The sequence below is a fragment of the Olea europaea genome, unplaced genomic scaffold (assembly GCF_002742605.1).
Source record: "Olea europaea var. sylvestris unplaced genomic scaffold, O_europaea_v1 scaffold180, whole genome shotgun sequence".
In the NCBI taxonomy this organism is placed as follows: Eukaryota; Viridiplantae; Streptophyta; class Magnoliopsida; order Lamiales; family Oleaceae; genus Olea; species Olea europaea.
The window spans coordinates 76,973-141,159 of NW_019235742.1; the positions used below are offsets into that span (position 1 = coordinate 76,973).

General features: G+C 34.7%; 2 long non-coding RNA genes and 1 pseudogene across 2 annotated transcripts; 1 reads left to right on the top strand and 2 right to left on the bottom strand.

The window, feature by feature from the left end:
* Window positions 1-38,844: 38,844 nt before the first annotated feature.
* On the bottom strand, window positions 38,845-43,891 carry LOC111378292. The gene is made up of 4 exons (XR_002699840.1): window positions 43,822-43,891; window positions 40,810-40,926; window positions 40,408-40,480; window positions 38,845-39,853 (listed from the first exon to the last, which is right to left on the bottom strand). It is a non-coding gene; the product is annotated as an uncharacterized LOC111378292 (long non-coding RNA).
* LOC111378291 lies at window positions 42,135-43,742 on the bottom strand. Its single transcript, XR_002699839.1, has 2 exons — window positions 43,385-43,742; window positions 42,135-42,736 (listed from the first exon to the last, which is right to left on the bottom strand). It is a non-coding gene; the product is annotated as an uncharacterized LOC111378291 (long non-coding RNA).
* Window positions 43,892-44,963: 1,072 nt separating the features above from the next.
* Window positions 44,964-54,006, top strand: LOC111378297 (annotated as a pseudogene).
* Window positions 54,007-64,187: the final 10,181 nt, after the last annotated feature.

The window sequence follows — 64,187 nt, forward strand, 5'->3', positions numbered from 1 at the left end:
AAAAAGGGCCATAAAATCCTCAAGAAATCCATCCAGAAAAGGCCTAAAGAAAACGTCCAGGCAGAAAATAAGCTGAAAAAGGGCCCAACACAAACCAATTAAGAAACAATCCAAAGAAAGGCCCAACCACAAGAACAAAAGTGAATCACAATAGCCTAAACATAGGCCCAAAACCAGTAAATGGACCGAGTCACCAGGGGGACAAAAACGCCAGAAATGGAAGCTCCCAAGGAGTAAGAATACTATACCAAACAGAGTGCCAAACACAAACCAAGTAAGCTAAACCTGCAAGAATACAGCCACCAACCCTGACACCCAGCAAAAGACAGAAGGAATGTAGGGAAGATCAATTCAAAAAACTGAGGAGACCAATAGATACAGAATACATACAACAATAAACTACTGTAACACCAAAAAACCAACCAGAAAGTTTAACCAAGTAGCACAAAGTTTAACCAAGCAGTTCCAACCAGAAACGACGAGAAACTGAAGAATAAAATCGGCCAGCAACTGAGAATCGAAAAAAGGAACTATGAACCTCCAGAACTTAGAACAGCAACAATGAAGCAATGCCAACTGAACCAACACAAAACTGAAGGCTATCCAGCAAGAAGAAAAATCCAACAACCAAGGTGAATCAACTAAGCTGAACAGAAAACCAAGCAGCAGGGCACTGGCCGAACACAAATGCACCAAGAACAAATAGAAGCAAACTGAAAACCAAAGTACCTGAGCTTGCCTTGGATGACCAGCAATACCACAAACCAAACCAGCACCAAAATTTAACGAAGAAGCTCCAACCAAAAAGAAAGTATGGAAATCGAAACTGAAGAACCAACTTGGCCAGAACTAAAAACCAAACCTGGAGCTCCGAAGAAGATGGAAATGGAGGTTGAAAATCCTTTAAAACTCACAAAGAGCAGAACATAAACAGAAATCAATATGTATTAAGTCAATTTTCACCAAAAGATTAGTAAAATCAAACTAAAACACAAGAGAACACACAAGAAAACTCTCAAAGCAAGTGTGCACCAAAGTGGGATTTTCTCACACTAAGTTGAGAGCATCTCTCTCTAACTCACTTAACTGACTGAGAGCTCTTTAGCTTATTCCTATTGTTCCTTTGACTTTGAGTTGCTTCCACTTTGGGTGTATTGACATTTATTAATTGCTGCTTATTTTGGGACCTTTCTAAGTTATTTCTGGCAGTATCTGGCTTTCCCTTTTTGGAAAGTTTTTCAAACACATTTAATTCTGATTTCGTCGGCTTTGTTGTGGATCAAGTCCTTTGTTTGGGCCTGTTTTGGCTGGCTATTATTGGATCAATTTTTCCTCACTCTGGGCCATTTCAATTGGATTATTTTGGTTGTGGATTTTGGGCTTTACTTTCCCTCATTTCTGCCTTATTTTGATATTGTGGGCTTTAGTTCTGGACGATTTCTTTGTGCCTGTGTTGGGCATTTTCTTTGGGTTGTTTGATGTGGATTAGCAGTTTATTTGCTGGGCAGTTTTTCTCTCAATTTGGGCCGGTGTTGGGCAGTTCTTCTCTTTCTTTGCTGGACTTCCTTTGTTTGGACCTCTTGGACTGATTTTCCATGGGGAAGAAAAAAGACCCGCACTCCTTCTCTTATTGGGATCAGCCCCCTTAAGCCCTAGCTTGCTCATCCAACTGAGGATCTGTCGATTTCTGCCACTACTTCAAAGATAATTGTTGTTGAAAATAACAAGGTCAGTTTGCCTTCACCTAGTGTTTCATTAGCACTTGGGGAAAATGATAAGGATTCTAAATTTTCAGATTTTGAATCTAATTCAGTGGAATTGGGGCAACATAAACATGTTTATGTTGCTGGAAATGGTGTTGTGAAAGATATGAAAGCCCCATGGGTCAATCTTTTTAAAGACAATCGAAAAATGGAAGAAAATATAAAGTTGAATGCTTTTGTAAATCAATCGGATGAAGTTGTCTTGGACGAAGTAGATGAAGAAAACATTGAGAATTCTTGGGAATACAGGCTTGTTGGATACTTTACCGATCGATTTTCGGGCAAAGTGGCTCTTCTCCAATTTTGCGACTCATGGAAGGTGAGTTATAAATATTTTGTGCATGCTAGTGGTTGGTTAGTCTTCAAATTCGAAACGGATGTGGATGGACTCAGTGTTTTGCATGGGTGTCGTTATTTTGGTATTTGGGAGACCATTAATGCTTAAAGTTATGCCCCATTTTGATTTTGATGACAAGGACGTGAGTACTATGCCGGTGTGGATAAACCTACCGGGTCTTCCTTTAGAATTTTGGAATACGAATGCCTTGGGCAAAATCGTGTCAAAGGTTGGAAAACCCATCTCAACCGACAAAATTATGGCAACTAGGGGTCGAATATCTTTTGCAAGAGCTCTAGTGGAAGTTGATGCGTCCATTGAACTTGTGCGGGAGGTAAATATTAGGTTCCCAAATGGCACATTGAGGGAACAAGAAATCGTTTTTGAGCATGAACCAAAATTTTGTGGTTCTTGTAAAGTTTTTGGTCACATGTCTATTGATTGCAACAATAAACATACTTTTGGGGACAAAGGAAAAGGAAAAACCACGTGGACTGCCCAATAGAAATTTGTGCAAGCTGGAAAAAGTGTGTCTAATTCCCAGATTCCTCTCCCCGAGACAGCTTCAAATGAGCAACAAATGGGGAAAGAACTGACTGGGACTTTGGATGGCCTGAAACGACAGATTAATAACTGGAAAACTGGGCAGTTTGCAAGTGAAAATGTGGACGACCAACTGGTGGAAAATAACGAGCAGATTGAGGCATCGTTAGTGAAGATTATTACTAAGAAAAACAGGACTTTTGGTTCGAAAATTTTTTCTCATGTTGGGCCCTCAAAATCTGGGGCAGATTCATCATCCATTTCCATTGAGGCAGCTTCTTGTAAATCTGGAAATGAAAAGCTTAAAGGCAAAGTCGAGGAGAAAAAGAAGTTAGGATCAAAAGTTGACGAGAATAAGGGATCATCCCTTACTTCAACATCATGAAGATCGCTTCTTGGAACATAAAGGGTATGAATCCACCCCTTAAACAAAATGGGATTCGAGAGTTTATCAAGTTACATAGCATTGATATTATGGGAATTTCAGAAACGAAGTTGGGGGACTGAAAATTGAAGAGGATTTTGCGGAATAAGTTTGATGGCTTCATGCAAGTAAATAATTTTTGCACGCATAGAGCCGGAAGAATATTAATTTTGAGGAATCCATCCAAAGTTTCTTTGGATGTGATGGAGGTTCATCCACAAATTATCCATTGTAAAGCTACTTGCAAGGTAACTTTTTTTTTACTTTTCTTGTGAGTTTTGTATATGGATTTCATACTATGGTTAACTGAAGGCCACTTTAGAATATCATTATGGAGCTCAATGAAAATGTGTCGTTGCCTTCATTGATTCTTGGTGACTACAACAATGTCCTTAAGTTTGAAGAGAAATGTAATGGGGCAGATGTTACCCCTTATGAAATTAAAGATCTTGCAAATTGTTGCCTTAATGTGGGTCTTACGGATGTGCGTTTCATTGGTTGTTTTTACATGTGGACTAATGGGTCGGTTTGGAGCAAAATTGATAGGGCTATGACCAATGATTGCAAAATGGGGCATTTGTTGAAGCAAGTTTCCTTCCGTCCAGATGCCTTTTCGACCACTCCCCATGCACTGTCTCGATACATGACTGTGTTGGTAGAGCAAAATGTCCTTTTAAGTTTTTTAATATGTGGACCAAGCGTGAGAACTTCAATGATTTGATTAGAGCTTGCTGGAATTTTTACTTGCGAGGAACAAAACAATTTATCCTTTGCAAGAAATTGAGCAAACTTAAGGGTGCTTTGAAGGAGCTTAATTTTAAGCATTTCGGGCATATTTCGGCTAGAGCGAGGCCAAAAATGGTTTAGACCCAATTACAGCTACATAATTAGCCCATGAATATGCATTTTCAGCTTTTGGTTACGAAATTGAGGAAGAAAACCGTTAGTTTATGTGAAGAGGAACGTAGTTTTTATTACCAAAAGGCTAAGTGTGTCTTCCTTAAGCAAAGTGATAAATGCACAAACTTCTTTGCTGGGGAAAAACTGTCCTACTCGGCCTATTGAGATGACATTCTTATTAATAGTCCTTTGGTTTCCTTGGAACAAGGCACCAATTTGATTCTGGACATCTCTTATGAGGAAATTAAAGATGCTCTTTTTGATATTGGAGATGACAAGTCTCCCGGGGCCGGATGGTTACACTTCTTATTTTTTTAAGAATGCTTGGGGGACTATTGGTGATGATTTTGTTGGGGGCTATCATGGAATTCTCCTCTTCTAGTTCCATCCTCAAACAAATCAATCACACGGCCATTACTTTGGTGCTTGAATCGGATCACACCCCTCATGTTGGTGATTTTAGGCCCATCTCTTGTCGTAATGTTACTTACAAAGTGATTGCTAAAATTCTTGCTTCTAGATTGAGATCCATTTTGGGAGACGTGGTTGATCATGTACAAGCCGGTTTTGTGGAAGGTAAGAGTATCACGACATTCATCTTGCCCAAGAACTCTTGAGGCAATACAATAGGAAAAGGGTTGCTCCAAGATGCCTCCTAAAAATTGATCTTTCAAAAGCTTATGATTCGGTAAGTTGGGATTTCCTTTGAGACGTTCTTCATGGGTTGCAATTTTCCTCGAGATTTTTTCATTGGGTTATGAAATGTGGCACTTCTACATCATATTCTATAGCTTTGAATGGGACTTTGCATGGTTTTTTCAAAGGTAGGAAGGGTCTTCGACAAGGTGACCCCCTCTCCCCTTTCTTATTTGTGCTTTGTATTGAATACCTATCAAGATTGCTTAAAGCTGCCATGGATAATATTGATTTCAATTTTCACCCAAAATGTGGCCCCTAAAAGATCACCCATTTAGCTTTTGCGGATGATTTGATGCTATTTGCTAGGGGAGATGTTATGTCGGTAAAAATTGTCATGGATTGCCTTTCAAATTTTGGATCGGCTTCGGGATTAAGGTTGAATGTTCTTAAATCCAGCTTGTTTACTGCTGGAATTCATGGACAGGTTCTTGAGGATATCTTGGAATTAACAAGTGTTCCGAGGGGGAGTATACCATTTCGGTATTTGGGCATCCCCTTGCTTTGGAAAAACTTAAAGTAAGTTGTTGTGCTCCTTTTCTTGACAAAATAACAACATATATTGGTGCATGGAATTGTTCTACATTATCTTATGCAGGCAAGATTGAACTTATAAGGGCGGTTCTTGAAGGAGTCGAACGTTTTTGCTCTCTATTTTCCCTATTCCGACTACAATTATATCAAGGATTGTTAGCCTTTGTCGAAAATTTCTTTGGGAATCTAAAAAGCCATTAGTTGCATGGAAGAATATTTACCTTCCAAAAGAGGAAGGGGGCCTTGGATTAAAGGACTTGAAGAGTTGGAATTTAGCGTTACTTGCTAAATCCCTTTGGAACATTCACAATAAAAAGGACACTATGGATTTGGTGGGTTCATCATGTTTATCTTAATGAGACCTGCATATGGGAGGTTCGTCCTAGAAAGGATCATCCTCCACTATTCAAAAAACTGCTGGAAATCAGGGACATTCTTCATGTAAATGGTGCTGCCCAACAGTTTTTAACTTATGGACAGCAAGGGGAGTCGGGTCACATGGTGGCTGGAATTTCCCCATCTCAGCATGATGATTCTGGCCAAAATTATACTGCTGGAATGCACAGAACTGGGGGGTAACTGGGCAGAATTTGGGCAGCATTATAGGCGGGTAGAATGCTTCATTCGGTAGGCAATTTCTGGAATTTTTCGACAAAAATCTGGGCTGTTCTGCAAGGGATAAATTCAGCACAAAAATTGCCTCTAATTTCTTTAGGCCCAAGGGTACTTTCAAGACTTGGGGAGCCGAAGTTTGGAAACTGTGCATCACACCGAAGCATTCTTTTATGCTTTGGTTAGGGGCCCAATCAAAGCTCCTAACTAAAGACAAATTGCTTTTCTTAGATATTGATCGCAAGTGTGATATTTGTGGGTATTTTGTGGAAAATTGCGACCATCTTTTCTTTAAGTGTTTCTTCACATCTACCTTATGGGGGAATATTAGGCGATGGCTCGGCATTACGAGATCTATGTCAACACTTGCTAGTGCTCTAAAGTGGATGAAAAAGGAGGCACGTGGGACTTCTTGGATAAGTAAGGCGAAGAGGATTGCTCTTGCTAGCACCGTATACTACATTTGGCTTACAAGGAATGGGAAGATTTTCGAAGACCTCTCACCTGACTTGGATTGCATTGTGAGACGGATCAAGACACACGTATACAAAGTTATGTTTACCTTACATCCGAATGTCTTGATCCATTTCGAATCCTTGGCATCGGGTCATTGATCTTTTATGCATTTCACTTTCTTTTGTCTCTCCCAAATATGCCCGGAGTAATTGTATGTGATACTGACTTTTGATTTGCTCGGGAATGCCCGGTGTACTTGTCTATGGAACATTTTTTATCAATTATATTTGCATTTACCGATAAAAAAAAGTAAGATGAAGAACTGTCAGCAATTAAAGACAACACCAAAAAGCTAAGGAAATCAAGACCGAACAGTAGAAATCACAAATGCCAGGACCAAACGAAGAAAAACAACCAGACACAAATTCAAACCAGCCTCAGTCCTAACTCCATGCACAACCCAGCTTCGAATCTGAACCCAAATAGAGCTTGGAGTATATAACCGGATTAGTCCCCAATCACAACCCAGGAAGACGACAGAAATGCATTGGTCGCAACTCAAGGGACCATGCACAAGCTGAAGCAAACAGGAAACCCAGTGGACCAAAAACTGCCTTAGATGAACAGCAATAACACCGACTGAACCAGCACCGAAATCTGGGCAAGTATCTGAAACCAGATTCAAAGCAGTTAGCTTGAAAACTGCCTTAAATACAAACCAAACCAAAGCTGAAAACCAACCGGCAGCTTTCAAACTTTGAAGAACTGAACACAAACGAATTGAAAATCCCTCCAAAACCAGATTAAAGTAGGACCAAGTAAAATGCAATATGTTTAAATTCAATTTTCACCAAAAGGAAGTAAAAATTGAATTGAAACACAAGAAAAATCTCAAGAAGCCAAGGCACTTAAGTGGGATTCTCTCACAGGAATTGAGAGCATCTCTCTCTAACCTTGATTGAGAGCTCTTTCTAGATTCTGAACATACTTATTCTTTATTTTTATATTAGATCACACTATTTTCAATTATAGTATTTAATTTAAATTTATGCACAATAAATATAATAACGTAAACATGTTTAATAATGTTTTACATTAATCAGGTCAACAAAATAGAAATAAAATTTAGGTATACCAAAAAGGGGCTAATTCCTTTAAATTTCTAACTATTATGCTTTGACTTAGTGCAAGTTTGGTTCAATAAAATATATTTGTCTATATAAAACATCACGGAGATTGAAAATGCTATGAATGAACAAGGACCCCAATGAAACTTTGTGTCAACAAAGGCATCTTCAGCCCAATTGATATGGTTTGATTAATTATTATTGGCATAATGAAGTTGAACTAATTAAGGATCAATGATTTTCTTCAAGGCAAGATCTTGATACGGTGTCTAGTTTAGGCTCGAGTTTTTGATATTCTACTTGGAAGAATCAGTTTTGTTCTCCTAGAAATTTGGAAGTGTAGCACCTTTCCATAATTTTCTTGCAGTTCCTTCAAGTTTTGACTGTATAGATCCATTCCAGCACTACATTTGCAACGTTTCTGTTGTTTCTTCAGTTTCTAGCGACCAGTTTGGGTTGCCGAAATTATGGTGGTGCCGAAAAATATTTTGGAAAGAGCGTGATTTCAGGCTGTTATTGCAAGGTATCCATTTTTTTTCCATTTTGACATACTGGAAAAAAGTCAAGTAGAAATAATAGTGGGCAGTTACAACTTATATTTGGTAAGTTACCAAATCTAGCACTCAGCCAAAAATCTGGAGAATTACCTATTGAGGCTGGATCCAATTCAAAAAAAAAAAAAAAAAATTCTAGCACATGGAAATTTCCAAAATGAATTTCCAGCACTTGGCCAAAAATTTGGGGACTTACCATTTGAGGCCGAATCCAATTCAAACGAAATTCCAGCACATTGAAACAACAATGGCAGTTCCACATCCAACCCCGTGGATTCTATTAAGGCCTTCTGGTAGGAATTCGACCAAGCAAATTTTTAAATTACCAAGTGTATCCTAGACACTTGGTGAAGAGGATACAGAATCGGAGGAAGAATCTACTGCAACACATCAGGTAAATACTCCTGCCCAAGAAAATAAATCTGATGAAACCAAGGCTCGATGAGCCAATTTATTCAAGGAGAACCGTGAGAGTGAGAATGGTTTCAAGCTCAAAACCTACGAAAACTTGCCGAATATACTGGTTTTTGGAGAAAATGACTTTGATGATGATCAAATACACGGGGTTACTACTTGGTTGGGTACTTTGTCGGCCCTTTCCTAGGTAAAACAGCCCTCTTGTTCAAGTACCAATACTTGTACATCAAAGTGGATGGCTCGTGTTCAAATTTGAGAATTCCAACGATAGAGCACAAGTGCTTGAAGGCGGCTCATAATTTGTTTACAGTCGAGCGCTAATGTTGAAAAATGTACAATCATTTTTCCATTTTGATGATGGTGAAATTAGCAATCTGCCTGCATGGGTGACGTTGCCAGGATTGCCATTGAATTTTTGGACAGCTAATGCTCTGAGCATGATTCAACAAAGATTGGAAAACCAATCACAACTGATTTGCTCACGACAATGAAGGAACGATTATCATTTGCTCGAATCCTTGTTAAGGTTGACGTTTCAAAAGATCTGGTTCATTCCGTTAAGATGAAACTCCCAAATGGTTAAGTAAGGGATCAATTGGTTTGCTATGAACACGAGCCAAAATTCTGCTCCAATTGCAAGATATTCGAGCACAAAATGGATGCATGTAAAGAAAAACCTGTGCCTACGAGCCATAAGCATACTGCTCCTCTAAAGTATGTGGTAAAGGAAACGAGGACACATGCTACTATACAGGACCAAAGCATTGTCGAAGGTTTGAATCAGGTAGCCAAAGACGGTTTGAACATTGAGGGCAACTCCAGTCAAGATGCAATCAAACAAAACCATTTGCTGTAACCGACTATTGGCCAGAATGTTAGTGAATCTGGACGAGCAGAATCCATAAGTTAGGCCAACACAGAAGCAGGCGTCAAACTGGCTCCAAATGAGGATGCCAATCCTTTCATAGAGGTGGGCAGGACAAATAGATCAGTGCCTACAAGTAAGGGTCCCATGTCGAGACGAATCACACCACAACCTATTGCGAATAATAAAGTGCATGTACAAAAGTAAGGAGCAAGCATTGAATCACCCAACTTACATGACACAAATGTAAATCCCGGAGTCCCAACGTTAAAGCCAGCAAGTAATGATAGGCTTAAAGGAAAGCTTGACAAGCAACCAGCCAAACAACCGACGAAGGATAAAAAGAGGGAAAATGCCCTCTTTATATCATCATGAAGATTGCGTCGTGGAACATTAGGGACTTCAATATGCCCCTAAAACAAAACGAGGTTCACCACCTCATTAAACAAGAATGCATTGATATTATTGGTATTCTGGAGACAAAAATCAACCACCAAAAGTTAGCTCGGATCCTGAAGAATAAATTTTGTGGGTGAAATCATACAGACAACTTTCCATCACATTCGGCAGGGAGAATATTGATCCTACGGGTCCAAACAAAAGTCAATCTGTATGTCTTGGAAGCTGCCCCATAGGTTATACATTGCGAAGTCAGGTCAAGGTAACTTCTATCGAATTTCATTTGAGTTTTGTGTATGGTTTCCATTCTATTGTTACTCGAAGGCCATTATAGAATAACCTAATTGATTTTGGAGCTACATGTTCGATACCTTGGATGGTCTTGGGCGATTTTAATAGTGTATCTCCACTCGAGGAAAAATGTAATGGAGCGAAAGTGACTCTATATGAGACGAGCGATTTTGCATATTGTTGTTTACTACAAGTCTTATAAACTTGCGATCCATTGGATGCTATTACACTTGGTCGAAAAACTTAGAAGGCAGCATACCTTCAGTTTGGAGCAAGCTCCATAGAGCTATGGTTAATGAACTGTGGCAATAGGCGGTGATACACACCTTAGCAAATTTTCAATCAGCTCCTTTCGGACCACTCACCATGCATTGTATCGCTTTTCCAACAAGGAGGAGGCAGAGCAAAATATTTTTAGTTCTTCAATATGTGGACAGATCACTCTCATTTTCAATTTGTGGAATCGAGATCTATTCAATCTAATGATCTAGCAATATCTCAACTAGGTCCACCGAAGGTTTGCAATACTGATCCAAATACAGCTCCAGCCATTCCAACAACTAATGAAGAAAGTGATCAAGAAAACCTTCCAATAAAGACATGCTCACTAAGAGATATCTATGATTCATTTGAGCATGGATTATTCTCTTTAAAGCCTCAATCATTTGAAGAAGCATCAAAAGACAAATGCTGGACAAAAGCAATGGATGAAGAAACATCCACCATTGAGAAAAATAAAACTTGGGAACTCGTTGATCTACGAAAAGGAAAGAAGACCATTGATTTGAAATGGGTCTATAGATTCAAATATAATGAAGACGGGTCAATTGAAAAATGCAAAGCTCGATTTGTGGTAACAGGATATTATCAATAGCCAGAAGTTGACTTTACATAGACATGTGCTCCAGTTGTAAGAATGGAGATAATACGTACAATTCTGGCATTTGTAGCTCAATTGAAGTTAAAAGTTTTTCAGCTCGATGTAAAATCAACATTCTTAAATGGCAAAATTCTCAAAGAAGTGTATGTTGAACAACTTGAAGGATTCAAAATCGAAGCAAAGAAGACAAAACTCATCCTCTTAAAAAGCATTACACAGGTTAAAGCAAGTACCCCGAGCACGGAATAGCAAAATCAATAGCTATTTCTTTCAAAATGACTTCAATCGAAGCACAAACGAATCATTCCTCTATGTGAAAAATGTTGAAAAAGATTTTCTTGTCGCATGCCTTTACATAGATAATCTTTCTACTTCGAGACAAACATAACATGGTGGATGAATTCAAGAAGAAGATGATGAAAGATTTTGAAATGTCAGACTTGGTACCCATGAGATATTTTCTTGGGATTCAAGTAAAGAAAAGCCTGGTAAAAAAATTTCTCTCTCAAGAAAAGTATATTGGTGATCTTGTCAAAAAATTCAAAATGAGTGAGTCCAAGCAATCTCTACTCCAATGGCCTTAAATGAAAAAAGTTACAAAATTATGATGATGTTGAAAAAGTTGATGTCTCACTCTACAAAACAATTGATTGGCTTATTGATTTATCTCAATACAAGGCTAGATATTACATATTTAGTCAGCTTATTATCCAGATTCATGAATGAACAAGTAGACTACATTTTACAGTAGCAAAAAGGATTTTGAGATTCCTAAAAGAAACCAAGAACTATGGCATCAAATTTAAAAAGGAAAATAATTGCAAACTTGTTGGCTTTACAGATAGCAATTGGGTGGGATCAATTGGTGAAAGAAAGAGTACTTTTGGATACAGCTTTTGCCTTGGATCAAACGTAATTTCTTGTAGTTCAAAATATATGGTGATTAAAATATAATAACAACTAATTAGTGAAAATAATTTAAATAGTTGGGAGATTAATTCATTTATGCCTAAAGAGCATGAGAACAATCAAATACATTCATAAACATGGAATTTAATTAATTTGATTCAATGAATATCAAAAAAGAATAATTTATATACATATATATGTGAACTAACAGATAAAAAATAATAATTTATATATATTTCGACAAAGGGTGTTATCGTAGATTAAATGAATAATATTATAAATAAAAAAGTATACATGAACTTGAATAATTTATTTACTCATATAGTAAGTGAATAGCCCCCAAATTACATTAAGTGTACATGAACTTGAAAAATCAGACTTAATTCTCACTAACTTAAATATTTGAAAATAATTTTGTCATCTATAAGATGATTACAAATTATATTCTACCTAGACGATCTTATCTTAAAGAAATCCAATCAAGCAACTCGAACGACACAGCCCTCCTACTGGGAGTCCATTGCATTATCGGCATGAGCCAAGCGCATTACTTTGCTTATGGATTGATCAAAGGAGACCGTGAGTTTTATTTAAATAAACACCCTTTCCCATTCAATACTTTAACATAATGGATTTGATCTTTAAATAATTACCAATTATTCACATTAATCAGATTAACATACAATTTCATTATTACAAATTTTCCATCCAAAAAAATTTAATTTAAATTAAATTAATCAAGGAAAACTGGTATACAATGATATGCTTCGTATTTATAGTATCATGAGCGATGTCATAAATAAATTTATATGACATGGTATCAAGAGCAACAATATTTTAAAAATAATAGCATCCATAAAGCGATAAAATTAATAATTATTTGTGGCCCAAAAAGAATCAAGAATTAAATTAAAAACTAATTGGACAGGTCCAATATTTAATCTAAATCTCCAACTAAAAAAATCTTCAAGAATCCAACAATAGCAACCCAAACAACAAAGGACTCTGCCATCGTACCTAAAAAATTAATTTTGAAATCTACTTTCTTTCTCTTTTTTTTTCGAATTCTATAGAACAAAAAAATTGGTCTGTGCAGATCAATTTGCACATGTACGAAAGATAAATTTACTGTCTACCATGGTAGACATGTTATTTAATCTGTCTACTTTTTTTATTGCAATTCCTTAATCTGTTTCTTCATGTTTTCTAGGCCTTCAATCTTTATTCGATTTACAATATTCAATAATTACAAGAATTACATAATTCCTATGCCTCGTAGGCTCACAATTTTGAATCTAGTTGGAACAAAAATTAAATGAAGATGATAGAGTCATAATCCACATATCTTGTTATAGACTCAAAATAACGAATTACAATCAAGAACTAGCCATAAATAATTGGTTCACAGTTTAAATAATCCAATCATTCAATCATCACATAGTAAAAGATTCCTAGACATCGTTCAACTTAAGTGTCATTTTCTTCAACGGTCCTATAAACTAATCATGATGTCAAAGTTTAGCTGTCGCTAAATACTAAGCTCAGATTTTAACAGTTCAAAAGAAAATACTTAAGTAATCACTCTACCCATTTTCCAGGTGACGATTGTTGGGTCGTGTGCCCATATAGTATAATTTTACTGATGTAGAAATAAAAATATTCTCATATCAAATAAAATTGTTTTTACTTTATTTATTTCAAGTATTTATTATCGAGTATGTGAATTAAAGTGATCACTTGTGATAACTTAAGTTGGGTATTTGATAGTGAAGTTCAGTGTTATATCATTTATATTTTGATTATAGATAATTTGTTTACAACCTATGTATAAGGGTTAGCACCTTGTAATAGAAGGTCGTAGTTGATTAATTCAGTATTCAGGCTTGTGATTTGTCATTATCATAGAAATAGTTAAATGTAACTCTAGTACACTTGAAGTGTATTGAATGGACCACACGTTGACTTTATTTCTATAGCATGACTGTGTGGAGAATTAAATTCCATTTGACTACTGTGAATTTCATCTGAATCCCTTAACGGGAGTATATATATTTTTTATGATTTTAATGGTTCTTTGATTTATCAATGGGTGAGATAAATTTAGTTTTCAAATATCTCGATGAGTTGGGAACATGAGAATGTGCGAAGTAGAAAACATGAATTCTTATTGGGAAACGTCATCCTGAAAAATGGGTAGAGTGATTACTTAAGTATTTTTCTATTGAATGGTTAAAAAATGAGCTCAATGTTTAGCTAATGTTGAACTTCAACATCTGTGATTAGTTCACTGGACTGTTGAAGAAAATGATATTTAAGTTAGTGAGGATAGTTAAAAGGGCAAATGGTCATTTATATTCATACCTAATTATTGGATATTGGGAGGGGATAAAATGCATATACTACAGGTTAGAGAAAAGTATTACAAATTTATTAACTTTTGTGATCTTATATATTTCGAGAGTTCAATCTTTTGTCTTTAGTGGAAAAAGCAAAGACTAATAATTAGATTAGGTGGTCTAGGGTCAACTAGACATGATCTAAATTTTAGTGCTTGGATAATATATGTCCAATAAGGTCCTGTGGTTGCTCCATAATGTATTGAAACTTGATTATGATAATTATAATAGTTTTGGGCTTAATTATAATTACAATAAAGTTTTGTACTTAGTTGTAATTACTATGAAGGCTTTAAACTTATTTATAAATGTAATTGAAGTTCTAGAACTACACACGTAATTGAATGTAAACTAATTGGATTTCAATTTTAATTAAAACTCTTGCTTGGATTTTAATTAAAATTCTTATTTGAATGTGGAATTATTATTATACAAGGATCGTAACTATTCTATCTCTATAAATAGAGACTGGATGGAAACTAAACATTCTATGGGATTATACAACAATCATAATACATAATTCCATAGTGTTCAAATTTGAAGAGAGAAAAAGATATAGAAAAAAATTATATTTCTTGCTTTTATAAATTGTCCAGATCAAAAATTAGTTTATTAATTTATTTAAAAGAAGGTAGCCACCCACCAATGTAGTTTTGACTTAGGAGAATACCATAGAAGACTTGAAGATTTGAAGCATCAAGTTCTTGCAATTAAAAGCTGAAAGTATGTGATCCGAAAAGCTGAAAGTTTGTGATTCAAAATTAATTCAATAATTGATCAACGAATTTGGGTAAAAATTCGAATAATTTAATCTTGACCTAATATATACATGAACATCTAGATAATCTTATTTATCAAATTAAAGAAATTTTTAATTTCTGGATAATTTCGCTTTCGTATTCCAACAATTGTTATTAGAGCAATCTAGATCGTTCACGTGCTTGTTATTTCTAAATTTTGATTGCATATTTTGGTCGTGCGATATCCAAGAATATTTTACTACGTGATGATTGAATGGTTGAATTATTCCAAACTGTGATCCAATTATTTGTAGTCAGTTCTAGATGTAATTCGTTGTTCTGAGTTTGTAACAACATATGTGGATTACAACTCCATTATTTTGATTTAATTTTTATTTCAATTCGATTCAAAATTGTAAGCTTACGGGACATAGGAATTTATGTAATTCTTGTAATTGTTGCATCTTGTAAATGATTGAAGATTGAAGACAAAGACTTGAAGATGGATGACTAAAAACAAAAATTCCAAATTTTATTTAAAAAGAAAAAAGCAAAAAAATTTATAGACATATTAATTGTCTACCAGCAAAGAGCTTCGGGCAAACAATTTTGATTGTCTATCGATAGGCAGACAGATTTCTCTACTTGCATAACAGACAGTTTTCTGTCTTTGCATGTACAGATTTCCTTTGCACGTGCAAACAGATTTTGATCTGTAGTTTTGGCTTTGGTTTTGTTTTTTGGAATCAGATCGAATATGAAAAGTTCGATTTCAAAATTAATTTTTACAAGTACGGTGACAAAGTCGTTCACTATTTTTGAAGTGCTACTATTGGATCGTCGAAGATTTTGGGCTCAAAATTTAGATTTAATGTTGTGTTTGGGGTCCAATTAGTTTCTAATTTAATTCTTGAGTCAATTTGGGCCACAAGTAATTATTAATTTTATCGCTCTATGGATACTTTGTATTATTGTTTGAAATATTAATATTTTTGAATCATGACATATTGATTTATTTATGACATCACTCGTGATACTGTGAATAGGATGCATATTATAGTATACCGATTTTTCCTTGATTAAGTTAAATTGAATTGTTTTGGATGAAAAAATCATAATAATTAAATTGGATGTTAATCTTATTTAAAATTAAAATTTATTACATTAAAATATTGAGTGGGAAAGGATGTTTACTCAAATAAGCCCCTGGTCAATCCATAAGCAAAGTAATACGCTTGCCTCGTGTCAGTAATATAACGGACTCCCTATAGGAGGGCCACGGTTCGAGCTGCTTGATTGGATTTCTTTATGATAAGTCATCTAGAGAGAATATAATTTGTGATCATCTTATAGATTACAAAAATATTTTCAAGTATTTGGGGATTGAGACAAAGTTATACATTCGAATCGAAATTATCTATGAACCTCCTATAGAGGCTCTCGTTTATAATTTTGGTGACCAAATAAAATGATGCTAGGCTTAATATTGACATTTATTATCGGATGCATTTTGCCTAGCGAGAGGGTCTCAGCTTGATCAATGGACACATTGACCTTTCCTATAAAGAGGCACGTTGGATTACCAGGATCGAGTCATCATTACAGTATTGTAGTTAAATGGATCTATATATGCATTTATGCATCATATGCTAAATTTTTATTCGCTACAGTTAGATGGATCTACATATGCATACATGCATCATATGTTAATTTTTTATTTGCTGCTCAATTTTAATATGCAATAAATTGTTATTTTTCAACAAAATGTCTCTTAGCAAATTTTTCATTAATCTAAAACAAAACAAACTTGGCGAGGATAATTAGGCTTATTGCCCAAAAACTTAATTTTGTGCTCAAAGAAGAATGTCCCGAGGATCCTACTGAGATAACAGACAAGTCCAAGAGGACCGCATATGATAAGTGGATCGTAGTTGGCAAGATGGCTCATTGTTACATTTTGGTATCTATGTAAAATGTGCTATAGAATAAGCTTAGAAGTCAAGTGACCTCTTATGACATATTAGAAAAATCCTGAAAGGCATGTTTGGACATCAAAGTAGGAGGGCTCATTTTGAGGTCACTCTTACCTTACAAAACATCTGCATGAAACGAGGAATGCCTGTGAAGGATCACATGTTGACTATGATTGCACATTTCAATGTGGCGAAAAATTTGGGTACAACTATTGATCGTGAAACTCAAGTTGATATGGTATTGAACTCTTTATCTGATATGTTTTCATTGATTAATATGGACTATCACTTGCACAAGACGAATACATCATTGACTGAGTTGATGAATGAGTTGCGAAATGTGGAAAGTAGTCTCAAGGGTAAGGGTGGCTATGCTTATGCGGCAGTTGCTAGCTCGTGTAGTTCCAAGCTAAAAGACGTAGTTGGAAAGAAGATGAAAAGATCTAACAAGAACCTAAGAATGAACAAAAAGCCCAAATCAAATGGAATGTTGATAGGCAAGTGTTTCCACTGGGTCGTAAAGGACACTGGAAAAATGAATATCCCGCTGCACTAGCTAAAAAGTAGGGTGTTGGTGAGTTTTTTATTACTTAGTCATTTTTGGTGGTTGATTCTACAAATTCTTGGATTATAGACTCTGAAGCTACCAATCATTTGTGCATGTCTATGCAGGTGCTTTAGGAGAGCAGAAGACTCAGTGAGGACCAGTTTAAAATTACTGTCAATACAGGAACTATAGTTTCAACAAGAGTAGTAGGAGTAGTTTACTTTTATTTCAGTAGCATTGGGCGTTTAATTCATAAAGACTATTATTATGTCCCACTTATGAAGCATAATTTGATTTCCATTTCATGTTTAATAGGGCAAGGTTATTCTGTAAATTTTACGCATGATGTGTTTTATATTTTAAAGAATAAAGCTCATATTTGTGCTAGAGATTTGATGAATGGTCTTTATGTTTTAAATTTTGCCACAAATGAAACATAAACAAATATCATACCAAGCTAGTGATACATATTTATGGCATCTTAGACTTGGACATATTAATCTTAACATGACACAAAGATTGTCTAGAGATGGTCCACTTAACACACCTAAGGTCGAACTATTGCCAATTTGTAATTCTTGCTTGGAAGAAAAATAATCAAGAGTTCCTTTCTACCAAAAGGACATAAAGCCAAAGAAGTGGAGCCATGAATACACCTTCGAAAGGGGGCTATGAGTATTTTATCATTTTTACCAAAGATTACTCTAGATTTAAATACATCTACCTAACGACTCAAAAGTTAAATGCTTTCGAAAAATTCAAAGAATATCAGACTGAGGTCTAGTAATATTTGGGCAAGACTATTAAGTCACTTCAATCAAATCGTGGAGCTGAATATCTCTCTCAAGAATTCAGGGATTACTTGACAAGAAATGGTATTGTTTCTCAACTGAGTGCACTTGGTATACCCTAACAGAATGGTATTTTAGAAAGAAGAAATAGGACGTTGTTCATCGTTAGACAGTTAGTCAATGATGAAAAGAGAGAGAGAGAGAGAGAGAGAGAGAGAGAGAGAGAGAGTTAATAATGCATGAGTAATTATATTAGAATCCATTGCAATGATTTTTATCTTTTTTGCAAAGAAGTTAAAAAAAAAGGAGTTAATAATGCATGAGTATGAGTCATCATCCAATCCTACAGATCAAGTGAAAGTTGAAGGTATTGAGGAGGTAATGGCATCACCTAATGGTAATACCAACATTGATACAAATGGTATAATTCCAAACGATGCTACAGTCTAGGATCCACCACTCCTCAGAAAAAGTCAAAGTCATCATACCACCTTCTAGGTACTTGTTAGTAGGAGAGTCCAATAAGGGGATCTTCATAATACAAGTTGATAATTCAACTTCATATAAGGAGGCTATGAGTGATGTGGACGCAAATTTATGGCAACAAGCTATGAATATTGAAATGGAATATATGCATTCCAATCAGGTCTAAGAACTTGTAGATACACCAGAAAGGATAAAACATATTGGGTGCAAGTGGGTCTATAGAAGAAAGAAAGGAGCAGACTGAAAAGTGGAAACTTTTAAAGTAAGGTTAGTGGGTAAGGGTTTTACCCAATGAGAAGGTATTGATTACGAGGAGACCTTCTCGCCTATGGTTATACTTAAGTCTATCTAGATTCTTTTATCCATTTTTGTTCATTTTAATTATGAGGTGTGGGAAATGGATGTCAAGACGACAATTATGAATGGTCTTAGGAGACCTAACATTTATTATGTTGTTGGTATGGTGAGTCGATATCAATCTAATCCTGGATAGAAACATTAGGTAGCTGTAAAGCATATCCTTAAGTACTTTCGAAGGACAAGGAATCACATGCCAGTTCATTCATCACTAGAACTTGGTCCATTGGATTATATAGATTCAAACTTCCAGGTTGATGAACTCTTGCAAGTATACATTAGGTTCATTATTTATACTTGGTGGTGGGGCCATTATTTGGAGAAGTATCAAACAATCATGTATTGTTGATTCCACCATGGAGACTGAGTATGTTAAGCTTATAAAGTCCCTAAAGAAGCAATGTAGCTCAAAAAATTCCCAGTAGATATCAAGGTGGTACCTGTATCTACACAGGCCATGACACTGTACTATGATAACAGTGGGGTGGTAGAAAATGATTAAGAACCAAGGAGTCATTAGAAGGGTAAACATATTGACGAAAATATCATCTCTTGAGAGAGGAATCACATGCCAGTTCATTCATCACTAGAACTTGGTCCATTGGATTATATAGATTCAGACTTCCAGGTTGATGAACTCTTGCAAGTATACATTAGGATCATTACTTATACTTGGTGGTGGGGCCATGATTTGGAGAAGTATCAAACAATCATGTATTGTTGATTCCACCATGGAGACTGAGTATGTTAAGCTTGTAAAGTCACTAAAGAAGCAATGTAGCTCAAAAAATTCCTAGTAGATATCAAGGTGGTACCTGTATCTACACAGGCCATGACACTGTACTATGATAACAGTGGGGTGGTAGAAAATGATTAAGAACCAAGGAGTCATTAGAAGGGTAAACATATTGACGAAAATATCATCTCTTGAGAGAGATAGTAAATGAGATATGATTGTTAGTAAAGTTGCTATTGGAGATAACGTTGTGGATCCATTTACCAAGAGCTTATTGGCTAAAGTTTTCAATGGACATGTGCAAACATGTGGTTATAAAGACATGATACATGTACTCTAGGCAAGTAAGAGATTTCTTAGACAGTGTAACCATATAGTATAAATTTGTTGATGTAAAAATAACAATATTCTATATCGAATAATTTTTTTTTTACTTTATTTATTGCAATTATTTATTACTCTAATACCAGTTGTTGGAATGCATAAGCAAAATTATCTAGAAATTTAAAAATTCTTTAATTCAATAAATAAGATCGTCTCGATATTCAAATGTATGTTTTATCAAGAATAAATTATTCAAACTTTTACCTAAATTCAATTATAAATTCTTGAATTAATTTTGAATTATGAAACTTTTTGGATCACGAACTTCAAGCTTTTTAATTCCAAGAACTTGATACTTCAAACTCCAAGTCTTCTATGGTATTCTCCAAAGTTAAAACTGCACCGGTGGATGAGCATCTTCTTTTAATTAAATCAAGAAACTAATACTTGAACTGGACAATTAAAAAGCAAGAAAAATAATAACTTTTTCCTCTCTTTTTCTCTTTCTAAATTTGAACACTTTTGAATTATGTATTATGATTACTGTACAATTCCATATAATATCTAGTTTCCATTGAATATCTATTTATAGAGATAGAATAGTTACAATTCTTATAAACTAATAATTCCACATTCAAATAAGAGTTCTAATTAAAATTCGAGTAGAAGTTTTAATTAAAGTTCAAATCCAATTAGTTTACATTTAATTACATGTGTAGCCCTAGAACTTTAATTACAAATATAGCTAAGTTTACAACTTTCATAGTAATTACAACAAGTACAAAACTTTATTGTAATTACAATTAAGTCCAAAACTATTATAATTACCGTAATTAAGTTACAATACACTATAGAGCTACCATAAAGACCCGATCGGATGTATATTATCCAAACTCCAATAACTAGATCTTGATTAGTCGACCCTAGGCCATCCAATCTAATTATTAATCATTATTTTTTCCACTAAAGGCAAAAGACTGAACACTTGGAATATATAAGATCATAGAAGCCAATAAATCTGTAATACTTTCCTCTGACTATCGTATATGTATTTTATCCCCATATGAGATCCGATAACAAAGTGCGACCATAAATGACTGTTTTGCTTGCTAATTATTCTCACTAACTTAAGTACCATTTTCTTCAACGATCATGTGAACTAATGTCAAAATTTAGCTGTCGCCAAACACTGAGCTCATATTTTAACCGTTCAATAGAATGTTTCGATCTTAAGGTTAAATAGATTTCGACTCACCATACCAATAGTATGACAAATGCCATGTCTATTGTATAAATAGCATACATGAGACTTCTTATTGCCAACGTATAAGGTGTCCTACTCATTTACTAAATCTCTTTAGGAGTCCCCGCGGACTGATCCTTAAAGAGTTGGATTTGATGCCTGAGGGCAAAATATTGCATAGCAAATCTGGCAAGTATCTTGTCAACATATAAGACCTGGGATAAAAGCTATCATATTGTTCTTTCGATCTCTCAGGATCCGAAACTTAGAACATAGCTAGCATCATTAAGTTCTTTATAAGAAACTATTGGGCCAACGATGCTTTTATAGACAATAACGCACCCACATTATTTCTAATGAGTAGAATATCATCTATATAAGCACTAGAAAAAATAAAATTTTATCTTGTATATTCTTATAGACACAGGGTTCATCAAAGTCCTGACGAAAACCATATGTCTTAATCACTTTGTCAATCCATAAATAGATTATTGCATCCACATTTTCAATAACCTCTTCATATGAATTCGGATCATCAACTTGTACAATGGAGATCACCAGATTGGACTCTCCACTCCACAAGTACCTTGAAGGTAAATTGATAATCATTCGACTTTATCTAAAGGTCAATTGATCTAGGACTGTGGTGTCATTTGGAACATAATATTTTCATCAACACTGGCATTACCATTAGGTGATGCATTATCTCCTCATTACATTCAATGTCTATTGATCTATTGGATCATATGACAATTCATCATCTTTCCCGCTCAAATCACATTGTCAAGATATATTTGATACCATGGGATGTCTGTCCTAGGTTGTATTCTAGGAATTGATGGGATAAAATTGCTCCCACTTATTTCTTCCAACACGACCTTATTCTTGGACTGACGATTATTAATATACGTATCCTCCAGGAAGGTTACATTTGTGCTAATAATAACCTTCCTATCTAGAGGACAATATAAAAAGTTATCCCTTTGTATTTTTAGGATATCCCAAAAACAAGCACATCTTTGACTTAGACAACTTTTTCTACTTTCTCTTTCAGCACATGAGTTGGAACCTCAGATTTTGTATGTGATGCAAACAAGACTTGAAACCATTCCAAAATTTCAAAAAAGTCTTGAGAATAGACTTAGAAGGAACTAAGTTAAGAATATATCCAATTATTTTTAGTGTATATCCCAAAATGAGATAGATATAGTTGTGAAACTCTTCATTAACGTAACTATATCTAACAATGTCGTGTTTTTTCATTATAAAATGCTATTTTGTTGAGGTATACTAGGCGTAATTTATTAAGAAACAATACCATTTTCTGTTAAGTTGTTCTTGAATTCTCCGGAAAGGTATTCACCACTCGATTAGATCGAAATATGTTAATACTCTTATACAAAGGTTTCTCGATCTTATTCGTATACTCTTTTGATTTCTCAAAACATTAGGTAAATGTATTTGAATCTAGAGTAATCATTTGTAAAGAAATACTCATAATTCCTCTTCTCAAGTGTATTCACAGGTCCACACATATCAGAATGCACTAATTCCAATACATTTTTGGCTCTATCCTTTTGTTGAAAAAGGATATCTTAGTCATATTGTCTTTCAAACACAACTCACAAACTGTCAATGGTTGATCTTAATCGAGTTGAGAGAACCATCTCTAGTCAATTTATATTCGGTTAAGGTTGATTTGTCTAAGATACCATAGATATGTATCACTAGTATGGTACGACATTTTTATGGTATTCAATAGTAACATTTTTATTTCACATGTGGGAATAGTTTAAAATATAAAGAATATTAATCAAACATCCAGCACAATTAAAATGCTAAGCGGATCAGACGCTAATTTTATAGAATAAGAAAACAAAATTTTGCTTCATTCGCTGGATGAAATAACAGTCTCTAAAAATCAAGCACCTATCCCGATGAAAATGAAACTCATATGTTCTTACTAAAACTCTTGCTCTTGTGCCAAATATAATTTTAAACTGACATTCAATGAGTTTCTACTTTCCTAAAGCACTTGCATTGACATGCATATATGATTAGTGGTTTCAAAATCTGCAACTCAGGGATTTATAGTCACATGCACTTTACTTTCTAGCTGGTGTATTTGGGCAGTCTTTCTCCAATATCCTTTTTCGATCGCAATTGGAACACTTGCCTCAAGACTTTCTATCTACTTTTGATCTTTTGTTGCTCTCATACTTATTGATAGCTTTCTTTCTCTTCTTCCAAAGTCTACCTTTATGGCTTGGAACCAGAGGAGTCATCAAATGATGCATGAACATTGTCATTGTACCATTAAGACTAATTTCCACATTACAACTCTATAATTAATCAATCAATGGTATATTCATCTAGTGTAAGTGATAATCCATAGTAAACTATGAAAAATTATCAAGTAAAGAATTCAATACCAAGTATACAATTATAGTCAAACTATGAAACTTTCCAAGCACTCTTGATTTCATAAGGTACAAATGACTTCAAAAGAGCTTTCCTACTCTGATGATCAAACATGCCCTAACGGGTCTTTAGTATGTAATGAGAGGTACTCTAATTTTCAAGTCTTTGTTGTAACATGTTTGACATCAAAGTCAAAATGAAACAGCTAGACATCTTGTCTGCAATCTCCCACTCAACATACCTAGCTTTTTAGACTTGTCATATGGTCTTAGTAGGTTCATCAAGATATTCGTTAAGCATAAAATTAAGTTTTTTCTACATTGAACACAATCATTAAATTATGTTTTTAATCCACATAATTTTTTCCAATTAGTTGGCTTCGTTTTAGAATAATAAAAAATTTGGCCAAACGATAATTTGCATAAAAATAATCTTACATTGCATATTAAAATTGAGCAGTAACTAACAAATTAGCATATGATGCATAAATGACATATAGATCCATTTAGTTACAATAATGTAACAATTACTTGATCCTAGTAATCCAAGAGGCCTCTCTATAAGAAAGGTCACTATGTTCACTTATCAAGTTGGGACCCTCCCACAAGACAAATCATATCTGACAAATGTCTATATAAGTCTAATATCGTTTTATTTGGTCACCAAAATCATAAATGAGATTCTTTATAGGAGGTTCGCAAATAATCTCGATTTGAGTGTATAACCTTTGTCTAAAAATCTAGATACTTGAACATAATTTTACCATTTATAGGATGATCACAAATTATATTCTTATCTAAATGATCTTACCATGAAGGAATCCAATCATGCAACTTAAACTATGCGGTCCTCCTATAGGGAGTCCGTTGTATTATCAGCACAAGGTAAACATGTTATCTTGCTTATGGATTGACCAAAGGAGACCATGAGTTTTTATAAACACTCGCTCCCACTCAATATTTTAAAATAATGGATTTTAATTTATATAATTACCAAATGTTCAAACTAATTAAGTTAATATACAGGATAATTATTACAATTTTTCCTTCCAAAAAAATTTAATCTAAATTAAATTAATCAAGAAAATTTTAAATAATTATAAACTATTGATATTAATCAAATTAATATATAGTTTAACTATAACGGTTTTTCAATTAGTTTGCTTTTAATTACATGTGTAGTCATAGAACTTCAATTACAATTATAATTAAGTTTACAACATTTATAGTAAATACAACTAAATAAAAAACTTTTTGGCAATTACAATTAAGTACAAAACTATTATAATTACTGTAATTAAGTTACAATACATTATAGAGCTACCATATGGACCTGATCGGACATATATTATCCAAGCTCCAATAATTAGATCATGTCTAATCGACCTTAGACCACCAATCTAATTGTTAGTCTTTGTTTTCTCGCTAAAGGCAAAAGATTAAACTCTTGGAATATATAAGATCACAGAAGCCAATAAATTTGTAATACCTTCCATTGACCTACCGTATATGTATTTTATCCCCGTTTGATATCCGATAATTAGGTGTGACCATAAATGATCATTTTGTCCTTCTAATTATTTTCACTAACTGATAAAGAATTCAACTTGACCAATCAAATTGATATCATCCAATAATGAATCAAAGAACCATTAAAATCACCAAAAGATATACATAATCCTATTAAGGAATTTAGATGAAACACAGTGGTAAAGTGAAATTCAATTCTCCGCATAGTCATGCTATAGAATTAAATTTAGCAATACAGTTCGTTCAATATACTTCAAGTGTACTAGTATTACCTTTAACTATTTATGTGATAAGGACAAATCACAAAATTGAATAGTGGATTGGTTAACACTACAACCTTCCAATACAAGGTGCCAACCCTTATACATTGGTTGAGAACAAATTATTTATGATCAAAATATAAATTGTGTCACATTGTACTTCTCAACGCAAGTACCCAACTTATATTATCTGAAGTGATCATAGGTACTTTAATTCGCATACTCAATAATAAATAATGCAATAAGTAAATCAAACTACAACTTATTTATTATAAGTAATTATTTTACTATAGCAAAATATACTATATAGGCACACAACCTAACAATAACAACCTAACATTTCACATTTTTTAGAAACAAATTTCGATGCCACCTTGACTCTAGCACCCCCAAAGCTGTCGTCAAACTCTACAGAAACAATAAGCACAATGTAGATTCAGTGCTGGATTGAATCTATACAGCCAAGAAATGAAACAACTCCAAGAACAATTTGGATGGATTTTGTAGATCTAATTTTCCAGGACAACAAAATGGATTATTCCAAGTAGAGGATCAAGAATCTGGCCAAAACCACTTTAAAAAGATCTTGATTTAAATTATATTTTCAACTATGGAATTAGGTAAAATCAAATCAAGAACAAGAAATTTTTAGGCTATGATGGTCGAAATTTCCAAGGTCCAAAGAACCTTCAAACTTTGGAGAAAACCACAATGAATCTTGATGAAACTTCAAGAATAGACCATGATTTGGATGAAAAATAGAAATCCAAGTAGTAAACTCAATTTTCACTGAGAAAGTAAAGTAAAAATCAAGTAGAGAAATAAAAATCTCTCAAGGAAAGCGTGCACCAAGTGAGATTTTCTCTCTCTAGGTTGAGAGTATCTCTCTCTAACTCACTTGATTGAGATCTCTTTCTTAACTCATTCATGGTCTATAGGTTTTATTCCTTCAAGTGGTCGACCTAGGTTCACACCTTTGCATACATTGAGTTAATTTCAAATTTCATGACTTCCTGCCATTTCTTTGAATCAATACTTGACTTTGACTCTACGTAATTAGAGAGTTCATCATACTCGATTAGTAATGCCCGGTTAATAACAGTGAATTCGTACATTCTAGGATATGGAATGATCCTACTAGACTTACGTTGAGCTGGAGTGTCTCGAAAGTCTCTACATCCCGATCCATAGTCTATCCCTCGGCAAGTGTGGGATCAGAGATAGATTCATCTACTTGGTCAATTATATTTGTGGACTCTTGTATCTATTCAAATTCGAATTTGCTTTCACTACTCTATAATTCTTAATTTTTATCGTTATCATGTCTATCTTGATTTGTTGCATTCATATTACATTTACCATTGAATTATTATAATTATTGTAGGCGTGACTAACTATATTATTGTAGTGGAATGTGCCCTAATCGTCCTAAACAATTGATGTGCTTAGTAATAATAAATTTAACATGCATTTAAGTTCCATTAAAATTTCATTAATTTGTATGATATTTTTAATGTATTGCATGCTTACAATTTGGGTAACAATCTCCTCTTCCAACAATCCATCATTTTATATTCATTTTAGTTGGGTTTATTCAAAGTTAATTTATTCTACATCAATTTCTAATTAATTGACTCCTATTTCGGGATAAAAATAGTTGATGGCGCCAAATTGGAGATTTAATTATTCATCGAACAAGAATTAAGTAAATTATTAGGGTCAAGTCAAATTAGCATAGTTATGACCCTTAATTATTGAGTCCTTTAAAAGTAAAGAACTAGAACCTATGATTACACTTCCAATAATACACAAAAAAATTCCATATCATTTTCTAATTGAATTAGTATTTAAATCGCCATTCTTGTTGGCTACGTCTTCTGGAAGCAGGAATTCTTACAGTCGAAGGTATAATCATTTCTTCATTTTCCCCCGAGAGGGACTTAGGGGGGGAAGCGTTTAGGGCTACTCTCCAAGGCATATTTTATGATTATTTCAGTATTAAACATGATATTGGGCAATTGAAATTTGTAAAATTAAATGAATAAGCATATGAAAGTATTACAAACACATGTGTGCATGTGTATATATAGGTACTTTAGAACCCATTTATGTTATTGAGCATGAATCACTTTGTTTTTTCTTTTTCTTTTTCCTTTTTTTATTTGGCTATTTGATTTTTTTTAAAATTAATTTTATCATTTTCATAGCTAAGAGTTGATAATTATATTTCCTCAAATAAATAGTTAAACGAATGAAGTTCATATATATGTGTATTAAGTTCTAAATTATAAGAAAACTCTTGTTAATTTGCATGAAGCAAAATTTTTTCTTCTCCTATATGAAAATATGGGATTTAATTGTTTTCCGATTTTAGACAATGATTTTTCATTAGCATCAACTTTCTGTTAGTGTGAACTTGGGAGTTAGGAAACTAGTAATCCATTATAATTTGGAAAAGAAATTGGCACTTTATTCATCATTCAGTGTAAAACATTAGCTACCTATTCTAGAATTTATTTGGGCTTAAATCATTTACTAATTCATTTGTTTTTATCAACATCTTGATTTGTTCATAACCAAATGTTAGTTTGATTCACATCGAAATTTAAAGAGTCATATAAATCTCAACTCACCCTTTTTTAGGGTATAGATAAATAAATGGTAGTAACTTAGGATTTTGGCTGGTTGACTTCTTGGGTAACTTGGAATATCTCTAGTTTTCATCCGAAAAGTAAATTGCTAGAACTCAAGTAAACCTCCAATTGTCTTGATATGTATATCACTTCGTTAAATATATGAACGTGTTATTTAAACTGGTATTATGTGAAATTAATATTTTATCATTATATTTTACATCATAAATACTTTTAATGATAATTCATGCATATCAATTCATTCATGAGCATGCATGAAATTTCATGAAATAAAAAGTTTTTTTAATGTCAATGTGAAAAGGAATGTTTTTAAAAGGAAATGTATCCTAATTATTTTTATTACGAGTTGTATGTCTATGCTACAAAGGTGTGAGAGAGAGAAATGGGGTGTGAGAAATCGGCGCACTCGACATTGTTCAATGTTAATATTAATGTTACTCTCTTTGCGCTATTATCAGTAGATTTGATTGGATTCTAAACAACATGGTGTACTACAATTTGATTGGCTAGGTGATACAAAAAGTGAACTCACGATGTTAATGTTAAGACTTTTAAATAAATGAATGAAAAAGGGGATATGTATTGAGATACTTTTACTTTAAAGTGATTCATATGCATATTATAAGCATGCATCATATGGCTGTCTAAATTTTAGCTCATTTCATGTTATCCCTCCCTATTTTTAGATGATGAAGGCAAGATGATTTGAGATAATGACTTTGTGTGATATGGACTCAATATTGGCACAATTAAATATTGAATTCATTTTCTAAATAAAATTAACATTCAATAAATTGTCTTATATTCTTATTAAGCATAAATTATTTTAAAATAACAAGTCATTGATATTTATTATGCCAAAGAAAAAATTAATCATTTTTGACATTTAAGATTTTAAGAAAAAATGAAATGATAATACTTCCAAATCTAGGTATCTAGATTTGGACAAATCTAGATACCTAGATTTGGAAGTGATATCAATTTATTTTCTTTTAAAATCATAAATGTGAAAATTCGATTTAATTTTTTTCAACATAATGAACGTCAATTTAATTGACCTCATTTTTTTGTTTCCTCTCTGGGCCCACTTGTATCTTGACCAGCTAGTTCCAACGCGTGTAGGCAGATTACTAGTTGACAATATCTCAGATTTGAACTTGGAAGAAGCTTGATAATACGAGACAAATATGATAGGGCTCCAACGAGATGTATGAATGAATTTATACAACAAGGAATGATCTACAAATACCAGACTAAAGATCAAAAATCAAATGTTTTGCTCTTACTATATATAAAGAGATTTAACTCAAGATAGGAACGCTTATAGCTTTCAGTTGGAATAGTTGCATTAGCATTTTATGATACAAGGAGGGGATATTTATAGTATTGCACATGAAACAGTGTCCATTGGATGAGGGATGAAATGTCTTCCTCTCCTTAACAGGAGCATCATATCCTAAGCATTAGTTTGACCTCACTAGACTATGGTGCATTTAATGCTCTTAAAAGAAGCAGGCACTCCTACAACCTATGCTAACATGACTTTGATATATCACTCATTACAGAAGTCAAATCAATCATTTCAACAAGATTTCATGAATTAAGGATCTTCAATTGAGGGTCATCACTTCTCATGGTAGAGTTTCGGATTCAACCTTGAGCCTTACCACTTTAACAAGAGGTTACGTCGAAGGACTTCGGCAATTTAGGGCTTTGACATTTTGCTTCAGTGAAAGTGGCCTTCAATGCTCCAGCTTTAGAGGACTTTTGGCAAAGGACTTCGATGGGTAGGCCACATAGGGTGCCATGTAGCGAAACGCAATAATAGTCTGCCAAATCCATGTGAGATTATTCATGTCATGCAAGGACTTTTGTCTAGAGTGGAATTTCCTCAGAGTGGGTTTTTGTCGTGATTAGGTTTTTAACAACACAGTAGTTTCTCATGTCCAAGTATAGATATTGATATCAAGGTAGGATTTCAAAACTGAACCTGATTCTCGTATGCCATCTTTTATTCAATAACTGAAATTTGTTTGATAAGGCAAAGCATGGTAGTGCCGAACTGCTGAGGTTCATTTATTCAATAACTGAAATTTATTCGATGAGCTGAAGTAGGATAGTGCTAAAATGCTGAGCTCCTTTATTCAATAGCTGAAATTTGTGTCAAGAGCTAAAGTAGGATAGTATTGAACTGCCAATGCTTCTTTATTTAATTGACAATAAAACGTACTTTTGATAAATACTAATTTTTGATGTTTCTACTCATTACTAAGAGAGATAATTGAATCATTTCAACTTTCAATGCATGTATGGCCGTTACATATTGAATGCACAATGATGGCAATGCTGCAACAGTTAAAGATCGATGCACGGGACTTATGCGTAAGTTACACGCATTAATTGGAGGCATTGATTAGGAAAATTATTTGAAGTCAACATCTTGTATGAGATTAAAAAATGTATGCTTCAAATGAAGTAGATCTTGATCTAATGGCTAAGCTTCGTCATCCTTTCCTATAAAAGCTTAAACCCTAACTCTGAATTAGTTTTTTACCTTTGCTAAAATCTTCAAATTTCTCTATCATTCACAAACTTTTTCCGGCCATTCCTATTTTTTGATAACATCACATACCTTAGAGCTTCTGTTATTAGATACTTCCTTTTTCCTTTCCATCCTTCATTTCAACCATTTCCAATTTCAATGGCTTCTGGGTCTAGTGCTAGCAATGGAAGGGTAATCATCACCAAGGTGGGGATCAGACCTGTCTAGGGGGTCGGAAGGAGGTTATTAGATTGTGAGTGAAAGTCCCATTGATTACAAAGTGGGGGTGGGGGCTGCAAAAATCTCTTCTACTATGACCTCTACCAAACTAACTAAACTTAAAGAAAAATATAGGATCCCTTACTCTGCAGAACTTTAAGAACTCGAAGCCCACGAACTTTTCTTGTTAACTGAGGTTGGGTTGTAAGTAGTTAGTGAGGATTTATTTAAGACAGGTATGCGTCTACCACTGTACCCATTTTTAGGACATTACTGAGGTTCTATATGTTGGCTCCTACCCAATTATTGACCATAGGGAAGAGCCAGTTGGTCGAAATGTACTCTCTTCTAGCCTTGAATACTTGAGAAAAAGGAGTCTAAGAGGTGGTATTCTATCTTCTCGGGGAGCCCATGCTTCTTTTGTAGTATGATTGCCATCTTCGATAAAGGGATGTGAAGAGTCATTGTTCTGGGTCAAGGATAAGTGGCAACTGGTTGAGGAAGATAAGGCCTCAGCTTGCACCGTACCAACCAATATTCTGAAGGCCGTGAGTTCCTATCTTTAAAACTTGTTGTTTGTTTATAGTTTACCTAACATTTATTGGTTTGCAATTTTAGGAACTCGTTTTGAACTCTCCAAAGCTAACTGGGACGTCATCGGAGATATCTATAGATATCCTTTGAGGTCAAGCCATTTTGACCATTTCATTGAACGTAGTAAATTCTTCCTGGACTTCGAGCTGATGGCTTCAAAAGGTAAATACTGAGGCTCCATGTAGATGCATTGACTACTTAGTATTGATTTTAACATTGTCTTTGTTATTTGTAGATGACTTCGGGAAGAAAAAGTATCCCATCCCTAAAATGGCTTTTACTTTGAGGGCCACCTCCACAGTGGGCTCCCGGGCTTTTAAACCATCTTCCATGGGTACGAAGCATGTAAAGGGAAAGCTAAAATGTATCAACAAAAAACATGCTAAGAGGATTGATGAAGAAGCGACACAAAGGTCATGAGGGAAAGTAAAAAGTGGAAGAGCCTTAGAAGAATATGAAGCTATCCCACGAAACTAACCCGACGACGAAGTAAATTTTACCTCCACCACTTCCAAAGCTGATGTAGTCTTCCTTCACTATTGTAAAAGCTCAGAAGCTAGGGGAGTCATTAAAGAGGCTTCTAAGGAGGTATAGTAGACTTCGAGGCTATATAGAGGGATCTGATGGTGAGGACTCTCAAAAAACAGGTAGATTTTTTGCTAGGCAAGATTAGGTGATTGCCCCAGTGCTGATTGACATGTTGCCACTTGAGGTCCAAGGTGCCACTGTAATTTTTATAAGTTTTGTAATGATAGAAGGCAAACCATGTCTCAACCTATGATGTAGTGGATCCAACGACAACCTTAGTGAACCAAAGTACCAAAGCCTTTAGGTAGCCTTGGAATGCAAGAAGTGCTAAAGGATATTCAAGAGGAAGAAAAGAAAAGAATAAATGCTAAAACTAAGGAGTTGAGGGCCTAACGAACTGAAAAGACAGTCAAGTTGGATTCTGCCTTAGCAGAGATCAAAGCTTTGAAGAGGAAAGTCCATGAATCCCAATACGAAGTGGCTTCCTTGAAAAGGCTAACTTAGAAAATGCTGGGCTCATGGATGAAAATGAGTTTTATGAGACCTAAATGAAACACTATGTGTAAGAAGTGGATCGGGCCAAGTCTAGTGCTCAGAAGGCAGGTAAGGAGGTGGTAAAGGACTACATTGCCACTTCCACTTGACAAAAGAGTACTAGCACTTCGGTGCTTGTCGTAGGAGGTTTGCCTACATCTAGGTAATCGACATGGTAGGGGAGCTTTACCCATAACTCAATGACGCTAAACTGAGGATGGAATTCTTACAGGAGGTGCATTAAACTCCTGCTAATGACACGAAAGAAGATGAAGCTAAAGTGGAACAAGAGGATGCTCTTGACGATGAAGCTTATTTCCAAGATGCTCCAGTTGTTGAAAAACCTACTACTGAGGCGTCGAACTCCCTGCCACCTTCTACATAGTGTAAGATTTTGATTTTGCCTCCTGCATAATGGTTGTTGTCCTCTTTTGTACAGATTTCCTTATCAATAAAGTAAATGCTTTTATATTTTCATGTTTTCAATAAGTGTTGGGTCTTCAATTAGATGCATAACTTAAACAATTTAATTTGTAATTGTAAACTGTAGTAAATATGGTAAACACTAAAGACAAATGATCCTTCAAACATGATTAGTCTTAAGAACACGTTGAACTTTAAACACGTTTTTAAATTCTCTCATAACGCTCAGCTTCATCGGAGAGGTAAATGTTGTCATCTCAGAGAACGAAAGAGGTAATCCCTTTTAAGATCTAATCCTCTTTTTTGAGGCATCCACGCTTCCATAAAGGCCCATGGTTTATCTATATATGGTCTTCTCCCATGACATTAGGTTTCATTAAGAGCGGCATGTGTTACACACCTCAGAGAACCAATGAGATAATCCATTTTGGGATCTAATCTTCTTTACTAAGGCACCCACGCTTCCATACATGGCGGATGGTTCATCCATGTAGGGACTTTATCCATGATGTTTAGCATCGTTAATGAGGCATATGGTTTACACCTCAAAGAACTAATGGGTTAATACTTTTGTAAATGTGATTGCTTCTTAAAGGCGTCTACGCTTCCATACATAGTAGACGATTCATCCATCTAGGGACTTCTCCCATGACATTAAACTTCATCAAGGAAGGCATGTGTTGTATGCTTCAGAGAACCAATAGAGTAATCCTTTGTAACATCTAATCCACTTCTTCGAGGTGCCCATGCTTCCATATATGGCGGATGTTTCATCCATGTAGGGACTTCTACCATTATGCTCACCTTTGTTAAGGGAGGCATGTGCTGTGCTTCAAAGAACCAATGAAGTAATCCCTTTTAAGATTTGATCCTCTTCTTCGAGGCGTCCACACATCTATATATAGTGGATGGTTTACAAAGATAGGGGCTTCTCCCATGACGTTCTGTTTCATCAAGGAAGGCATGTGTTGCACGCCATAGAGGACCAATGAAGTAATCCCTTTTCAAATCTGATCGTTTTCTTCGAGTTACCCATACTTACATACATAGCGAGTTGTTCATCTCTGTAGGGTTTCTCACAAGACATTTAGCTTTATCAATGGAGGAATGATATAATCCTTTTTAGGATCTGATACTCTTTTTCGAGGTGCCCATGCTTCCATACATAGCGGATGGCTCATCCACTGTGGTGTTCTTCCAATGACGTTCAGCTTCGTTAAGGGAGGCATGTGTTTTACACCTTCGTGAACAATGAGGTAATCCCTTTTGGGATTTGATTTTCTTCTCCGAGGTACCATGCTTCCATACGTGGCGAATGATCTATCCATGTAGAGACTTCTTCCATGACGTTCAACTTCATCAAGGAAGGCATGTGTTGTACGTCTCAGAGAACCGATGAGTTAATCCCTTTAGGGATCTGATCCTTTTCTTCATGGCACCCACGCTTCCATACATAATGGATGGTCCATCTACGTAAGGACTTTTCCTGTGATGCTCAGCTTCATCAAGGAAGGCATGTATTGCACGCCTCAAAAATCTAATGAGCTAATCCTTTTTGGGATCTAATCATCTTCTCTGAGCACCCATGATTCCATACATGGCTGATGGTTCATCTATGTAGGGAGTTCTCCCGTGATATTCAGCTTCACCAAGGGAGAAATGTGTTGTAGGCATCGGAGAACCAATGAGGTAATCCGTTTTGGGATCTGATCCTATTCATTAAGGGGCCTATGCTTCCATAGATAGCAGATGGTTCATCTATCTAGGGACTTACACTTCAAATCTTTCAAACAAAATGTGCTTTTATTGATTTGCTTTCAAAATATATACAATGGCTGGGAAAGATCTTCTAGCTATGAAGCACTTTCGCTGGTAATATATTCTAAGATGCTCAATGTTCCACAAGCGAGGTTACATTTCCTGATCTCGGCCTTCTATCCAATAAGTGCCAAAACCTTAGGTCATTTATCTAGAAAGACCTTTTTTTAACTCTCACGTTATAATAATAGGTCGTCTTCTTTTGATATGAGGCTAGTTTCACTTCAGATTTATCCCTTTTTCATCAAGGAAATCAAGCTCTCTCATCTCAACTCATCATTGGATATTTCATTGAATTGCAATTGATGGGAAGAGGGTAATTCGACCTCCATTGGGCTCATTGCTTCAGCTCCATAAGCCACTAGCAAATGGTTTCTCTAGTTGGGGTTCAATTTGTAGTCTGAATCATCCACAATACTCGTGATAATTCATCGACCCATGCTCCCTTGGAGGCGTCAAGTTTTCTTTTTAAAGTATACTTGATGGTTTTATTTACAGCTACTATTGTTCATTAGCTTGGGGGTGATGCGGTGTCGAGAAATGCTTCTTGATTCCCAATTCCTCACATAAGTCTTGGACCTTTTTGTTATCGAACTGTTGTCCATTATCGAGGATGATTGAATGGAAAATCCCAAACTGACATATAATATTCTTTCAAAAAACTTGGAAATGTTAGCTTCATTAATTTTGGCTAAAGGTTCAAGTTTAACCTATTTTGTGAAGTAATCAATGGCGACGATAGCAAAACTTGCACAATCTCTACCTTTAGTAGCCTATGAGCCCGATTCTCCATTTAGCAAATGGCCAAGGGTTGGATACTACTATTAATTCATGGGAAGGTTGTCTTTGGATGGGAGAGAAATGTTAACATTTGTAGCACGTTCATAGAAATTGAATCGCATCTTTTTTCAATGTAGGCCAATAGTACAACTGTATAGTATTTTTCATATGAATGCGAGTCCTATGGCATGGTTGCCACAAACTCCTTCATGAATTTCACAAAGAATGTAGATGGTTTTCTCCCATCCTACGTATCGAATGAGGGGCATGGAAAAACCTCTTTTGTAAAGGTCATCATCCTAGAATACAAAGTGGGTTGACTTCTCCCAAGTTTGTAGGCTTCTTCGTTGTTGTCAGTGAGGACATGATCTTTCAGGTAAGCTACTATAGGTCACATCCATATAACCATTCCCTTAGCAATGGAGGGTTCGTTGAGGTGTTGAATAGGTACAATCATTAAGCTAACTAGAATTTTTCGGAAGATGGAAATAAATCCATCACCAGTTTGAGGTATACAGCCATGCCCTTGTCACTTGTCGTGAAGTTACCATTAACCTGACTGACTATTAGCTAGGAGTCACTGTTAATGAGCGACCTCTTCACTTTCACTTTAGCCAACCTTAGGTCGGCCCCGATAGTACCTTATCATCTACATTAATTGTGGCCTTAAAATCTAACTTCACTACATAGTTGAGCTTATGTCCCTCAAGGGCGGTACCTCTGAGATTTAAATAATAACTAGAAAGCAATAAAAAAGGAAGCACTATTTCCTTTACAATAAGTGCTAATGTGAACAAAAAGAAAGTTACAAAGATCAAAGTCTAAAGCTGGACAATCCATATCTATCAATCTGTACGAGTGCCCTAATGTGTTGTGGTAGGTCTGCTGGTTCTTATTCTCAAAAATTATAATGATTCCAACACACGTAAGCAAGTGCATCTGCAACTTGGTTTCCTTCTCTGTAGATGTGGGAAATCATGTCTCTATCAAATGAAATGATGTCTACAATCCGTCTGAGTAAGCCTTGAATATCCCATAGTCCTCTGCCTTTGGTGATATAGAGAATAGCCATAATAGAGTCCGACTCAACCTAAATGCCTAAAAACTCAAGATCCCTAGCAAATAGTATTCCGTCGAGAATAGCTCTAAGCTCCGCCTTTAATATCATACACTATCTATATGACATTGAGAATGCCCTAATATATTTACTTGCATGATCTCTGATGATATATCTTTTGCTCTCAGTGCCATCCTTGACACATCTATCAGTATTGATCTTGATAAATCCATCTGATGGAGTGTGTCACCAAACTGTAGCAGGAGGAGGAGCAGAAAGAAAAGTCATAGAAATACCAAAAGATGGAGCAAGCTATGTGTCAGCACTCCAATGTAGTGGTTGAAACAAACCACCAGTGTAAAGGAAGGAGATCATACGATATACCCTCCAAATGATTTGTCTGGGTCTCATGTGTAATCCTTATGTGTCGCATCATTCCTCTCTGTCCATATGAACCAGAAGATCGATAGAGGCTCTATGCAAACTATACAGAAAATCACCATCTTAGAAATTACTATCTAACGCTCTCACAGCAATCATAGATATCTGGAAAATATTACCAAAATGCTGCCAAACCTAATTTGAAGTACTGCTACCAGTGAAAGTATGACTAATGGTCTCAATCTTAAAACTACACTAGCACCAAGAAGCCAATTGACTGCCTATTCTCCTTCAAATAACAGTATCCATTGGAATTGAATCCTACCATAATCTCCAACAGAAGAATGAGACTGTCATAGGTATGATAAGACTCCAGAGCAGAAGAAGTGAGTCATTCACGGGCCTACTAGAATGAATCAACTGCGAAGCTGACTTGCTTGTGAATATACAATTGATGAGTTTGTTTTACTCACAAATTTTACACAATTTTAGCTTGATTATTTGCTATATCTTGTGAGTATAGAACATTTTTTATGTGTATGTTAGTGTTGTTTTGAAGATTAGGAAAGGCGATGCAAAAAAGAGGTACTAAAATAGATAAAGAGACCAAAAATAAAGAAATTGGAACACAAAGTCAGCGACTAGACGGTGCATTCGTAGTGCCCAGGCGCTACGAGACATAAAAACAAAGAATTTAACCCGAGAGGCACTGCAATCATAGCACGTAGGCGCTACCCATATTTGTTCGCGGCGCTTAGGTACTGAGTCTTAGTGCTTAGGCGCTGTGCTGGGGTAGTCTAGGGTGCGTTTTTTACCCATTTTGAAGTCCATAAAAATCCTAGTTTCTATATAAATGGGGGCACTTATAAATACAATTTTCTCACTTTTTTGAGGAGATTCACACATTGAGTAACAAGAGAACATAATTGGGAAATCAAAAGAGGAATTCAAATGAGGAAAACATTAAGCAATTGAAGATTTAACATTTGATTGGAAGAGGAAGAAAATCTTGGTGCAAGAATTCTACCTTCTCTTCTACATCTTTACTACAAATCCGATTATGTATTCTAAGAAAATTGATTGCTTTTCTTCCTTCATTATGAGTAGTTAAATTCATTGTTAGGGGGCGAATAATGTAATCAATTGGGATCCTTTATATTTTCTTATTAAGATTCTTGATTTTTACTGTTTCACGTGTTGATTTTACTATAAAGTAAATCCATTAAATTACTTGATCAATAATTTGATGATTTTGGGAATCCTTTACGAATAAAGATATGAGTTTAGGGTTTACACCATGTAGTAAAATCCGATAAATTGGTATAACGACGAGAGATACCTATGCCATTTATTGCGGTCATAATTGAATTCCTAGGACAAAGAACTAATTTAAATAAGTTGAATTTGTATAGAGATATAGAATTTAATTAGTTAAATAGGCTCAATGAGAACTCGAGAGGGATAAATTGAATACAATAGGAAAGTTCAACCGAATACTATATTAGATATGAATCTTACTTTGAGATGTAAAGGTGATCAATAGGTGAATTTAATTTGCCCCTAACGTCCAATCATTATTTGATTTTCAAACCAATTGTGTGTGCATCTTTTTTTTTTTTTTTAGCATTTAGATTAAAATTCAAATCCTACAAATTTTTATTTGTTTTCATCAAATAGTGGTTAAATAAAAATTGAATTACGAGCTAGAATATAGTCCTTGTGGGATTGACAACTTGGACTCTTAGGTCCACTATTACTTGTTACGGTCCGTAAACTTGTGGAAATAAAATTGACAACAACCATCTTATGTAGTCATCCAAAAAATACGATCTGAGGCATCAATACAAAACGGAATGGTCACAATTTGTTTTGCCACAACTAGTAGAAGAGTATATAGTAACTATCCAAAGTCCCACCCAATCTCCTCGAAAAAATCTTGCACCCTCGCAGATGTGGGCTATTTGTGTGGGAAGATGGACACCAACAATTATGTCAGAAGAAAATCTTACCTGTCCCAAGATACAACGCAATATGTGGCTTGGCGTGTGGACCAAATCTCTTCAGTGTCTTCCATATAGGTGAGGCTGAATGAGGAACTATTGTAAGCGACAAATGTGTACCTCTCTTGTAGTTGAACAACAATGAAAAACTAGAGCTCAGAATTATCAGGTACAAATAAATAATATACATTTTGAGATTAAGAGGTATAGGAAGGAATAAACATAAAGGAACTGAATATGGGACCTGTAAATTGCCTAAAAATCATGATTGTGGACAGGAATAAATTAGTGAAGCACAGAATATATGGACCTTCGCACCTATGAGAAGTTGAAAGGGAAGATGGGAGAGAGCACAAGCTCTGAAACTCACCATGAGTGTCAAAAATAGACACATGAGGCAGATCACCACTACTATTAGAGAAGAAATATTTTTCATGTCCACTTTCCTCAGTAGAATTTAAGTAGAAATCTAGTGGCTGAAAATGACGGCGAGCAGATTCTTTCAGTTTATTAGCATCAATATTCATGGCATCTTTCGGGTGGTTACCGTCCTCTCCTAACACTTCTTTGTCATAGGCGAAAGAGGTGTTCAAATAACACTGTAAGGAGGATTTGGCTCCTCCAGCTTCGAAAGCATCATACCCCTTGTAAATTCCATCTGCAGGCATTTCCGATTACTTGGACTCATCAAATGTGTCCAACTCTGTCCATTGTAGCTCTTTTGGAAGTCCAGAATACCAGAGATGGCAAAATGTCAAGCCAACAACCAAATTTGAGATCGGGTCACTCTCAAGGCCACGCTCCTGCATGAGACTGATTTAATATTTTATTATTGGTCCTCAAAAACAATGTTAAAATTCATTAGTCGATGAAAATATTTATTGACTGGCTTTCCACCATCACAACCACAATAATGAAACTTCATTATTTCACAAGTTTAATTGAAAAATATCATATTAAACAGATGTTACTTGAAACATGCTAGCAACAGAAACTTCATTTTGATATCTCAAGAACTCACCTAAGAGTCCAATAAACTTGTAAATTAGTGGTTTGGCCCACTCACAATGTTTTGTCTCGTTCAATAGACTTGCATCTTTTGAGATCTCAAAACCACGAAAAAGACTATAATGTCTAAAAAAGTACTGGTTACAGCCATTTATTTCACATTTTGCAGTGCTCATCCAAGACCAGTATACATTAGAGCTTTCTTGAATTCATCTAAGTGTATTATAGAGTAACACAAGCTCATTCCAGTACTTCTAAATGGACACTAGTTAATGAATAAAGCATTAAATTACTTCAGATCAGATGTATAGAATCTTACAAAAACTAAACTAAAATGTAGTAGAAAACCAAGAAAATACCATAGAGCAGCCATATGCGCATCTTAGTCATTCCATGTGTGAGACAGAAAAGAATTCCAATTGGACGGCAAACCTATCATGTACAGCATTCAGAATTTCAGTATTGCATTAAACTGAATTTGCAAATTAGAATTTACAAAAAAGAAATAACAATACTTTTGTGATTGACATGAACAGAGATTAGGATTGAATCGCCTATCTACACTGGTAGAAAAAATGCCTTTCTCCTTTCATCAAAATAATTACATCATGAAAAACATACAAAGAAGAGAGCAACAAAAAACTACGTTTATGAAATCTAAATCTTAGTATTGCACGAATAGAAGAAGAGATTTATTATCAATTATTTCATGAAGAAAAAACATTTATTTATCATTCAAGAAATATTTTTCTATAGCGTACCTTTGTCGGCCAATTTTTCAGACGCCCAATCTTTTGCATCCACAGTTCATAAACATTTTGGAGTTTTCTTGGGCTGACAGTTTCACCTCTTACATAGTTAAGAATCTCCAGAGCAGCCTGCAAATAATGATAAGTATGCATTCTGCAAACATATACTACTGATATCCAAAAAGAGTTGAACATCTACATATAATTTGGAGGAACACAACCAGAAGCCAAAAGACATTATGTATAAAGGATGATATGAATGAGCCAAAGGGTACTTACATATGGATAAAAGATTTCCAAAACTCTAAAGAGAGGAAGGTCAGAAATCAATCAGTAAGCATATAAATAATAAAAAGTATCAGCTGGCTCTTGCCATATTGTATGCAGAGAGATTATGCATCCTTGTGTGCTATATCATCAAATACTTCAACATATCCAAAGAGGAGAATGGAAATTTAAATTTTTTTCTCATAAAAATAGTTGAACAATCCGTTCTAGCCTCAGTATGAATTGGAGCACTTCAACTTTGACATAATTCCTTCGTGACAAAAATTTTAGCATTGGAATCGCCCAAAATTATGTTCTTTAATCTCATCCATCATAACACAGGACCAAAATCAAGTTCAAGAGATTAAAATCTTGGGTAGAAAACAGAAAGAAAATTTACTTTGATGACTCCCAATACTCAAAAAATGAATTCTTGCAAAAAGGAAGATATACCATGACACATCCCGTCCTAAGACTTAAGACGTGACGTGAGCCGATGATAAGTGCCAGCTAGGCACTGGACCCATCACCAAGGCAAAAGTAGCTAAACTTTAATAATAAAGCTTCATTTGACCAATTAAAATCTTTCTAAACTCCAATAAAATACCAACATAATACTATCATTTGCTCGTTTAACCAAAAACATCCATAACATATACATCAAAACTGCCTCTCAAAAGGATAATAGGAAGCAGTTTAGATTACAATATTACATCATGATCATTGGTGTATATAAATACCAAAATAATTTTCCTCCAATATGATGTAAATATTTTACTTGATGATTACACAATTTCAAACAAAAGAACCTACAATTGGTGGTAGCAATGGCTACAAAACTATCAAAATAATCTCCACCACCGCTTAGTCAACAGCCTCCTATAAGGAAAAGTTCAGGAAAATATGAGATAATAATCCCAGTGAGTGAAGTGCTTAAAAGATGGTTGTACTGTCCTTTGTGTGTAAAGATATATATATATATATAACGAGATGAGTAAGTACATTAGACAATTCAATAATTAAAAACCATAATCTAAACTCCACAAGCTGAACTGTAAGAGAGAAAAATGTAAGCTGAAGACTAATAATCCACTATATAATTAAAATTCACATCAAAATATATATCCCACGTAAACATCTACTAATAATCTGAAAGCCATAAATCATATGTACATAAACCGTCTGATCAATATTCTGTACACGGCCGTAGCCCCTCAGTGGATAAGAGTTACCCTTACACACGGCTGTAGCCCCTCAGTGTATAATGGATAACTTTACCCACGGCCGTAGCCCCTCAGTGGATAAGAGTTACCCTTACACACGGCTGTAGCCCCTCAGTGTATAATGGATAACTTTACCCACGGCCGTAGCCCCTCAGTGGATAAGAGTTACCCTTACACACGGCTGTAGCCCCTCAGTGTATAATGGATAACTTTACCCACGGCCGTAGCCCCTCAGTGCATTAGAGTAAGATAATCACATCAATTATTTTATGATAATTCCAAAACAATCATACTCATTTACTATTTCTCGAAAATAAAGCATTCCATTTAATTAACATGCTTCTATAAAATGAAAAGAAAATCTTCTTTTTGAAAATATAGATTCTTCACTCACAAGTATAGGCTGGACTAACGGGGCTGGTATGCTGTTCCCACGTCCAAATCCCCTCCTGAAACGATCATAAATATAAGCTACTTTAATTCCATCCACATACAATTACAAGGGATTTCTCAATAATAACTCTTTCTTATCATCAAAATAAAATAAAATATATATATATATATATCCCTCAATAAGCTGAGACTTAATATTTATCTTTTTATTTGGTTACTTAAACATACGTTCACTTAATTTTGAATCACTCTACATCCCTCGCTCTTTAATACTAACCTTTCCCGGCTGCCCCGTAAAAATTCAATAAGTTTTTTATGATAATAATCATCCACATTCCTTATTTAAATTCTCTTTTAACTAAATACATAAATCTTATCAAAAGCTCCTTTCTTATATTTTCCATATTCATCCAAAGTGAGAATTCAAGCATAAGATAAGTTATTTTCAACTAATCTAACTTAATAATACCATAAAACAATCACAAGTGAAAATAACAAAAATTCATATATTTCCCCAAATTTTCGGATTTAGCCATATATGACAAAACCCTAATATCTAAACATCATTTTTTCCAATCTACTAGAATAACTAGCTCCAAATACTCAAATATTTAGATTTCTTATCATATTTTTCAAGTATAAGCTATAAATTTAAAACCCTAAACAAAATTTACAAAAACTAAATCAATAATTATTAACCTTACCTCTTGAAGAATTAAATAAACAAGATTGAAGTAGTTGGCACAAGATTTCTTCTTTCTTTTTTCTTTTTCTTCCCTTCTTTTTCTTTTCTTCCCTTTCTTCTCTTCTCTGCATTTCCTCCCGTTCAACACACTTTAGTGTGTGTTAGTGTGTGATTTTTGTGGAAAAGAATGGTCAAAGTTTGAATATAAATGCCACTTGTTCAAAATTGCTAAGGAAGGTCCCTATTCTTTAATAGAATATAACTTTTAAATTCTAAACTTCCAAATATATATAAGTAAATTCTCCACTTTAAATTGTAGCCAATTTAACCCTCATATATGACTAATTATAAAATAAACCCCAATAAAATATTTAATTTCATTTTAGTCCTTAATTGACTTTGACTTTGACTAGTCAACATTTGAATTTTGACTAGAAAATTTGGGTTGTAACATACCAAATACTTGGTGCGATTATGAGATAGAGACTTGTCGTCGACAGTTCCTTTGAGCAGCACGCTAAGCACGCCGGTTGCCTCCCTCCAATTGTGTTGGAGGAGGAGTTTCTCCAACAGCCACCTCACCTTTTTCCTGTGGATGGACTGCAAACTTTCACCCAGGCCGTACTGTAAGCTTCCAATGATTTGCTCTGGGCAATAGCTCTGCTTATTGTTGGCCAATATGATTTCATTTGTTTTTCTCGCCTTCTTCACCATGTCCTCGTCATTTCGTGAGAATTTCTTTGTCAGGGTTTCACTTTCTTGGCTTCCATTGCTGATTCTCCTATCATATTAAAGGTAAAAAATTTGCGAAATAAAAATCTTGAAGTGTGCTGATAAAGAGTGGAAATTTAAAATAACAGAACCCAAGCCAAACGTTTGGCGTTCCGTTTCAAGGTTTTGGGAAGTACCAACTAATATTTTAATTTTTCTTAATGGAACGCGGGAAATTCCTAGTACGTTCTAACGTACATTGGCACTTTTTTATTTTTTATAAATTATTTGTTTTTAATTGAAAAATGAAACAATATCAACTATCAAGGGTTTGATTTTGAATTTGTTGACTCTAAATTAAACGATTTTGCAATTTGTACATCATGAGCATTTCAATTACATAATTACTTAGTCATGTTGATCCCATTTTTTGAAATTTATGTTTTTTTTCAAAATTCGTTTTTAATCACACATTTTATAGTATTCAGAATTTAAATTAACTTTTTAATCACGCATTTCATTAATTCTTATCAAATCTGTTAAATTTTGATTTTTAGCTAAAATAAACAAAGACGTATCTCATGTTTGGTAGGGATTAAAATTCAGATTTTAATTTAAGCCAAAATCAACAATTAATTTTAATCATATATTTCAAGGGATCCACAACATCCAACCACACATTTCATCAACTTTTATTAAAATTTACTAAGAATATGATTTTAGACTCCACCAAATAAGGGATGAATCCTATTTTTGAATTTCATAATTAGGCCTGGGCAAAAAATTCAAAAAACCAACCAAACCAATCAAACCGAACCAACTTGGGTCGGTTTGGGTCATTTTGACACATGTAATTGGTTTGGTTTGATTTTCTTTTAAATAAAACCATGGTTATTTGGTTCGATCATGGTTTGAAGCCTCAAATCGCTGGTTAACCGAACCAACTCAATCTACTTGTATGTTTACCTTTTCTTTAAGAAAAAAAAATATAAAGATAAACCCTAATCTCATAACCATCACGATTTCCTCCAAACTATTATATTGTCGGTAAGTAAATAGTACTAAAAACTTTCTTTCACAAACTCATTATGTTATATTTAGTTTTTTTTTCCTTACTCAGGCAGTCAGGTTACATAATCTACAAAAAGGCAACAAAATCCCTAAGTTTTCTATTAATTTGTCTCTAGTAACCTGATTTTATTTATTAGTCAATAATTCTCGTAATATAAAGTTATTTAGTTATTTTAGTTCTTGTTATCTAATTGGACCCAAACTTGGACAATTTTTTTCTAAATTCAATTTGGACTAAAAGTCCAAATCGACTAATAATCAAACAAAACTGATTTGGTTCGGTTCGGTTCAATTTTAAGAGTTAAAGTGGGTTGGTTTGAATTGAAATTCACCAAAATCGACTAATTTGGTTTTAGTTTCGAGTTGGAGTTGAAACCAACCCAAATCAAACCGCGCCCAAGCCTGATTTTAATTATTTGGAATAATGGTGCCCCAATTGTCAAACCCCATTCATATAGACAAAATACATTAACCTATGTTGGAATAAAATTTCATGAACCGACCTAGACATATGATTCTACATTTTATTTTTTACATGAAAAATTGAAATAAACATCTTCACAATAATGTCCCTGTATATTCTCACCTAACCACCTATGATGTACATATAGTATGTTATGACCAAATACTACATAACCAAATCTCAACATATTTACTTTGAGAATTACAAAAGTATCCACCATACCATTTCAAAAATCATATATAGACAATACATGATTCTCAATATATAATATAATAGATTATAAGATCAAAACAAACTGGCCACAAAACAATCCTACAAATTGTCATCCATGTACATCAAACTTCGGAATCCCATAAGAGGTTCATAGCTAGTCATGTCTTCTATGAAATTTCATGCTCACCTACAATGTAGGAACTACTTAAGCTAATGCCCAATAAGTAAAAATCATGCATATTTTGAGTGTAAATAATATGAGTATATGATGCCATGTCATTTCTTTAAAACACCATGCTAAAATGAATCTTATTCAAATATTTATCAAAGTTAACTCGAAATAATTTCATTTGAAATATTTTCCTTTCATTGGGCCCTTGACCCACTTCCTATTCATCGAATAGAGTTTTGCACAATTTAAATATCAATAATCATCAATCCAATGGCCAATATAATATCGATCAATAGAATGGACCATCCTCTTATGATCATTAGAAGTACATTCCCTTATTGCCCCTATGATCACCCAAGAAGTATCCCACTCGCAATGTCAATAATTATAATATTTTTTTTTATTTTTTTTCTAAATTCAATTTTAATCAGACATTTCATAGTATTCAAAATTTTTATTAACTTTTCAATCACTCATTTCATTAATTCTTGTCAAATATGTTAAAAAATTTATTTTTTAGATAAAATAAACAAAGACTCATCCCATGTTTGGTAAGGATTAAAAATCGGATTTTAATTGAAGTCAAAGTCAACAATTAATCTTAACCATATAGTTCATGGGATCCACAATTTTCAACCACACATTTTGTCAACTTTCATCAAAATTTACTAAAAATATAACTTTAATCTCCACTAAATAAGGCCAATGCATTCTATCTCACCACGTGACTCTTTGTACTTTTGAATTTGAATTATTTCAAATTTTGGTGCACCAACTGATCATTGCTATGTATATGTGAATATAATCATTAGTTTCAATGAAGATAAAGAGCATGCATTGCTAAGAGTGTAAAATACCATATTTTCCCCTCTTAACTATTGCATTCATGTGATTATATTATGCCAAAATGCACTCATTACTCTTATATTTTGGTTTAGGTTGCATTTTGGTGAAAAAGATGAAATTCGAAAGAAACAAGTGAAAAATGACCAAAGTAGAAGAGAACGAAAGTTCGGGGACTAAAGTGCAAATGATCCAAACTTGTGTCTAAGATTATGATGAAGATTCGGAAGTGTTAGAGGTCAAGTGGATGAGGAAAGAAGTCAAAGGGATGAAATAACGTCAAAGTTTGATCAATACATCAATTTCCAATCGAAAACTAACACACCAGTTTTTAGTCTCATTTTGGGACCCATTTTTGACATGGAAGATGATCGAATTGAGAGATGACCTCTGAATAAAAATTGTGACCCTTTGAGTTAGCTATCCAATGCAACTTGAATCACCTCAATTGGACATCGGAAAATAAAGTTATGATTAAAACACTAAAAACTGTCTGGCGGAACCATGCGGTCGCATGCTTTTCTACTATGCGGTCACACACACCTATACCGAGAATTGAAGAGGCTGAAAGTGCATAACCATGCGACCGCAATGACAATAACCATGTGGTCGCATAGTGTTTTTGGGCGGCCGAATCTCACTTTCCTTATACGATTGAATCTTTTTTGGTAACCTAATTTTCACGGGATATAAATGCCCAGAACGAAGGCAGACGCCCTCAAACCTATTTCTTTCATCTTGGTGCTCAAGAAGCTCCATGGAAAACTAAGGAACTTGGTGAAGCAACGAAGGATCTCAATCGGTTTTGGTGATTTCGACATTTTTAATTCATGTAATTGAGTTTTTCATTATTAAAACAATTTTAGAATCGAATTTCCATATCTTGAATATGTTTTTGATATTAGTTTAACAATTATTATAATTTCCATTGATTCAGACATGCTTTCTCTATCGATTATTCGAAATACTTGTTGAATTACAATTTGAATTATTTATTGTTGAGATTATTTTAACTTTTATCAAATCCTTCATAGATCTAGCCATGTTCCTTCTATCGAATGATTGAAATAATTGTTGAATTTTAATCTTAATATCACTTTATTGGCGAATTTTAATCAAATCCTTCATAGATCTAGCCATGTTCCTTCTATCAAGTGATTGAAATAATTGTTGAATTTTAATCTTAATATCACTTTATTGGCGAATTGATTACTGTCTTATGCTTGATGTATATGGTCGATCTTTGATCTTGTTCCAATAAAAAAATGTGCGAATGTGTAATAGAAAATCTAGATTCTAGCAATATAATTGGAATTAAATTGGACTTTATTGTTAAATCTTCCAATTAGAGAGTTAGGAAGAAAATCTCTAATTGAGGAAAAATACATGAATTATTGATGTCGATTGATCCAATCCAATGGGGGAATTCCGACGCTTCACCTATGTCGCATATTGATAATTAATTTTTATTCCAAGTGACAAATCATTCCCACATAAAATTACAAAAACCCTAGTTTGTTTGATTTTTTGAGAAAATTTCTATCTCCCTGTGGATACGACACCCCAAAGCTGTACTACAATCATCGTGTTATACTTTAGGCGTAATCAAATTTTGGCGCCGTTGTCGGGGAGACGGTACAATTAATCAATGGATGGACCGAAAAAGGGTGACATCGTTCCTTTTCCTTTATTTTTATTTGATTTAATTTTATTTTTTTAGTGTTATTTTTATTTTGTTTTCACATTTTCTTTGTTTTTGTTTTTTTGTTTTTTTTGTGTTTGATGAGCAGGGATCGAGGCAATCAAGGGAGTTCTACTGGAACACCTTATCCAGTGTTTGAATCTCAATATAACCCTTATTTTGCTACTGCATCAATTGCCACGAACACCTCAACACATAACACTATGTCTGATAGTGAACACGGCGATGCGCCTTATAGGACTTTGCATGATTATTTGCGCCCCACACATACATCCACACAATCATGCATAATGTTTCCGCCCAATATGCCATGTATGGAACTAAAACTAGGAATGATTCAACTTCTTCCCACTTTTCATGGACTTGACAGTGAAAACCCATACGTGTATATTAGGGAATTTGAGGAGGCAGTTGCAACCTTCCACAATCAACATGGTACAACGGATGGAGCCAGGTTAAAATTTTTCCCATTTTGACTTAAAGAGAGAGCAAAAACCTGGCTATATTCGTTGAGACCACGTTCAATTGGTGCATGGGCTGAAATGACGCAAGCATTTTTTAATAAATACTTTCCCCACCATAAGACTAGCGCCCTTAAGAAGCAAATCTCATTTTTTACCCAAAAGGATAGTGAGACCCTATATCAGGCCTGGGAGAGATTTAAAGAGCTACAAGCCCTTTGTCCTGACCATGGTTATGAGAGCTGGCGTATAGTTAGTTACTTTTATGAGGGATTAACACCTAGGGAACGTCAATTCGTAGAGATGATGTGTAACGGTGATTTCCTGCAAAAGGATCCGGATGAGGCCATAGAGTATCTAGACGATCTTGCTGAGAAAGCTCATACTTGGACAGGACCTAGCCCTACTGATAGTACCAATAGGCCACGACCTCCAGGAAACCCCACTAGTACAGGTATCTATCAACTTAGGGAAGAAGATATTCTTAAGGCCAAAGTGGAAGCCCTTACTAAGGAATTTGAGACCTTGCGTGCTAAAGGCTCTAAACCTGCACAAACTGTTTCACGTGTTGAATCTTTGGAACCTTGTTTTGTGTGCGGTGGAGTAGATCACCTAGCCCAAGAGTGCACCACTTTAATTGAGATGAGAGAGGTTTATGAGAAACATTGTAATGCCTTAGGCACATATAGGAAGCCCTATTCTCCTTTCTCCGAATCCTATAACCCAGGGTGGCGTAATCATCCCAATCTCAGCTGGAAATCTGAAAACCAACAAACTACCCAATCAAATAGAACTTACAGTGCACCATCATATCAACCCACACCCTCTAGGAACTCTTTAAAAGATACCCTACATGCATTCATAGAGGCACAAGGTAAGACTAATCAGAAGTTTGAGACTATGATTAACTAGGTAGTGGAGGAAAATAAGGAGATAAAAAATCATGTGTCTAAATTGACCAATGCCTTAACTGTGGGGGAACGTGGAAAATTTCCAGCACAAGCTCAACCTAATCCTAAGGGACGGCATATGGCTCAAACCTCAGGTTCAGGAGAGAGTAACCTTAAGGAAGCAAATGCCATCACCACTCGATCTGGGAAGGTTATAGAACCAATTTCAAAACCTAGGGAAAATGAAAAGGAGTCTAGTGAGTCTGAAGAAAGTAGCCCTAGTGATGAGGCAGTAGGAAATCCATCGAGGGTACCTTTTCCACAAGCCCTTAAGCTTAGCCCAAAATCAGTCAATCAACACAATGAGATCCTAGAACACCTTAGGCAAGTAAAAATCAATCTTCCACTCTTGCATGTAATTTCACAAGTTCCTACATATGCAAAAGTCCTTAAGGACTTGTGCACTATGAAGAGGAAACACATTGTCAAGAAGACTGCCTTCTTGACCGAACAAGTGAGTGCTGTGATTGAATAAAGGATCCTATCGAAATATAAGGACCCTAGTTGTCCAACTGTTTCCTGTGTCATTGGGAACCATGAGTTTGCACAAGCTCTCCTTGATCTGGGAGCCAGTGTTAATCTCATGCCCCATTCCATATACTTACTATTAGGTCTTGGTGAAATTAAACCCACTTCTGTGGTTCTACAACTAGCTGATAGATCCACTATAAGACCTAGGGGAGTAGTTGAAGATGTGTTGGTTCAAATTGATAAATTCTACTACCCCGTTGATTTCTTAGTCTTGGATGTGAAGGTTGATGTTAATGTTGATTCTAAAATTCCTATTATTCTTGGTAGACCTTTCCTCGCCACAGCTAACGCCCTTATAAATTACAGGAATGGTCTAATGAAATTGTCTTTTGGGAATATGACTCTAGAAGTCAACATTTTCCACATTACGAAGCAATCAATGGAAAGTGATGAGTGCCACCACACACATATGATTGAGGCACTCACTCAGGAGGAGGCACTTGAGACTACAAATTCTGGCCCCTTAAATCTTTTTCTTTTGAATTCTGCAATTCCAGCAAGTGTTAATGATGAAGAATATGCTAACATTTGTGCTATTTTTGCAAAATTTCAGGACTATGGGATATCACCATGGCAACCCAAATTTGAAGAATTGCCAGAAAGGACGGGCGGCCAGCAACGATCAAGCATTGAGAGCCCCAAACCAGATTTGAAACCGCTACCCCCAGGATTGAAACATGAATTCCTTGGACCAGGTGATACTTTTCTTGTAATTATTTCTTCAGAATTGGATGCATTACAATGTGAGAAACTTTTAAACATTCTGAATGAACACAAATCTGCATTAGGTTGGACCATAGCTGACATTAAGGGTATTAGTCCTCTAATTTGCTCACATAGGATTCATTTAGAAGAAGAGCCACCCCTAAAAGAGACCCACAGCGTAGGATAAACCCGATAATGAAAGAAGTTGTGAAAAATGAAGTGCTGAAACTGTTAGATGCAGGTATCATTTATCCTATTGCAGATAGTAAATGGGTTAGTCTTACACAGGTAGCCCCTAAAAGGTCTGGTGTCATAGTGGTAAAAAATGAAGTAGGTGAAATGGTCCCAACAAAAACAGTGACTGGATGGCACATGTGCATTGATTATAGGAAGTTGAATGCTGCCACCCATATGGACCACTTTCCCCTCCCCTTTTTAGACCGAATCCTGGAGCGTGTGGCTGGCCATCCTTTTTACTGTTTTCTGGATGGCTACTCTGGTTATTATCAAATTGAAATAGCCTTAGAAGACCAAGAGAAAACCACATTTACTTGCCCATTTGGTACTTATGCATTTCGTAGGATGTCATTTGGACTTTGTAACGCCCCTGCCACATTCCAAAGATGTATGATAAGCATATTTATTGACATGATAGAGGAGAGCATGGAAGTTTTCATGGATGACTTGACAGTGTTTGGAGTCTCGTTTGATGCATGCCTATTTAACTTGAAGAGAGTTTTGACCCGGTGTGTGGAAAAAGGATTAGTTTTGAATTGGGAGAAATGTCATTTTATGGTACCTTCAGGAATTGTCTTAGGACATGTAATTTCTTCTAAAGGAATAGAGGTCGACAAATCAAAAATTGAACTGATCTCCAAATTGCAAACACCTAAAATCGTCAAAGACATAAGATCATTTCTAGGTCACGCAGGTTTTATAGGAGGTTTATATAGAACTTTTCATCCATATCCAGACCCTTGTGTAACCTTCTAAGTAAAGAAGCCAATTTTGAATGGACCCCAGAATGCCAAGAGGCATTTAAAACACTGATTAACAAGCTCACTTCTGCACCGATCATGCAACCACCTGATTGGTCCCTATCGTTTGAAATTATGTGTGATGCTAGTGATTATGCGGTAGGTGCTGTACTGGGACAACGAAGAGAGGGTAAAACTTTTGTCATTTACTACGCTAGTAGAACTCTTAACAGTGCTCAGATGAACTATTCCACAACTGGAAAAGAGCTACTAGCTGTGGTCTTTGCACTCGACAAGTTTACTCCCATTACAATTTTCACAGATCATGCAGCCCTTAAGTACCTTCTTGCAAAGAAGGATACTAAGGCGCGATTAATACGGTGGATATTGCTTTTGCAAGAATTTGACATCACCATCAAGGACAAGAAAGGAGTGGAGAATGTCGTAGCAGACTACTTATCAAGGCTAACCTTTGAAGACACTACAAACACCTTGCCAATAAGAGATGAATTCCCAGATGAAAATTTATTTTCTGTCTCTTCTTTACCATGGTTTGCTCACATTGTGAACTACTTGGCTGCAGGTGAAATCCCAAAGGAGTGGAGTACAAAGGATAAGAGGAAGTTTTTGGTTCAGGTACGTAATTTTTATTGGGATGACCCATGTTTGTTTAAGTACTGCCCCGACCAAATCTTAAGACGTTGTGTCCCCAATGAAGAAATACCTAGCATACTTAGTTTCTGTCATACTCAAGCATGTGGTGGCCACTTCTCTATAAAAAAGACTACTGCAAAAATTCTACAATGTGATTTTTATTGGTCTACCTTGTTCAAAGACACTAATACCTATTACAGAACCTGTGAAAGATGTCAAAAATTAGGTGCCGTGTCTCGACGTAATATGATGCCTTTAAACCCCATTTTAGTGATAGAAGTGTTTGATTGTTGGGGGATTGACTTTATGGGCCCCTTTCCACCTTCTTTTGGTTATCTATACATTATTGTGGCAGTGGATTATGTGTCTAAATGGGTAGAGACAGTCGTTTGTAGAGCTAATGACAATAAAACGGTTATTAAATTCCTCAAAGAAAATGTCTTGTCTAGGTTTGGTACACCACGTGTCATTATTAGTGACAGAGGCACACACTTTTGCAACCGTTCATTCGAAGCACTAATGAAAAAATATGGAGTTATTCATAAAATCTCTACTGCTTACCACCCCCAAACTAGTGGACAGGTAGAATTGGCTAATAGGGAAATTAAACAAATTTTGGAAAAAACGGTGAATCCTAATCGTAAAGATTGGTCTTTAAGATTAAGTGATGCACTTTGGGCTTACCATACTGCTTTTAAGACTTCCCTAGGCATGTCACCATATAGACTTATTTTCGAAAAGCCTTGCCATTTACCTATGGAGCTTGAACACCGAGCATATTGGGCTATTAAACATTTTAATTTCGACCTAGAGAAGGGAGGTAAGATTAGGAAATTTCAATTGGTTGAGTTAGAGGAGTTGAGAAATGAGGCCTATGAGAGTTCTAGAATCTACAAGGAAAAAATGAAAGATTTTCATGATAAAAACATTTTGAGAAAAACTTTTGAACCAAATCAAAAAGTATACCTGTATGATTCTAGACTCTACAAGCATCCTGGAAAACTTCGTTCTAGGTGGACTGGCCCCTTTGTGGTATTACGAGTCTTTGAAAATGGAGCGGTTGAAATTGAGGATCCTAATGATGGTAGAGTGTTCAAAGTGAATGGACAGCGTCCCAAAATAGCTTTTGGGCAATCGGTGCCTGCAGTGGAAGAAATTCCCCTTGCAGACCCTGTTTACCACCCTTAGCTTCACTCAGGTTCATCCTTCACTTTATTTTTTTGTATATTAGTTTTAGATTTTTCTTTTTAGTATGATTTGCATTCATTTTTTTTGGTTTATTTTTTACTCCTTGCATTATCCATCCATTGAGTTCTTTTAGGCTTCTCATCCTTCGAACTTAAGTTAATTCACTGCAGTACTCAGGTAATACCTTTCCCCTTCTTTATTTTTGGAGACATGTTTATGCATTGAGGACAATGTAACTTTTAGTTGGGGGGAGGATACATTTTGTTTGTGAATTGCATTGCATGATAAATTGTGTGATCATGGAATTGTGAAAAAGTTTACATTTTTGCCTGGACTTCTGAGTTGCTGCATGTCTATGCCTATGTGCTTGAGTGACAAAATATGCCACTAGGAGTTGGTTGTGTTTATGAGAATCTGGATATTATGACACTTGTTATATTTCATTTTGTGCACACAAGCCTTATAGTAAGATAGTGGTTTAACACATGTAGCTAGAGGAATCTCCTGCTAGAGCCTTCTTTAGAGAGAATTGGTGAGGATTGAGAGTTATCACATATTAAAAATGTAATAAGTGTTCATTGATTGTGTGAATTGGAAACTTCTTCTGAGAATGACATTACACGGTATGTGGTAAGACGGTGGTTTGTACTTGAGAAATGATAACAGTCAATTTAGGATTGAATTTGAGCCTTCAGACTAGTTCTTTTCCATAATTATAATCCACTAGTAGCCACTTTGAGCCAATACACATACATAACCATTTCTTTTCATGTGCCTAAGTTATCCATACCTCCTTACACTGGATTAAAGTCTATAAATAGTCATTTTTCCACCTTTATGCTTCCAAGTGTATAGTAGGTGTTAAATGTCCATTTGAGAAGAAAAGTAACGAGGAAAGTGATAAGAGATGATAAGTGCTCGGGTGATGCCAAAAAAAAAAAATTTGAAAGAAAAAAATTGAAAAAAAAAATGAAAAAAAAAAAGAGTGGATTGTTGTTGGGAATTGAAAGGTTAAGGAATGTGTTAATGTAAAGGAGTTGAATTACTTGTTGAGATGCCTAACTAGATACTTGGAAGTCCCTAAAATCTTTTCACCCTACTTTTCATATAACCCAGCTTAACCCCTTTCACACCCTTTGCATTGACTGTTTTGATCTCAAGTCGGTTTGTGGTAAGAAGTTGATGAATTCTCATTTGAAAGTATGCCTATCATGTGATCAATGTCTGCTTGTTGCTAATTATTAAAGCTTCCATGTTCTGAGTGTGCATCTTTCCCAGCTCCATAGAGAAAAATCCCGCACTAAACACTTTAATATCCGTGAGTTATGGGGCTAGACCTTTAGCTAGAGATACACTCGATGTTGCATGTGTTAGGGTTGGCGGTAAGATGGTTATGGCTTGACACACACTTACACATTTAGCAAGAGTTTTTGATATCTTGATGATCATAACATTGTTAATTTCTGGTGGTGTTGAGTTTGAAAAGAGAATGAACTACTGTTGAATTAGAACTTAACAATTTCACTTGTAATATAGACCAATCACTCATTTGCTTTACTTTGCATTAAATTACTAGGGACTAGCAATAAGCAAGTTGGGGGTGTGATAAGAGTGTAAAATACCATATTTTCCCCTCTTAACTATTGCACTCATGTGATTATATTATGCCAAAATGCACTCATTACTCTTATATTTTGGTTTAGGTTGCATTTTGGAAAAAAAGATGAAATTCGGAAGAAACAAGTGAAAAATGACCAAAGTAGAAGAGAACGAAAGTTCGGGGACTAAAGTGCAAATGATCCAAACTTGTGTCTAAGATAATGATGAAGATTCGAAAGTGTTAGAGGTCAAGTGGATGAGGAAAGAAGTCAAAGGGATGAAATAACGTCAAAGTTTGATCAATACATCAATTTCCAATCGAAAACTAACACACCAGTTTTTAGTCTCATGTTGGGACCCATTTTTGACATGGAACATGATCGAATTGGGAGATTACTTCTGAATAAAAATTGTGTCCCTTTGAGTTAGCTATCCAATGTAACTTGAATCACCTCAATTGAACATCGGGAAAGAAAGTTATGATTAAAACACTGAAAGCTGTCTGGCGGAACCATGCGGTCGCATGCTTTTCTACTATGCGGTCGCACACACCTATACCGAGAATTGAAGAGGCTGAAAGTGCATAACCATGCGACCGCAATGACAATAACCATGCGGTCGCATAGTGTTTTTGGGCGGCCAAATCTCACTTTCCTTATACGATTGAATCTCTTTTGGTAACCTAATTTTCACGGGATATAAATGCCCAGAACGAAGGCAGACGCCCTCAAACCTATTTCTTTCATCTTGGTGCTCAAGAAACTCCATGGAAAACTAAGGAACCTGGTGAAGCAACGAAGGATCTCAATCGATTTTGGTGATTTCGATATCTTTAATTCATGTAATTGAGTTTTTCATTATTAAACAAATTTAGAATCGAATTTCCATATCTTGAATATGCTTTTGATATTAGTTTAACAATTATTAGAATTTCCATAGATTCAATCATGCTTTCTCTATCGAATATTCGAAATACTTGTTGAATTACAATTTGAATTATTTATTGTTGAGATTATTTTAACTTTTATCAAATCATTCATAGATCTAACCATGTTCCTTCTATCGAATGATTGAAATAATTGTTGAATTTTAATCTTAATATCACTTTATTGGCGAATTGATTACTGTCTTATGCTTGATGTATATGGTCGATCTTTGATCTTGTTCCAATAAAAAAATGTGCGAATGTGTTATAGAAAATCTAGATTCTAGCAATAGAATTGGAATTAAATTGGACTTTATTGTTAAATCTTCCGATTAGAGAGTTGGGAAGAAAATCTCTAATTGAGGAAAAATACATGAATTATTGATGTCAATTGATCCAATCCAATGGGGGAATTCCGACGCTTCACCTATGTCGCATATTGATAATTAATTTTTATTCCAAGTGACAAATCATTCCCACATAAAATTAAGAAAACCCTAGTTTGTTTGATTTTTTGAGAAAATTTCCATCTCCCTATGGATACGACACCCCAAAGCTGTACTACAATCACCGCGTTATACTTTGGGCGTAATCATGCATGTAAAAATAATTTTCTAAATTTTGTCATAAAAAGTGAAATAAATAAAATTTGCTATCCATTAATTCGTTGACCTCGAAATCTAAACGATCAAGTTGTCAATATATTTCTTGTCACTTCTTCGTATACAAATGTGTTACTTTTACACTAGAAAACCATTAGATGCAAGGCCATCGTAGACAATCGGTTGCACTTCAATAAATTCATTGGAGAGATAAACACATTGAACAAAAATATCATCTCTTATGAGAGATAATTGGTAGGATTGTATTGGAATGAACTTGTAGACTCGTTTATTGAAATCCTGTCTACTACAATTTTCAAGGAATATCTATATGACATGATGTTGTATGATATGACACATCTACTCTAGGGCAAGTGGGAGATATATTTGGTTGTGTGCCCATAGAGTAAATTTGTTATGATAAAATAATAATTTATAATAACTAAATTGTGGGTTTATTTATTTATTGCATTCATTTATTATTGAACATGCGAATTAGAGTACTAATGATCACTTGTGACAATATAAGTTGAAATTTGTGTTGAGAAGTACATTGTGACGTAACTTATGATTTGATCATAAATAATTTGTTGACAAACAATGTATAAAGGTCGGCATTTGTACTGAGAGGTTGCAACATTGACCGGTTTACTATTTAAGTTTGTGATTTGTCCTATCACATAAATAGTTAAAGGTGACAGTAGTACACCTGGAATGTATTGAACATATCACGTCTTGAGTTTAATGCTATAGCATGACCGAGTGGAGAATTAAATTTCAGTTGACCACTATGTATTTCATCTAATCCTTCGAAAGTGTTATGTACATCTTTTTGTGATTTTAATAATTCTTTGATTCATCAATGAGTGAGATTAATTTGATTGTTCAAATATCTCAACGAGTTGGGAACTTGACAATGAACGAAATAGAGAACATGAATTCGTGTTGGGAACCATCACCCTGAGATTGGGTAGAGTTACTGTTTAAGTATTTTTTATTGAACAGTTAAAATTTGAGCTCAGTATTTTCTATTGAGCAGTTAAAATTTGAGCTCAGTGTTTGCAGAACCGTTAAAGAAAATTGTACTTAAGTTAGTGAGAATAATTAGAAGGACAAAACGATCATTTATGTTCCTACCTAGTTATTAAATCTCGAACGGGGATAAAATATATGTACGACACGTCAGATGAAAGTATTATGATTTATCGACTTTTGTGATCTTATATATTCCAAGAGATTAGTTTTTTGCCTTTAATGAAAAAACAAAGATTAATAATTAGATTGGGTAGTCCAAGGTCGATTAGATAGATCTCGGGTCTCAGTGGTAGCTCTATAAATTATTGAGATTTAACTATGGTAATTATAATAGTTTTGAGTTTAATTGTAATCACAATAAAGTTTTGTACTTAGCTGTAATTGTTGTTAAAAATTAATAAATCTAATTATAATTGTAATTGAAGGTCTAGGACTACACATGTAATTTTGACTTTAATTGAATATGTAATTATTATTCTACTAGGATTGAAACTATTCTATTTTTATAAATAGAGACTAAATAGAACCTAAATTCCACCAACAATTATAATGCATAATTTTATAGTGCTCAAATTTGGAGAGGGACGATAATTATCTTCATACTTTATTTAATTGTCCAGTCCAAGAACTAATTTCTTTATTTAATTAAAAGAAGGTGTTCACCATCGATGTAATTTTGATTTTGGAGAATATCATAGAAGATTTGGAGGTTTGAAACTTCAAGTTCTTGGAATTAATAGTTAAAATCTTGTAATAAAAAAAATAAAATTGGAAGTTCGAGATTCAGAATTTAATTCAAGAATTGACCATTGAATTTAGATAAAAATAATCCTTTACTCTTGATATAATATACACGTGAATATTTAGACGATCTTATTTATTAAATGAAAAAAATTTTAAGTTATAAATAATTCTACTTTCGCATTCCAACAAAATTATATCCTATAAAAACATGCATGCACATATAAATAATTCTACTGGTCATGTCTTGTATCTTTCTAGTACGTTTTATTAAAATTCAAAAGATTCATTCCAAAAAAAATTCTAACTCAAATCTTGAGATTTTTACATAAAGCAAAATTAAAATATTGGATTCACATTCAGCAGAAGAATTATACGAATGGTTATTGTTGTAGAACCAACATGATATTCCATTTGTTAGTTCCGCAATGTCTATTTGAGCCGGAACTATGCTGGTCATCACCAGAAATGGCACCTTTTGTTGCCCAATTGAAACGATTTTGTTTGTTTCCAAGCCATTTCCCTATAATTTTAATAAAAGAATAGTCTTATCATCCAACTAACAATTCCATAAAGAATAAAAGGGAAGTGAGAACCCCTACAGTACTTCTAAATCAATGCCTTCATAAATCTGAAAGCATGATTGTCATCCAAGTTGCCTTCCACATCGAAAAATATAAGAGTAAGTTCTATGGTATTGTAGTGATTTTAGTATTGATTATTTATCAAGATGTTCTGTTTTATTCGTTGTTACTTAGGTCGTAAAAGTGCTCGCCAAAAGTCCCACATTTGCTCGTGATGAACAATGCCTTCAGTTTGAGGTCGGCATTAAATGCCTTTTTTCTTTACACCAAGTTACTCGCTTCTTTATTATTCAAGTAACATTTTTATATTTGATATCATTACATATTAGTTGATTTACTCGGAATAAAATTTATTCCATACTTGTTTTGGGATTTCTATGCTAGTTTTTGGCATTATAATTTATATGTTAAAACAATTGTCGGAATCTACTTTTTCTGTTTATATCAAGCTATAGTTATAATTGAGTATTTAATCGATAATATATTTTATGGCATAATGACTTTGAGTACTAAATGTTATGCTTCAAGTTTTAGGGATTGACTTGGATATCAAAGTAAGAGATTTGTGTATGCTTATATTCCAGTCGATGCTCAATATTGACTTATGAGTGATTTATTATTTAATATGTAAAAATTAAAAATTATGACTTAGCAAGTGAAAATTGCAGCCCTTAACGGTCAACGGCCAGCTGACCAACAATCCTTGATCTCTTGTCCACTGTACATCGAAACCTCGTCACTTATGCAGCAAAAACACTTCTCGGGCAAACTTCAACCATTATTTTGTGAAGTACACAATTATTCACTGCATATGCTAGTACTTATAATCATTTCAGCTGAAGGACCTTGTTTTTCACTGAACTCTTACTAAAAGAATTGAAAAAGAAAAGAGGTAATGTTTGAATTCCCCTTACTTCAAGAATAGTGAATGCAGTAACTAAGGAGAATAAGATTGAATAGCTGAAATCACAAGTTAAATACATCCTCAGTGCTAAAGAGGATTTTCCCAACTTTGATTCTTTACTAAAAGAGGACGACAATGCAGTTACTGGCTCGTTAGGTAGTAAAACCAAGTCCAGAATGAAACTCTTAATGGCTAAACTACAACTTCTGCAGAGAAGCAAGATGAGACTTAAAAAAGAAGTTTAGATCACCTTATAAACTTCAGCAAGAAGATCTTGCTTTTGATCCTTGGAGGGTCTTGGTAATATGTATGCATAATAGCCAGAATGTACATTTTGTCTGACATTCCAAAACAAAGATACAAATAGGAAAATACATCGCATAAGCACAAGATAAATTATATATAGCCAAATGTAATTTCCAACAAACAAAAGTTTCTCACGAGTGAATGCTTGTTCATAAGAAAGCTTAAATTTTGCATACATTTCCATGTCCAACAAATTATGCATCGCTTCCCATATCAAGTTTACTTTCATTCATCCATTCAAAAGCAAAATAAAAAGAAATAATATAAGAAGTTCCATAATCAACGTTGGCAATGCCTAATGCAATAGCCATCATAAAGCCTACCATTTGCACCGCATGGAATGGCAAAAATATTTACTGCATTGCGTGTTGCTTTTCTGATCTTATCCAGTGACACCACAAAAACATCTGCAATAAAGATCCTTCATAAATATTCGTTAAAAGAATTAAACAATAAATTATGATTGACAATCTCTCCTATGTCTCCTTATAAGTCATTCTCATAAGTAAATTGCAATATTTGAAACGAATGTTAATTTTTGCAATCATATAATATAATTCATATTTCTCTTGATATTTTCTAAATACTTCACAGAAAATCTACTATTTTCTACTCATTTGACCCCTAGATTGTACAATTCAAGAAAGAATTTCAAACAATATGTTTCTAAAAGTGAGTGGAACTAATTTGGAAAAGCTGCATTTCATAGATGGAGAAATGGAACCAATACATTGCCGAGTAAAATTAAATACCTAACTAATTATAAAAAGGAATGCTTTCCATCAAACACATTCTCATGACGCCACGTAAACTTTTCACATTCTTTTTCTAATTCTTTCTCATTTTCCAATCTATCAAATTCAAAAAAAAAAAAAAGTAGAGTTGCTAACTGCCTGACAGTTTATACTAGTTTCATTCGTAATCTAGAGGGGATTTATTTAACAATCCACAAGTTTCAGGTGTCTTTACAGGATCATACTTTGCTATCAGTAAACTAAAAACATAACTTATTTTATGGATACAGTAGCATAAATATGAAGACAAAGTGAGTGATCGATTTGTGAATCATTTAGCCTGGTGAATAAGCTAATTATTTCTATCTTAGCCCAACTGATAGAAATTTCCATTTGAATTCTGGCTATTGTTAGTATTAGCTTATAACAAATTGAGGATACCGTGCAAGAGATTTTCAAGCATCTCTCGTAAAAAAGAATTTATGTTACTAAAAACTTGTTGAAGTATTGTGAGCATGTCAAGTAGATCACATATTTAAAACCAGTTTATCTACAAAAGATGCTCAAGTAGTTATAAGCTCACAAGTTAAGCTTTTGTGTGGGACTCAATGAGAGTATTTATGTGGTTCTGTGAAAAAACATAATTAAAATTTAGCGAATTTAAATCACTATGTTTGGAGGAATGCAAATGGAGACCTGCACCAATATGCTTCAAATTTGTTGAATTTTCCCAATTCAGATCACTAGGCAAAGAACAATCACTTATTTATGTCCTTGTTCACTATATATCCAGGTTATAATCTTCATCAAAAGGTTACCATGACAGTAATTTAGTATAGAACTAGAGTTGGGAGTGTAACCAAAGCCTTTCTATAATTTCCTTGTTTTCCAGATCATCTGCCATACACTTCAGCAGTGCCTATTGTTGTGGGTTTTATATTCTGGCAAGATATAGTTATTCAATTATTAATGCTGAAACTGGCAGTTGAAATTTTCTATTCAGGACTCTTCATTTCCTATGGAGGCCATTCTTGACTAGCCAACATTTTGTTACTCTGTGTGAAGACATAATTAGTCAGTACCGCAATGTACCTCCTAAAAATTGTCACTTTAACTCTATTGTTTGAATTTAAAAATGAATGATTATTTAAACTACTTATAAACATTATAAAATTTCAAATCAGTCATCATAAACTCTAATTCAGAGACAAATAGTTCACAATGAGAAATGAACCAATACCTCGAGCGATTAGGACAACAAGAGGTGAGAATACCAAGATGGATCTTATAATGGCGTCCTGAAAATAGCACAAAGAGAGAATCAATTTGCTAATTACAACATAACTGGCTAAATTCAAATGATAGTCAAAGAAAATAGATCGATGAGTCTTTGATAGAAAATAGCAAATATATTGTAGAAACTTTTCACAACATGACCAAGGGAGTATAAAATAGAACCACATTGATGGACTGATCATGCCTAGGCTTTGGACAACTTTGACAAGCAAGAGACTCACACTTCGAAATTTATATAATAAGCTCATGAAGCTTTTAATCACATAAAATGAAGATATAGACACCCTGCTAGAAAAGGGCAACATAGTTATGTAATTCTAACACAAGCAATGGAAAAAATAATGGAATACCTCCTAAATAACTATATGAACCCCCCCCCCCCCGAAAAAAATAATTACTCTAGTGTAAAGAGTAGCTAGTGAACTGAAACTCTAATCCATGAAACCAGTTTCTTATGCATCATTCTTAAATTCTATAATAATATACTCTAAAACAAGAAATGTGAGCTTGTTATCTGGTTAAAAATTGTGCTCAATTCTTTCATTTTTTTGTATCATTTAATCTCTTAATAAATTCAAGAAATTAAAATAGACCAATCAATAATAGTATCTGTTAGGAAATATGTAATTGGCAAATCTGTGACCAAGGACCAAAATGTAATAATTGTAAAGTCAAGGATTAAAATGTCATAATTGTAAGGTCAAGGACCAAAGTGTCAAATGTCCAATAGTTCAGGGACTTGAGTTGCATTTAATCAAAGTGTTGAAGGCTAGGTCTAGGGTTGTGATGGATGCCTCGAAGTTGCAAACGGCGCGAGATTTCGCTAGAGTCACGCCATGATCTCGCTCGAGCCACGATTGCAGAACCACTGTCGCTAGAGCCTCGCCAGCAGGTCGCTCGAGCGAAGTGGACGTCGCTCGAGTCACGCTGGTCCCTCGCTCGAGCGACCTATTTATCTGGGCAACATTAAATTTAAAAGCTCGCGAATTTTTGACGCGCCACAAGACCATATGTTGAGCCCTATAAATACCATTCGTCTCCTTCGAGTTGAAGATCGAGGAAATATACATTGAAGCCATATTATTGATTCTCTCTAAAATCCTTGGAGATCAAAATCCTCGAAAAGCTTTTGTTGAAAAAACTTTTCTTTAATCTTTGATATTCCTTGGAGATTAATCCTTTATATCTTTCACACCAAGGTTCAAAAAGCCAAACAATCTTCTAAACTTTTCAGATTAAAAATCCTTGGCTTTTGCAGAAAAACATCACACCCTGAAACACCAAAACACCACCTTCTCTAAATCCTATAAAACTTCCAGAAGATCCTCAGATTGAAGATCCGGGAAGAACTGGCTTGAAGAGTGGGAGTGCTTGACGATTCACGGGAAGTAGAAGTCACACAAGGCTGGGATGGTAGCACAGATCTGCTAGATCCAGGAGAGTCTTGTTCTCAAA